General features: G+C 33.1%; 1 protein-coding gene and 1 long non-coding RNA gene across 3 annotated transcripts; both read right to left on the bottom strand.

The window, feature by feature from the left end:
- Positions 1-20109: 20109 nt before the first annotated feature.
- Positions 20110-55607, bottom strand: LOC126903669 (uncharacterized). Of its 2 annotated transcripts, none has more exons than XR_007703567.1 (3): positions 50753-55607; positions 20945-21177; positions 20110-20860 (listed from the first exon to the last, which is right to left on the bottom strand). It is a non-coding gene; the product is annotated as an uncharacterized LOC126903669 (long non-coding RNA). The 2 variants fall into 2 exon arrangements; XR_007703568.1 differs by lacking the exon at positions 50753-55607 and adding an exon at positions 45251-45756.
- An 11-nt stretch (positions 55608-55618) lies between these two features.
- LOC126903668 (POU domain protein CF1A) lies at positions 55619-57791 on the bottom strand. The gene has a single exon (XM_050682030.1). The coding sequence runs from the start codon at positions 57691-57693 to the stop codon at positions 56476-56478; it is 1218 nt and encodes a 405-aa protein (XP_050537987.1). The 5' UTR covers positions 57694-57791; the 3' UTR covers positions 55619-56475.
- Between the last annotated feature and the right edge of the window lie 14298 nt (positions 57792-72089).

The raw sequence follows: 72089 nt of genomic DNA on the forward strand, positions 1-72089 counted from the left end.
ATACTTTGTGAGTATCGAATAATTTTTTTTTTCAAACGATAACATACATAATTAACTAGCTTACTTTTAGATAATGATCTAATTAAGAAAATTACTGGTCGATAATAACTTTTGAATCAGTATTTTAAAAATTCTCAACGATTTAAAGTAATGACAGAGGTTAGGCACATGTTTTGCTATTTTTAACACTTAACATTACTCGGCCCTCACTCTTCCTTCCATCTATGTATAAAAATGTCCATAGCTCCTGAAATATTGGTTCAAGAGGTGTTATCAAACAGACATTTTTTTAATTAGATATTTCTCTAAAATTTAAGCTATTACATAGAGCCATTTGAATGATATGACACCCCTACAAGTGACAATATGAAAAATATTTTTAAAAAAATAAACAATATTGTTTTTATTTTTCGATTAATTAAGTTTTTCTTGATAAAAGAACCAGCCTGGATGATTTAAATTCGAAGAAATTGTTTTATTAAAATAGTTTAGTATGATGGTTTTCCCAAGTTTAAAGAATAATTTTTAACAAATTAGAAAATGAAAAAAAAAATTTTCAATTTTCTTTTTTAAATGAAAAATCCTTTAGAGTTATTCTAGTAAATCTAGTAACGATAACTTAGATGCTGATGTTCAGGATAATTTCCCTAAAAACACATACCCGGATAATTCTAATATTAATTATTAGTTATATGTAATTATTAAGGAAACGAACACCGTAAATTGTGAGTAGAAGATTACAAATAAACAGAATTGACAAGACAAAGTAGTTTATAATCTGCCTTAAGCTGTTAATCAATATTTAGTCGATTAACACTCACTATAGTTTAAAATATTTATATAAAATAAGACTAGTATTTGAATAAATGTCCAACTTATCATGAAATATTAAATGATAAAATAGTGGAAATGAAGAAACATTTTCTTTGTTGATTAATTATATATTTTTTATTTGATTACATATAACACGAAGATCCAAACCATCGACCAAAAACACTTAAATGTCGTTGAATTTTTCCACTTTTGAAAAAGGAATAGTAAATTTTGTATTAATTAAACCAATTATCAAATCAATAATACAGAATCATCAGCACTAAAAATATCGGTTAACTTTTAAGGTAACAGTAAACTAATTAATTAATGTTACAATTATAAATTGTCAATAGTACATATAAATTAATATTGAATTTGTCTATATGATCTACAAAATTTTAAATCAGTATTAATTTCCTTTTTTTTATGTATTGAAAATACGACAATTTCACTAAATAAAATCATTTATCTAACTCTAATTATGTTAATATTAAGACGATTAGTTTGCATATTTAATCAATTACAACACTGGACACTTTTACGCAATATTACTAAAGATTAATTATTACTCTTTGCATTTATATTCGAAATAAATACTTTTCATCGAATAAAAATACTCTTATTTTATCTTTAAAGTAAATAAATGAAATGCATTAGAAATTTATTTTCAAAAATTAACATACTCTGTAAAACAACCAACCAGAGTTATATACTTGAAATCGAAGGTAGTCCAACTAGGTATAAGCTAAGCAATACATTTTATTTTTGAATTTAAATTTAAGAATACTGTTAATATTTTAATTAATACAAAAAATAGACTGTGACCTTCCTATATATTTAAATTTTTTTAAATTGGAAGACGGCAAATTTGTAAATTTAAATTCTAGAAAATTTGTGTAGTTATCGAACCAGTTATGAACAAGTTTCTTGAAAATTTTTACATTGAAGTGCATTGATAGGTAAGTAGAACAAATTGATAATCCAAAATCAAGTGAATATTTAGCATTAAAATTATTTTTTTAAAGATATTTTTGTCTAATCATTTAAATTATTTAGTGTATACTGAATTACATATCATAAGTCATTAAATAGAAACTTATTATAATTTGACATTATTTAAGTATTCGAGAGATCATTCACGTTTAAATAGTATCAGTATTAGGCTTTAACAGACATTTAAGTGACAGTTATTAACAAATTAGAAAGTTATTTTTAAAACTTTTAAATATTAATTTAAGTATTACTATGAGAAAAATTATAAAGATTTAATCAACAAAAGAAACCATCCAATTGATGTTTGATAATAACCATTGTCAACTGCGTCCAAAAATAACACATTCATTGTAAACAACAAAGACAAAATCAATCGGAAAAAAGACTTAGAGAGCTTAGTTCCACAAATTTTTTGAAAATTATATGTATTTACATATAGAAATACTTTTTAAGAAAGGCAACCATCAAATTAACCCCCAATATTTTAGTTTCGATGCTTTGCTAAAAAAGTATTGTTTTATTATATTTGTATTTTCTGTATCTGTCACCTTATGCGCTCAAGCCTTTTTCGGTTTATTAACAGAAAATATCCCAAAAAAAAAAAAAAAATTGTTGAAATGTGTAAATTATACTTTTTATCACAGTTTCAAACTGCTATAACTTATCACGGAGAAACAACTGGATAACTGAACTTTCTTGTTAAAAAAAACATTCAGACGACTTGTATTCAAAGAAAAATTGAATAACATGTTTATGTCATTTTTTTCTACAAACATGTTTTTTTTTTTTTGTTAAATATCTCAAATTAAGATAGAAAAATTATAATCATCGAGACGCTATCTTGCTATTGTAAGTATTAGTTAGCTTATTAGTCAAAAAATATTCTGAAGTTAAATAAATATAAAAAATAATTGTTCAATTTTATCAAGTGCGGTTCCACAGAATATTTACTACCAAAAGGATGCCATCTGGATTTTTCTGGTATCACATTAGGTCAGTACGTGCTTGAACACACGATATGCAAAAGATTTGCCTTATTTTCTTCAGTAAGAAGTTTTTTTTTATGAGAAAACGTATTGCAATAATGATTTTTTTATAATTTAATAATAAAAAAACATATCACTAAATTTCAATAGAATAAAATTTTAAATGATTTCCGTCTCTACGGATTTTACTGAATCTAATAGATAAAAATACAACAAGAGTGGTTGTATGATTAAAACAAAAAGGCATAAGGATCGAACAAAATAATGCATAATTTTTTTATCATTGAAACCTACTTTATGTACAGTGTATTTGCTTAGATTTAATTATATCTGACAACTTGTTAAAGCATTCATTTGTATTTACACGAGTACACTAGTATTTTTGAGGATATTTTTTAAAAGTCTGCCTGGAGCGCTGAAACATCAAAAACCATTCTAGTCTGGTATGTGTTTTAAGTGGTCACACAATCGTCAATTGTCGTGCGATTCGAATGAAATGCAAAAAACAACAGTGTCCTTAACTACACACGACAAAAGAGACTCGAGAGGAGACGTCGTGTCAAGAAAGTGTGTACGCAAAACGGCCGAGAGGTTTATGGCCGTTTGTGTATGCAGCCATAGACGGCCACCCGTGTAGGTAACGACTGCACCATGAGTCGAACAAATCGGTGAAGTGGCTATACGGACACCGCGCTCCGTCAGTCCGCGTTGTGTGCCGGTGCGGTCTGTGTTTACACGTATTATTATCGTTTCGTTTGAAACAATGTAACCATAAAGCAGAGCGTTGGGATTTTCGAGTGTCCATAAAAAAGGTTCTACTGAAGAGCGGTGTGCACACCTCGCGTGGGACAAATCGGTAAAACTGGAAGGATCGCATTACTCGAGTTGGACAGAATTCATCATTAACTCGGTCATCGATAAAAGTTTAATCGCATCGAACGTTCACTGGGGCGGGACAGTGTACAGAAATGTATTTTTATGTCCGGCTCGTTATTGCGGCAGACAACGTGTGGCTACTCCACGGAATCGTCCGTAATCACTTATTAATGACCAAACAAAAGCGGTGCTAGCAAAGCGCGACACGGTCTTCGTCAATTCTTTGCACCTGTTAAAAGCGCACACGTTTACGAGTATAATTTATCGTCAAATTGAGACGCCAACGGACTCGCCTGCAATACAATCAATTACGTAAGGGGAACCATTAATGGACAAAAACTGCATTTGCCCGTGCAAACCGTTTCTCGACAGATTGTTATCTGCCTTCATATTTACAACGGTCGTTCGGAATGACCCGAGTACTTAAACGCAGCGTAATGGCGCAACGGCTCCACTCTGGGAACCGTTGACCGAGTGATATAATATGAAAAGCATGTCCGAATTAATATTAATTTGTGTACATTGAACCGTCTAGTCCTCGGCGGAAGTTTAGTTTGGCCACAGAAAGGAGATTGTTTCATTAAAGCGACCAAACAGTCACAGCGATGATTTTTACATATTTTTTTATTTACCGGGGGTTGTGAAGTCGTAAAAGCCATTAACTATCAATTCCATAATTTGTACAATACGGCGCCCGTCGATTTACGGTCATCATTTTTGTCATTTGACAAAACCGCCGCGGCCGCGTATGGCCAATATTGCTCGTTTAATTTAATCCCTTTCAACCGATCCGGCGGCACTCGAATCGGTTACAATCTCTTTGTTCTTTCTCTCTCGCGCCGCCTGTGCTACCGTATACGCATAACACGATCTATACCATACACGTACATAATATTTTAGTGGCTCCTTTTTTTATACGCTCTCTCACTCTCTCTCCTGCTCTCGTTCGCCTAGTGTAACCTCCGTCCCAACCCAACCCGCCGCCGCAAACAGCGCCGTCATCCCGCAGCGACATACTCGAAGCACACACACACACAATAGGGGTTGCGCCCGTCAATAAATAACAGGCCCTCTTATAAGATAAGTGACTTTCGTCCTGCGCCCACCTCTGCCCCCGTCCCGGCGTTTCGTGGTCGCAGTTTTAAAATTAAAGTAATTTTTTTTAAACGGCAATATAACGTCCCTCCGGCGTTATACGACTACAGTCGGGCGGAGGATCTAGGGATTTCCTTGTACGACGTACGCCGCCGAGGTTATATTATAACCTCACCGCACCCCCCACGACAGTAAATTTTTATGCCAAACTATCTTTCTCTCTAGGGTTCTCTTTTTATCCAACATTATGTGCATTTATATTTTACATGCATGTGGGAGAACACAGAAAGAAAATGAAAACACAAATGGTAAGTATAAACGACGATACAACTGCTGCACGTCGTGCCATATTAAATTACATCAATAAATATATACAATAAGATATAAAATGTTTAAGAAAAAACTGTGTGTATACAGTTGAAATTAGTTTTGATTGAATTCAATGCAAGTGACGTAAGAATAATAATACTTTGGATGATATTATTTTAATTAATTAATCAAAGAAGAGTATACGATATAATATTGCGACGAATAAAAAAAAAAGCAACATTTTGCTAAACAAACGCAAGATCTACTCGCTCGGGAGCAAAGTTCTTGTTCAGGTCCGGCGTTCAAAACGTGTGATTGGATAAAGAATAATATATTTGTTTCACCCTACACTACAAAATTTGCTTCTAATTATTTAACACTTGGTATTTTTTATCATAACTACCATGATCTGTGCATTTAAATATATTTTAATAAATAATTAAGCAGTTTTCTTGTTTTATTAGGGTTACTTCATTATAATTCATCACCATGAATAACATGGAGATTTTCCTTTTTTTTTTATTTTTACACAGTAAATCACTACACAATTAGTGTCATCATTCAATTTGTATCATTTGTGTCGAGTACTCCATAAACAATTTAGTGACGAATGTCAAGTTCTTTTATCTGAATAACACTATAATGATGAACCGTTCCAAGAGGTCTAATTGATCCAGACACATTTACTGCCTCCTATAAGTTCTTAGTAAGTATACCACATATACCAGGTATAAGTGATAGTTAAGGAAAGACTGAGCAATTTATTAATTTTTTTATGTTTTATTTTTATAACTTTTTTATTTCAAAAAAAAAATCTGGTACAATTATTTAGATTATGCATATTATTTTTATTTTATTATTTATTTTACATGGTTTATTACAAATAGGTAAACCACAATGAGACGATTTTTTTTATCAAACTAGATCATATGAGTTATTAAATAAAACAATTTATGGTTAAATGTTCAGTATCTCTTTCAGAATTATAATATATTATTAGTTATACGCTACCGTTTGCTCAATCTAAGTTATTTTCATTTGAACAATTTTTGTCTCGACATAGATCATTCTTCCATATCAATAATATATGAATTTAATTTAAAAAATATAAACTATTATAAATATTAAGTTTATTGGAGAAAATAATTATATCGAAAATTATAATTATTCAATAATTGTTTCTAGAATTTAGGGTTAACTTAAATAAAAACTTATTATTATTTTATTACTAGATAGGGAATGGTCTTAAAAACACTTTGACAGTTAACCAGTATTGTAATATTACTTTTTGAGTTTTTATAATTTTTAGTTATTAGCGAGCAAAGTAACGTGAAATAATTCTAATTTGTGCGCTTTATAGTAAAAATAGTAACGTCGCTATATACACACTATCCCGTCACTCATTTTTTAGAATTGTTAATGTCTCAACAATTTATAATGATTAAATTGGTACAAATTTTATTTAAACTGTTTTCTACATTTAATAGTAAAAAAATTTTTAACTTTCAGCAATTACCCCTAAAATCTACCCTTATGAATAATTATTTTTGACAATTACCTTGATATATATAATAGCTTAAAAAATTTGAATTTGAATTTATACATTTTTATGAAAACATTATTATTTAAAGAAAAAATTGGGGTTATTATAATTAATAACTTAACTACTTTACAAAAAGTACGAAATAAAAAATTTTACTTATCAAATTAGGAAACGAAAAAAAGATGATTATGAGAATAACATAAAGGGATCAAATAGTTGTAATTTTAAGGATAAGCTAATAAATAAAATTAATCTAAATATTTAAATGATGTAACATAAAAATAAAATTAAAGTAAAGACAAGAGATTATTTTAGGACATATAAGAATCACGCAAATGTAAGAAAATAACGCTATTTCAGATTATTTTTTTATTTGGCTTCCCTTTTATTTGCAGATGCGTTTTTTCATACCTTTTGATTTTGGTCTATGTTTATCTTGATTAATTTTGTAAAAAAATATAAATTAAGATCACCCAATTAACTTAAGAACCTTCTCATGTTTTTTCATGTATATCTTTAACATTTATGTCTAAACTTTAATAATTGTTCAGATTAGACATAAAAGATCATAATTTTTATCTAGTATTATTTATTTTCGAAATAAATACATAATATCAAAATTTGCTATTAACAACATTACCTAGAAATGATTTTGAAAATTATGTAGAACCTAAAACTATTCTTTTACTAATAAAAAAAACTCTTCTTTGATGTTTATAAAATTAATATTTAAAAACAATGTGGTGTGGTAGAGTGGATCATTCGGAGGCAACCTTTGCGCTGATATTGAGATACGCTGTTTGTTGTTGGCTTTCGGATGGATTAACCACACAGAAGCCTTAGCAATAACACACCTAGTACTCTTACAGGCTCCCTCAGCCATAATGAAATTGACTCAGGTCGACAGCCGGTGTAAATATTTACCAAATTTAGAGCCGACACCAAATAGACGGGATAGAAACTAAGGAAATGATGAATAATTAAAAACTATAAAAGTTTTATCCAATAATTTATGAATTAAAAAAATAACAATATTTTTTCATATATATTTTAAGAGAAAAATATAAATGGTCAGCTATTTATAGAGAATAAAATAATACATTTAAATCATCGATGGCTTCAGCTAAATACGATTTGTATAAAAAAATAAATTATGAATGTTAGTTAGTTTTGTAAAATTGAACATGGTTAGGGGCCCATCATCGATTTTTTTTAATTCACGTTTCAATACTTTGTGATGCACATATTCACCTGCCAGATAAGTTATTATTATACAAATATAAGTGCATATTATACGCAGTTTAGTACTAAAATCAATTAGATTTTTGCATCTTCTGAATTATTTCTAACTTTAAAGATAACCGGTTATTATACTAGACCCTTCAATTGAAATTAAGTTTTTTATTATACGTTAGTACTTTGAATACAAAACTTAAATAGAGTTTTAATCTGTTTATTTCTTGTGAAAAATTATACATTGAAAAAATATTAATAAAAATGTGTCACTTAAACAACTTTTTTCACCTTCGTTTTATATTAGTAATATTGATATAATTCGTTTTAATTTTTATGCTGTTTCTTCTACAGTTGTACATTTCATAATTCATTAATTTATTATAAAACACTTTAATTTACGTTACCTAAGTAATTTTATCGATTCGAATGTTTTTCCAAATAACTAAACTCGTGAATATTTTTTAATAATAAAACTGGAAAATTTACTTAAATGAATATCAGTTAGTTCTTCTATTAAATTAATAACTTGAAATCTATGTAAGATTTTATAATAAATTGCAAAAAAATAATTAAATATTAAGTAACATGATGATGACTTAAGACAAAAACTGTAGTAGTTACATTTTATTAATATTGAAATTTATATTTATTTTATAATAAATTTTAATTTATATATAATTGATTATTAATTTATTTAAGTATCAATTAAACTAATTTAATATATAAATTTATAAAAAAAATAGACTAGTTAAATAAAATAGGAAGTTCAAGTAACTATTAAGACACTGTAAATCAAACTAAGCCATGTAATGATTTAATATTGTGTAACTATAATATAAACCTTGTGCACAATGAACCAACAGGTCTGAGTGCATGGGCATTATGTCAACCTCACTAAAAAAAAAAATTATAAATATTATTTTATTAATAAAATTATTTTTTCCGTATTCTTCCTCACTCTATTGAAATTCCCCTTGATTTAAAAATATTTTATGTAAATTAAGTTTTACAAAATATTTACCATTTCAATATTCACTTATGTCATCAATTCATTAAAAAACTATTTCCCATTAATTTCATACCAATTTCTGAGGTTAACAGTTTTATTCCAATTAAGATTTCAAAAATTCTTTGATCCAGTTGTAATACAACATTATACTCAATTATTAGTTTCTTAGGGCGTATTATTTTCTAAAGAGTTTTTAGTATTGACTTATCAAAAGTTATAAAAACATCAATATTATTTGCAAATCTAAAAAATAATATTGTTAAGTATTCAAACCATTCAAGTCGTATATTAATGATTTAAATCAAAATATTTTTTTAATTTTTATTCCATTATTTTGATTTCCATACAATGTATACTCGCGGAGTTAAGTTTATGAGTAATTTGCGCATACATAATACCTCCAAGTATAAAAATGAAAATAAATTTAAAAAAAATCCGTTTAGATCTCTTGTACCTCAATGAAACCTCAAATCCGTGTGCCAGGTTACCGTCCTCTCCGCATCTGGTCCTAATTAATATACAATGAAAGACAGATTAATTCATTACTTAAATGAAATCGTGTACAATAAAATATTTACTAAAGTAAACATTCAAAGTACAATTTGAAGCAACTATAGCACATGTACGTATAAAATGAGACGAATAATTGTTTGCATTTTAAAACAATCATTTTTTTTTTTTTTCATTATTTAATTTACTTTTACATTTACAGGTTCGGCAGTCGTGAGTAATTACACAATACGTTTATATTATCGGTAGCACTTGGACATTGAATTTTTATGACCGGTTTTTCGCTGGCATTATTATCGGCGTAACACGGTGACTTTTTTTCACTAGTCAGCCGCGCAGGATGTCGTGTCGGATGCAAATGAACTCGGAAAAAATGTCGGTTAAGTGGGCAGTGCGCTGGAGGTGTAGAGTGTGTGTAAGAGAGCTTGTATGTGTGTGTGAATGATGGTGTTGGTTGGCTACCGGTGTTCGTATGATAATAATAATAATAATGGTTATAATAATACGACGAGATAATATTAAGTAGTGCCTATACCAAGAAGCGAGCAAAAGAGAGAGAGAATGCGAAAGATTGATGATAGTCATCGGTACACGACCACTCCTGCCGTGTGTCTTGAGATATTATTCTTTACGTTTCTGTGTGCTGCTCGTTTAGCAGCGGAATGCACAGGAGTCGACGGCGTTATTTTCAATAATCTGGAGTCTGACTTCTGACCGGTTGTTGTATGCGACCGGTGAGGATAACAGCTTTTGTATACCGACCTCCTACGCAATAATACCAGACTGAAAGCTTAAAGGTTTCCAAACGGCTCTCGAGTTACTTTTTGTAATGAGCATTTTCGAACAAATCTAACGCAATCACTTATTTACTTGTTTTCGTTAGAAGAAACTGCATAATATAATTTTAACATTTTCTAATACGAACGCCGAATAAAAACATAATTTAAATATATGTAAACCAGATAACGAGTAAATAAATACTAATTAAAAATGATAATATTTGCTAATTAATGGCTTAATAGTCAGTGGGTCAGATTGTAATATTTTTATTTTTTCAAACTCCATGTAACGATAAATAATACTTAATTTATACATTAATAATTTATAATACCAATAATTGATATTCTTAAATCTGGTGTCATTAATGAATTCATCTTCATATTTATACGCTCTGATTTTGAGTGACAGTAGTAAGGATTGCGAGTTAAGAAACTGAAGTCGCATCAGATAAATTCTGTACAGCTTAATGTTTATCTATTATTAACAAAAGTTACCATTATCATCATACGTTTCTTTTAACCGACCATTGGACAAGTAAACGAGTCCACATAGTAATAACTAATCGTAATGTTACTTACAGAGCTCCAACTATCCATGTAGGTAATCACATAAAACCGTTTACTAACGTTATAATAAATCTCCGTTATGTGCTTTCCAATCAGTCTCCAGCTGTTCTTTTTATTAATATTTGTTTCCATAACGATGGCTCGTTTCCAGAGTGGCTTTCTAAGTACAAAAAAACTGGCGCGCTGCTTAATGATTATTTGTAACTTCTGGGTCAAATATGACTCTATGTTTCGTTCACATCTTCCACGAGTGTTAATAGTTTAATAGTGTCATCTAACTACGGAACAGAGATTCAATTATTTTCTTGTGATATAATATCAATTTTTGCATGACGTTTTTAAATATTTGAGATTATTTTTATTTTGGCCGCTAACATTCCCACGGCATAAAATTACTATAATGGACATTACATTAGGTGAAGATAGATAAAAACTTCCTATTCCCATATTATTTCAACAACTTACGTCACAAATATTATGTTAACAGAGACAAAAGTGTCAGACTAACACATACTTCTTAGTCTTACTTAAAAATTTATGTTGATGTTTTTAATTTTAGTGCATCAATTAAACTTGTATCATTGTAAAGGAAGTGAACTTCCTCTGATTGCGCTGCATCACATGGCGTATATATCATTTTTACTGTACTACTATGTTCTACGTCGATTACCAGCTATAAAAACAAAACTTAATTGTCTGTTTGGTTTTTATTTTATTTTTAATGGCTATTCAAGGTTTATTTTGTTTTATTAAGGGTCCATAAAAAACTACAGTGTGACGAGGTCTGTGGAACTCAACGATATTATAAAAAAAAATTAATTTAACTACTTAATACTGGTTCAAATATCACAATGGTAGCTAATATATATTTTACAAAATATATTTAGTAACTGAGCTAAACCGATTGTAAGTTTTTATTATTATAATATTTTTTTCACTAGCCGTCGTCTCAGAGGGTGGTCGGAAAAGACGAGGTAGATGAACGGGGGAGAACAAATGAGAGAAACAAATCAAACGAATAAAATGGGAAAAAACTGAACAAGACAACTCGTATATCGCTTGGGTTAAGAAAAAAAAAGTAATGGACTGTCATAGGTTAACAGTTGTTGTACATTATATCATACCTTATGGGGATACTGGTATAGTTTGTATGTGTGTGTGCGAGTGCTGGATGTAGACTTGTGAGAGCTGATCGTATGTGTGTATACGCGGAGGAAAAAACGAAGAATAAATACCTCTCATCTATCGTCTTGTGTTGGAACAAGATTACGGTAGCTGCCAGACGATATCGAACGCAATTACTTATATTTCTATATGCGCAGCGTACGCCGATCTTACAGCCAAATGTTATTAAAGAGACTTTAACGATAGTAATAAACATGTGCTGTAATAAATACCCTCTCGGCGTGCGACGAATCAAATCAAATCCAGCGCCCTCCATAGCATACCCTTTTCTTCGAAAAAATGTTTACAATTTTTATACTTAAAAATGTGACATACAATCCGCATAATATTATAACAGAATACCAATGCGTACGATAAATTTATTGCTCTACAACAGCATTACTACTATTAACACTAATCTATACTGAGCATCGCGTCGTAAAGAAAGACTCGAGATTCCGTTAGCAAATAGAACAACAACTCATAAATCAATATTACAATGATGACCAGAGCAAATAATGCGGTGGGACTCTAAAGATCAAAATGGAATATAGGACAACTTGTATGGATTCCCTTATCAAGTTATCACGCAGTGGTTTGTACATAAAATTGGTACCAACCGTCGTCGGTCATAAATTTGATTAATATCTTGTCACTTGGTCACAAGCCTACAATATACGCATAACACTGACACGGTATAAAATGTATATTATTAATCGGTATACGGATACTCATTTCAATATACAAGCTCATTTGCGTGAAAACCTGTCCTTTGCCAAACCCTCAGATGGCGAGGATCGGACAGACAACTTTTTTAACGAGACAGGATTATATTCCTAAGGTCGACAATAATATTTACACGCAGTAAATATAATAAGAAGCCATCTATAATTTTCATTAGTATACAATGTGGAACAGATCTCTGTAGAACTAACAACTCAAATGACTTTTGATACAATTAACATGTCGTTGAAATTTATTTTTTTTAATAATTTATGCATTATTATACTACATTAAAATCATATTTTTGACCATTTGTTTTTAATAATAAATGTTAAAATATATATTTTTAATTTTTTTTGTACATTTCAAAATAGCCAGTTTTAAGCACTTTTATTTAAAAAAATTATTAATGGTTCGACAACAATTTTAGGACGAGTAATTATTAAGCTAATATTAAGTTATAATTATTACACTAATGTGTATTTATAACACATACTCCCCGCGTTACACACTCACTCTGTGTGTTAAAATTCTTATGACTCAATTATTACTCATTACAAGTTTTGAAAAGTATAAATTTAAAAATAAATGGGATTTTAACGTAGTTTAAGAGTGCGTAAATTTTTTAAAAAAATTTACAACGAAATGTTGATTGTATCGATTGTCATTCAGATTTGTTCCACTCCGTATAACTGAAACTGTATTAAGTTACACTAAATCCGAAGATTATTTTAGATCTTATCAACGGATAGATCGGTTAACGTCAAGTAGTATTCTCAGCGGATTGTTATTTTCACGTTTAACCGATGACTGTAAATAAAAAGTAGAATTACTCATTGGGACTTTCGTATTAAATCAGCTTAATGTGGACGGTCACAAGATGTCCTAACGAATAGCTAATTTCTCGATGAGATTAAAATGAGACGATTCTTAGCGAACGATATCAGTCGTTAAAACTTCTAATATTAATGAGTGTAGTAAATATTTATGTAGGAAAACTTGAATAACTTAAGACTATTATGAACTCAACAAATGATTTACTACAACTTAAAAATCAATATGATTAGTTGTCATATTATAAATTAAAAAAATTGTAATCAAACATATTTTAAATAACAACAAAGGGTTGATTAAAATTAGGCGATATGAAGACAGATTTATCGCATTGGGTACGCTAATACAACTAATAAAAAAAATGAGTATTATTCAACAGTTCAATTGATAATCAGTACTAAACAATTTATTTTCTCAGGAAAAAAATCTTTCGAATCTCAGCAGTGTACTCGAATTGAATTTCGTATTAAATTCATAAGTCATATATTTTAATATATAAAATACATCTGATGTATTAACTACTGCCAAGACGCGTTCTACAATTATGAAACGTTTAGACAAGACGATGAAAACTAGCCGAGTAATTTCTGAATACGATTTATATAAAAGAACACGGAATTATTGCGTAACGGTCGAACAGGTTATCTTGTGGTGGTGATGCGTTCAGTTTGTACACTCCACTAACTAATACACACACGTAATTCTTTGTTTTTGTCCCGTTCGTGTATTTTTTTTTTTTCTTTATTTTTTATGAACATAGATAAACTATTGGGTTTAATAACCGAAACGGTCGAAAGTGTCGTCTTAAACGTCGGTGCTATCAATTAAACGAAATGATTGGTGACGCGGTTCCAGTTTCCTGTGTGTACACATACGCTGCCATAAGAACGACGACTACGGTACGGCAGAAACCCATCTATGTGTAATGTCATATCGAGGAGGGGAGATGCGTCCAGGTCAAGAATTTTAACGATACCTTTTTTTTTTTTATATATATACATTCACTAGTGTACAGAAGAGAGACTGGTGCAGGATACTTGTTGAATTTAACTCGTTTATTTCGACTTGGAAATACAACCAATAAACATAACTCAATCACCGACAGCTGGAAGCGTCGCGCGTTATAGCCGAGCCAAATGGAAGAATAGGTTTTCCTTAGAAGTCATAGATACACTATAAACAAACGTGTGTTAACGGAACACTTTGGGGAGATGAAAAAAAAAAATACAAGGCGGCGATTGCACATTACAATAAACAGCTCAATGACTCGATGCAGTCGGTTTTGTTCAGACGCTATAAAGCAAAACTCCTAGATGAGTACTGATAGATGCGAGTATTTTGTACGGTGCTTCGAGCAATTATAACTGAATAAATAAGCGGCTTATAGTGATATTATTTTTTTTAAAAACCGCCCGCAATTCCGATTATGATGATTTATGTGGTTATTATTTGCTGCCAAGGAACGATTTGAACAAACAGTAAATGAAATTCAAAAATTACTCGAATCAATACTCGCGTACAGTCTCCCGACGAAAAATAAACATTTAAATATTACATTCGAAAATCAATAAAATTATCAAACTTCAACTTTGACCGTGAAAAATTGCACGTATTCTTCGTGGTTATTTTGTAGAGTCCCAGTAATTTAAAGCTACCTGAGCTCGTTACAACAGCAACCGCTAAACGACGCGCAGTACAGCGCTCGGTCCTCGGGTACTAAGTATAAGCTATTGTTTTAAACTTGTCACCCACCTGACTAACCGTGAACGCATAAGTACGTTTATACGCACAAGGAGTGTGTTCCAACGCTGACAAAACGCGCCGAGGTCACCGCGTTAGTATTCAAAAACGGTTGTCAAAGGATAAAAAAATATATAACAAATTGACTATTGTGATATACTCGCGCGCTCATGAAAATATGATTTATTCGGCCCGGAGGTTCGCAGATTATGTTCACCGATTTCTTTTACGACTCCGCAGGCAATCAGCACGTGTCTCGTGTGCTTCGTACAAAATCATTATTGACACTCCCGCTGGAATCGCAAGCGCCGTATAAAAAAATAAATCATAAAAAAAAAGCACAAACTGTTGAGTAATGTGCGTTTTAGTAGGTATAATAGTATGCGCTATTGTTGTTTATTTTTTTATTATTTCTTTATTTTACTTACCATCTCATCTAGTGTGTTAAGAATGCGGATCATTACTTTACACGGTGTAACATTTGTCTTTCAATTAAAAAAATGGAATTGCTATGTTATACTTGTCTCCTCTTGGCCAAGCGGTCGTCGTTATATCTGCTTTTGACCGTTTCCAATTAGGAATTCAGTTCACGTTAAACTAGAAACCGAACCGAATATTGTATTTTCATTTGTTTTAACTTTTTTTTCTCTCTTCTCGATAAACGTTTACGCTGCGTTCGAAATAATTACGTTAAAATTTTTTGGTTATTTTTGCATAACATCAAAAAACATGAAAATTAAAAATCATTTTATTTGTAAAATATATGTCTCTATGTTATATATTTTACTACATAAATATTTTTTCTTGGTCTAGTAAGGCTTCAAGTTTTATATATTATTAAATTCATTATCTCAGTCGTGAATTTTAATGAATTAATTCGCTAAATTTGAAATACATTTTAGTAAAATTTTTAATAAATAATATTTCCAACAATTTTTATTAAGCTATATAAAATGGACTTGATTTCAAATTATATTAGTTTAGGATTTTTTTTCTAAAAATTTTACATAAGTTTACAAACTATAATTGAAATCCTTACTTTTTACATATATTAACGCCAGCAAGTAGATAATAATTTATATTGATTTTATCTTTATATTATGTTAACAATTATAAATTAATTTTATTAAAGCCTTAACTTAAAGTCATGAATAATTCACAAAAAAAATTGTTAAAAGAAGCAATAAATATTATTAATTATAATTAATAATATTTATTGCTTCTTTTACACATATATAATTATATATTAAATAATTTCAGGAACTAAACGTTTTTATTTATTAAAAAATGCAATGTACTAGTGCATAGTTATTTGTTAACAGTAGAATACGTTATTGCATATGTTAAGTATATTCTAATTTTTTCTAACTTGTGAATTAATTATATATAAGAGACATATTCACTGAGGACATTCGAATCTCTACACTCAGTCTTAATGTAGTACTGTAAGGTTTTAAGTTCGCATAGTAATGTCGTATACGCGTTTGTGTATTTGTCGGTCTTTCATTGATTACTAAAATTTTTAAATATACCTAGCAAAAAAATGTAGTAGTATCTTATAATTTCAATTATAGCCAAAACATTTTAATTTTAAAATAATCTCAGAAAAATATACCAATTCCAAGCCTAATGACATACTAAACGTGCTAGAGGTCTTAGATAATTTTAGATAAAAAATATAAAGATCATATATTCGGTACATACTTTGAGATTTTAAACAAAGGTAAGAATTTAAAATCGACATTTCTAAAATTTATAAATGTCGATAAAGTATATTTAATATACTTTAAGTTTACTTGTTTTCATTGAATTGATAAATTTAGTCTTTTCATAGTTAATAGTTACTAAAATATTGCTAAGTGACTTGTTTGAGAAGTATACTCAAAATGAACAAATACAAGAACATGGAAATAGAAGTTGTGATGCTGAAGTCAATGGCATTCTACGTTACTCGTCGTTTCCCAAATACCCAGCGATGAAACTTTTTTCAATGTATTACAGCAATTACCTCGAACCAGTTTATCACTTATATAGTCCTATGGGGTTCCTTGTCTAGAAAAATGGAAGTCGATAAAAAAAACGGACAAATACGCTACGATAGCTAACCATAAAGCTCTAAGGCTAATAGTACAAAAGACAAATGGGTCGGTGGTCATCCCGGAAGGGCCAACAAGTATACATATATAATATAACCACCACGCCCGATCATTGAAACTTTGTACCGGAAGCACTGCTTTTCTAATTCCTTCCTGACCTTTTCTTCTATATCAACAAAAAAGACCACATGAGACCTTTTCTTTTGAAATTATTCTGTTCGACAAAACCCAAAAATATCAGTAAACAAGAACAATAAAAACAAATTCAGGGAACACAAAATTAGAAAAATTGTATTCATCATGTGTTATTTTAGGTTAATAAAAATGTTCACATTTATCTTTAAAACAAAATAGTTTTCACGAGAAATATCGGGTGGAAACTTACAATAAATAAAAAAATACCAACAAAGTCGCCTTGAGAAATAATAACAAATATTACATATTTACAGCCAATATAAATTGTTCTTTAGTTAACTACCGATAGTCATAAAAACGTTGGAGTTGTTCCATTTGTATTTTAAATATCATGCGTAGTGATTTAACGAAAAATATTCTCGAGAGAACTTTTTAAGCAACACGAATATTCTTTTGCAGATAATTACGGTAGAATATATTCTTAAGAAAATCTAAAAATGAAACTTAATAATATCTTTACGAATATTTAATTAAACTTGAAAATTATTTGGATGAATAAATATTTATCAAAATTTCATGAAAGAAAAATAATTTAAAAAAAAATAACTTGGTCGATAGTCACATAACAACAAAAATATAAAAAGTTTTCTATAAATTATGAGCCAAAAAATGATTCTATGGTATCTTAATATTTTCTGTATTTCAGTAGCTTCTCAATGATTTTACCATTTCTATGAATTTTCTTTGTTTTGTATTTGTACGACTTCTTTATGTTATTTTTGTTATTCATTGACTAAAAAAATTAACTCTTTCAAAAAAAATTGTTCATCTCATCGAAAAATTACCAACCAAGATTTCTATATAATTACCATAACTTGGACTCAATTTGGCTACTATAAATACATTTTACGAAATTTTAAATGTGATTTCTTTTTTTATATTGACTCTCATTTAAAATTAAAAAATGTTATTAACACGTTTTGATTTGTCGACTTACCATAATTGTCCGTCCTAATTTACTATCACTCAAAAATTACGACCAAAAAGACGGACACGACTGCTAAGTAAGACACAACAAGTCGTCATTACTTAGCACCAGCCTGGTCATACAGACCATTATTGTGCTTTAAATTATTATTAATCTACTTTGGTAAAGTTTAAATATTAAAATTTAATAATATATTAATGTTGTGGAAATTATTTTTGGATACATCCACTATCGTCTTTAAAAAACATTGTATAAACTAATTGAAGTAAAACTGTAATAGTAACCGCATTATAAAAAAATAAACTCATTTATTGATCACCCAAAGAGATGTTGCGGTTTTATGTCAATAAGCCAAACCACATCGAAAAGAACCGAAATTTTTTTACGAACTGTATTTATCATTTAGGCAACCGACGCTTCTCAATGAAACAGCAACAAAGAAGTACAATAACTACGTTGGCGTGCAATATTTTATTATCATTATGATCTAAGGTGGCGGCTAGGGTTCATTTACGGCGGTAGTAGTTTTCTGAGAGTATTAGTGAGGTGAAAAAAAAACACAACAATGTAATAAAACAAACGTATTGTTGACCCCAATTGACCGCATCGCGTGGACCACGAATATGCGAATACACACACACACACACTGACTGCCTTCTCCATTCATCTGTGGCATACGTGTTGATTACTTGTATGCATTGGCATTACACAGCAGCAATAATACCTAGTCGGTAAAAAACAAATAATTATGATAATCCTTTATTCTTAATTTCCCAGTTTTTCAGCAACTGCATTCAAATTATTACAATTCTCAATATCGGTTTTCATGAGTAGTGTTTTATTTAAATTTTTTAACTGAAGGTTACACTCAATGGTATTTATCCTGTGCATTGCACGGTCGTTATGAAACTCGGACGATTTTCTCATACATGTATAAATAATATTTAATCAAAAATGGTAACATTTCCGTGAACGCGCTAAGCTCACTGTGCCTATACGATACGTTACAATACAGATGTGTATTGTAGTGCATAAATTAAAATTCGACGTAATAAAAACACTACACTCAAGTTAAAGGTGAGATTTTATTTACACAAATTAACACTGCATACATTACATTATGTTTATGAATACAATGTGTGGAAGCTATGTTCAGATTCTCATAAAATAAAATAAAAAAAAAAAAACAAAGATGTTTGCTGCGTGTAAATCGCACGTTGAATTATTAATATTTTCATATTGAATACTTTGGGATGCAATATTTTTAGCAAAATGAAATTTTACGTCTTCGATATTTATTTTTTACATTTTTGATTTGACAATGAATAGTGAATCATTTGCTCAGACATATTTAAGATTGATAGTAAATAAATAAAAATGCCAACTATTTCAAGCTGTTTAGCTATATGCGGTGTCTTAATAAATTAATTCAATATCAATTTAACATTGTAAAATGTAATAAAGCTTTACTGTAACAATTTATTTCTCATTAGTAAAATAGTTTTAAATGTTTCATTTCGAATATGATTTTACAAAAAAAAAGACCTAAATATAAGTTTTTGATAAATAAATTATTTTTATTTTGACAATTGTATGTCTTTAAAATACTATGGACCACCAAAGTTCTTTAATATATTCCCAATTGGTGTCATTTTGTCGCTTTATTTAAAATAGCGCTAAATTAAGCTATCCATACACAATAAGAACAAACAATAAGTGGTTTAATTTAGATTGGTGGTATATTTGAAGGCCTAAAAATAATAAAATATTACACAAAATACATTTTTAACTATAACATAAGTAACTAAAAAAATACATTTTAGAGCTTGATTGATTATGTTCAAATTGCTTAATCCACTTTGATCGCTAGACGTTTTGATCGTTTATTTAATGCATCTAACAGATAACTCGTCTCACGATACCTGTTGAAAGTCCTTATTGCATATTTTATTCAAAGACACACGCACTTGTCAGCCTGTGAAAGTCACCGATTTGTATAATTATATAAATGAAATGCGTTTAGGTTTGTACGAGCGCACCCGGTTAATTTACAGTACTCCTATGGCAGTAAATTAATGACATTTTAGTGCTAGGGATAGTGGCGTCTGGCGAATTCAATTTACATACACTAGCTGTTTACGTTAATAAACATATACACACTTGTTTTGCAGAGAAACAAATTTACATTTTTTAAAAGATAACACCGGCGATTATTTACACGATACTCCGTTTTAATAATGTGGGGAGAGATATACAGGTTGAAGATGTACGGTTATGAATAATGCGTTCGTATTCTAATTAACGAAGTTTCGAAACTAGTCGGTCGAGGGTACCGCAAGAGAACCGCGTGGCCCTTGCGGATCGCGCCAAATTCGCATATTAAAATGTGTCTTCGAGCCCGACAGTTACAACGGACACTCCGCAAAGGAAACGGATTCTGCAAACGACAAGGACACAATAGACGCTGAAAAAAAAAAACGTTAGAATTTGCATAATATTACTCATACGGTAGGATTGAATTGTATAAAAAAAACGGTTTTTTTTTTACCCTGTGTCTTCTTCTTTTTCTTCGTCATCCAGAACAAATATCGGATCAATAGGAATAACAAAGATTATGAAAATTAACGGCCAAGTCCGGGATGTGTATCTTTTTGCCCCTCTGAGTGCATTTGAATACGTATGGATCTCGTTTTTCATCTCCTTCGTTTCCTCTCCTCCCTCTTTAAACTCTGACACAAACAGCGGAGCCGCTATATATTATCGTGGCCGTGTTATTGTTACCTGGGAAAAAAAATCGTCTGTTAAAGGGTTGCGCGAGACGTAGGAAGGCCCCTTTGCATAAAATTTGAATGGCAACTTAGTGTAGTTTTATTACTATTATTATACATATTTTAAAGCGTTAGTTTGCATATACACACGCACATAAACGCCGTCGGGTACCGAGGGGGGCAGATCTACCTGTTATTGCTGCGGCGGCCGCCGCGTACCGCCCCACACCGCGCCGTCTGCATACCATGAGAAAAAAAGGGTTCATTTGAATTTTACTTTCCGGAGGATGAGACCGAAGGGCTTTGGATTTCGTAAAAGGGGGGCGATTGTGTGTGTGTTATTTAAAATAGGTGTCTTCTACACCATCGGTATGTGTATAAGCGCACACATATGTACGACAACAAAAAAATGATATATCATCTGCATATGACGACGTACCCTTTTTTGCATACACGTCCTAAGATCACGTACAACCCTTTTTATAATATCGATACGGTATTGAATATTACAGATAGTAAAATGTGCGCTTGTGATATGCAGATCGATAAGTTCCCACGACACGCTGATAGGCCCAACGCAACCGGTGCAGATCATATTTGCATTCATCCAGCCGTTTTCGCTTAACAACGGATAACTGCGTCTTTAATCACTGGCGTTTCCGGACCAATTGGTGGAACCGGTAAAAAACGGTAAAAAAAAATATTGCCAAACGGTTTTTTGCGACAAACGCAAAAACGGTATGTTTTATTTTTTTGTGGCGATTCGTTTTAATTGAGATCTAAAACGACTGGGACCCGAAAATAAGAAGTCACAAAGTGTACGCAGTCCTCAAACAATCGGCTTGGACCCCCCAACGTGAAAATTCCTCCCCGGGGTAAGGCGCGCCGGCGGTTCATCCCGTCGGTTATCGTCGTTCGGATCTCTCGATTTGTGTTGTTATTAATACACACGACAACGAGCATTGTTTTTATTTCGTCTAAGCGCATTACTAAGAAGTCTCGGAGGAGTACGTGCAACGTCATATTTCATTAATACCCCAGAAAAGACAATCGCCGCAACGGCTAAATGCCGTTTGTTCCGAAACAATGTACCAAAACGCGTCAACCCACAGTAATTATGTGATCATTGTTTCCGTACGAACACAACTCGACCACATTTCAGATTTATAAAATAATAATAATAACAATAAAACGTTATAAAGCCAACGTTTATTCGTATTTAACACCTAGAGCTAGACAACAACACGCGATGGTCCTATAAATATGATATTTGGAAGAGCACGTGCTAGGGTCTTCGTCGTTTAGATTAAATTATTTAAATTTCCAGTTGCCATGCAGATTGCACCGCGTCTGAATTTAATTATCAGACGTATTGCATCGCTCCAATCTACTGACCTATATTTGAAATTATTTATGAGAACGTCCCCCTCCCCGAGGTGCCCATTGTCGAGACGACCGGGTGATGTTATCGTCTTCCATTTGATTTTAATTAAGAACGGACTTATCCAAAACTGTGTACCATAAACAACAACGGCGTTCAGAGTTTTGAATCGGTCACCGAACGAGCTTAGTAGAACACATACGAGATTTTTTCAGTTTTCTGTGCAATTCGACTGTAAGCACACATGAGACACGTGTACTTGTACATAGAATTGTGTCGCTCCGCTCGTCTTCCGATTACTGGCGGACGTTGGGGAGGGGTGGCTTTTGTACATAGAATTCCACTCCACCCAGACTCCTGTCGTATTATTGCCAACCGTTTTTCGCTTCGTACGACCGGCGAACAAAAGCTCACGTCACGTCTGCCGAGCGCACACAGTTTTTACAGGCGCGCCGAGCACGATTTCGGCTTTAGCGCGTTACAGGACTTATACACCACGAGCTACTGGAGAGGTTCGCCCGCCCGCCCGTGAGCCACCAGTATTTTTGTAACCTCATCACGTGCCCACGTCAGCCCTCCGGTTTTCTCGTACTTTGCACTTTCTCCTTCTTAATCCCGAACCACCGCCGTACCGCCCGCATCACCCAACCCTATACCACGTCCGTAATCACGAATCCCTTTCTCCGCAGTACCGAGGACCCTACACGTATATACATACACCTCTGGCCGTCGCTAGATTTTACCTCTACACATTCCGAGTACCGGTGGTGGATCAACCGTATCTCGATAACCCCATGTGAATGGATACGATAGGCGAGCTTAATGGAACAACCGCCGGTTTTGGATGCGGCCACCGTATAAGGTTTCGTGGAAGAAAAATCAACCGTTTCGTCACTGATCCATCCATAGCTGCGCCCCGTTAAGGTGTCGTTCCGCATCCCATAACGATGATAGATAGAGAAATAATGATCCCGTGTCATCATCGTGTCTGGATTCGTAACGGTAGGCGTGACCGGGTCGCCGACCATATCATTTCGATTCCATTTCGCTATTCGTTTTGAGTGAATCTCCAGTACACTAGTTATCGTTAAATGCCAAGACATGATATCATTTTAATACGCGCCCGGAGTCAAGTTCACGAACGTGACAAACTAATCACTACACCAACCGTACAATTTCCCCAATCCTGTATGCGATTGCGCGTAAAAAAATGCAACAATACAACTCGGAACGCGTTCCTCCCGTGACACGTTCGAATATAAACAGACCAAAATTTAAGAAAAAAATTTAAAATATTCTATATAATTAAGAACAAATGTCATTCGGGTACACGGATGTAAAAAATGTTCAATGAAAAAAACAGGACGTTATGGGTGTTGCAGTCTTTCAAAAATAATTCCGTCACTTTAAGTCAAAATGGACAAAAAAAAATCGATATTTATTAAAGAACAGAGAAGCTAATTTTTTAATGCATTATGCTTAGATGTGCAAATGTCGGGGTTAAATGTCATAAACTAAAATTATAATTGGAAAACCTTTATTTTCAAAAACAATATTTTTAACAAGTACAATATTTTCAATCGTGTAATTATAAAATACGTATAATAAAAAGTTATTAAATTACATAAGATGTTTATTTACAAGAATGTCTGTTGGGAAGGTCATTTTAAATATGTATTTATGTTATTGAATATAGAGTTAATTATATTTTAGCATTTGATTTACTAAATCAACATTTTTATAATTGTATTTTGTTTGATGGATTAATAATTAAATTGATTATTTATAAGTAATTCAATCTATCGATTTTATGCTGAACTCAACATGTTTATGCAAAATGAATGTAAACTAAGTTTCATAACGACTTAGAATACCTCAATAGTAATATTACAAATTTACTACCCTTTAAACAAGGATTTAAAAAAATTCGTTTCTTTCAAGGGATGAATATTATTCTTAAAACATAACCAACGTTATGTACTGTGCATGAGACATAACGTGTTACCTTATGTCTCATGTACAGGTATCGAAATTCCATTCAATTGCTTTGAGAGCTGGTTTTTCCATCATCTCTCTCTCTCTCGAGCAATATTTTTGGTTTTACCATCAATTCACAGATGAAAAAATAAAATAAAATTGGATTATACATTTTTAAGAGCAAGTTAAGATGAGTAAATATTTAGCATAGACATGTATTTTCTCATATCGAAATAAATTTTTAAACATTTTGAACAATTTCTATGTTTTTATTTTAAGAACGTATTGCACCGATTTTTGAAAGGTATAAAAACTAAATTCCGTCGATTCGAGCAATATCAGTTTGCCATTTGTCAATAAAAAATAAACTTCATCAATGTGTTATAATGTCACTATTAATGATAATGCCAGTCGAATTTTAGTTTGGCTCGTTATAATTAATTGAAATTTTTAATAACTAAACCGAAGATACCATTTTTTCGACCTACATCGTAGGTGTATTTAAAACAACGATATTTTTAAACGCTTTTAAAAACGCAACAGAATTGAACGTTTTTAATAACAATTTGTGCAGCCGCGTTGCGACATTAGCCGAAAACACACAATGCCAATTGATTGTCACAATGCCCATGTATTCTGCCGCGCTTTTAATTTTACCGCTAGACCGAAGACCCTCCTCGGGCGGAGCGAGTGCGGGTACGTTTTTTTTCTTTTTACGAGTGCGTGAGTGTGTACAAAATAAAAAACTACAATGAAACTCGGCCGTGTACGGCACGAATAGTAATTGAAATCACACGACGTTTGTGACTAATCAAAACCGTAATACTTTTACGGTACGCTCCGGCTAATAGGTGAAAAACGGTTATCGGCATGCGCGGCCGACCGGTCGTTCGGACCGAGTGCTCGACAACCGTGAAATACACATTTTCAACGGATGAAAACCAGAAAGGAAGTACAGGCGCGTATTTACATTTTCGCTTAATTAGAAATCTTCCGACCCGATACGTGGTTGACATTTTGTGGATTTCAGATGTATATTTTTTCCGAAGCACGGCGTTTGCGTCGAACGTCAACAGAAAAAAAAAACGGATCCAATCATTAACGAATGTGGTCGAAACGATAACTGGTTGTACGCTAGAAAATGTATAATTAGTAGATAAATAACTTCTTAAGTCCCGATAGCCAACGATGTCAGGTCTGCCCAAGGTGCGTTATTTGGCTACAGATATCCGAAACTGGTCTTTGGCGCCTCGCTTCGCAAGGCGTTATTAAATTGGTTTAATTGGTTAGAAACGCCACCGCACAGAGTTTTGATTTCGACTTTTATGGTTATTATAGAGATATTTGATGCGCATAAAAATATAACGAATTTATTAAAAAACGAAAATAACACTTTGATTTCTCGCGGTTTTTTGTAACGTAAAGAGACTGCCACCGGTACGATAAATAGAACGCCGGGCAAAACACAATCTAAACCAGTTGTGATTGAGTAGTTTATCGAGCACGTTGGGCGACGGCTCACTCATAACTTTTTCTGAGGACGAAAATAATATCGTAAAAAACTATAATTACTATTTATTGTACGTTTTAATTACCACGCACTAGACGAAAAACCGCTTATTATTATCACGTTACTGTGTGTGTGTGTGTGATGTATAATTATTTTACTAGTCAGTGTTACAGATAGTTTAGTTTCTAATTAAAACCCAAGTGACTTGTCAATAAAATCGCTGGACCGTCGAAATGTAGGTTATAAAAAAATTCAAATTACGACACATTTAACGTGGTTGTTATTTTATTTTTTATTTGTGCACTCATAAGAGCGTTTCAAGGAGATCCTGTGAATATCCCCCGCCATTGTCTGGCAGCTCTACCGATTTTTCTACTATCGTTCCCTCGGCGTCGGCGAAAACGACGCCACAAAAAAATTCCGCAACTCTATCAAAACAGCTTGGCATCGACTTAAGGATGCGCCAACGTTTCCCCTCCCGCACACCAATCGTATAAAAGCCCTCACTACGAAATATGTTTTACAATAACATGAGAATTATTATACAAAATCGTACCCACATAATGAAATGTATAATTCACACCTTTTTTTAAACAATAAAAAAAACATTACTCATAAAAGACTGCACTTATGAGTGTAAATTAATGCAGACAATAAAAATTTAAGAAATTTTTTTCCAATTAAACTAAAGGCAATTAGAATTTAGAAATGCTATCGCCACTTCTTGAATTTCTTGACTTATTCAATGTAGGAACTTAAAGGATGTTTCGCGTAGTAATCATATGATTTATAAACAAACAAAACGATATTTTTTAAATATTTAAGCGTATGAATATTTCCTGACCATTAGTTAACGATTTAAATATTTATATAGTAGTGCTAAGGTGACAACACCAGTGATTGGACACCATTAAACTTTTTACTAAGAAAATATCTAATTTGATTATAATGAGTCAATGATAGTAGTTTTTATAACAGAGGAAATATGTAAATTTAGTCGCACCTTAATATCATCACTATTTTTGATTTATTATCAGTAGCTGCTCACTCACTAGAAAATTACAATTTTCAATATAAAATTATTAATTTTAAATTGTTGTATTAGTTAATTATAAATATTTTTACATTATTACAATAGACCATTTTTTTAGAGCACAAGTGTTTTTGCCTTTATTCAATATAAATGAATAATAAACACTAAAATATGAAAAACCGTCGGTGAATTCAGCCTAAATATATTGAGTAAGGTTTAGACGGCCTGTGAATGTATCATCGGTACACAGTTGCACGTTTAAGAAAATGAAAGCGACCTTCTATTCAGTAAACTAACATTATTTAAAAACTAGTTGTCAATTTAAATATTTCTACCATATTTTTATAATATTAATGATATTGAGTAAGGTTTAAACGGACAAAATATATCATTCAACTGATATGCGTTAATACGAATAGTATTAATTAGCGTATTACTATACATGAATAGCCATCTTATTTAAATATTTGGATAATAGATACTTATTGAATATTCATCATCAATATTTAAAAAATATGAAGTAAGTTTGCATTTGTGTACAAGTATTTAATCGATATAATTATTCGGCCTCGGTAGGCGAACATGAGCGAACAAATTTTATGAATTCGAACCATATGAGTATTTTGTCGATTCGGTCAGACTAATTGGCGATACTTTTATAAGCTGCTAAACGTTCTACAAATTTGGTGAAAACTTCAAGACTATGCACTGGCAAGTAAGTAAGCCCTTGTCGGTATCTCAGCGTATCATCGACACTCGTTATAGAACGCGAGAATCGGATTCGGGTCACAGACCACAATACATTTGCTGTGTGCGTACCAACATGATTGGCCGGGGGGAGACCGGTGCCAACGGATTCACACAGGAGATCCACTGCCGGCGTTTCGCAAGTGACCGTGTCAAGACACGGCTTGTTGGTATCGCGCAACACGCACGCAAACCGCGGTTGCATAAAAACTAAAAAATAATAAATACATAAAATAAAAATGTTATCAACACCAAGCGCACGCCTTTCAACGCTCAAGGTCATCGCAATGGCGCCGTTGCCAACACACATGTACCCGATCGCGCAACGCTCCTCGTCTTCTCTGCGTTAGATCGTTTTGGCACCGAGCCATGCACTTTGTTTTTTTTTTTTTTTTTTACCTTCTTTCGAGCTTATCTTCCACCGGCACCGATAGTCGTACAAACGTTCACCAATCCTCGACGATGGCATTCGAACAAAAAAAAATGTCCTATTAATAATCATAATAGTACAAATAAATAACGACACGGCCGGATGTTTCTCTGACGCCATCGTCGCTGTACATATAAACACTATCGGTTTACCGTTATCATATTTTGCAAGTGCACAATGCGCACTGATTAAATGCATTGGTTTTCCGCGCGATCAAACAAAGGTCTCGCAAAACGCAAACTGGTCGTCGATCGGCTTTCAGCAAAACATCATTAGAAACGTCGCTATTATGCGCACACAGCAGCGACGGTCATTTCCCATTCACGACAATCGATCCTGCCAACAACGGAACAAATCACTCGGAGAAACCGCCTCGGATTCATTCATGACCGATTCATTCTTAAGAGCCCGGGTTTCCTCCCTCGTTCTCCTCTCGGCTCCGCCATCCCCTCGCCCGCGCAAGAAGCACCGTCGGCCTAACGAATACCCGCGGACACGAGCGCATCATTCACCTGATTGTGGTTTGCCATTAAACTTCGATTTATTTGCGCACAATATCCTAAGGCGTAGCGCGCGCCTCTAAATACATCAATGCCATCCGACCGGTCAGTCGGTAAGTAATCTCCGATAGCGCAATATCCGTAACAGTCTTTTCTCAAGGGGATACAAAACAATACGTTTTTTAAACGCATTATTTAAATAAATAAAACGTTTTTTCTACTGTTTAACGATAAAAAAACCGAGTTATTTTTAATTGAACCGACGAATACATTTATGCGAATCAAACACGGCCACGTAGTAATTCGATACCCCCATCCTCTCCATAATTAAGGATATGCGGTTGATGTAACAAAGTTACCGAGTGAAATGATAAAAACAAAAAAGGGAGTGTTTTTTTTTTTACTTTTAAGTTTATTTTTTATCGAAAAACGAGAACATGACAAGACGATAGGAAACGTTTCAATTGTAGTCGTTTGAAAAGTGCTTCACACTTTTGATGTGCTTCGTTCGAACGATATCTCAGGGCGACATCAATCGACTAGTCCCCCCCCCTCCGCCACCGGCGTTTCCATCTCAACGATCATACTCAATAACAGGATTTCTGACAGAGAACGGCGACCGACTACTGGCGATTGCAATCTACGGCCGAATCCGTTTATAAATATGCCCTGTACATTTTACACGAGTGTGCGTGTACTTGCAACTGCCCTGTTCGAATGGATGTGTTCACCAGCTCATCAAGGTTAACAAGCGCATGCGGAAACGTTGTTTATTTCAAGCTCACGATAGATTTATAGGGTCAGCAGCGTTACAGTCGAGAAATCGTTTCACCTCTCAATTAACATTTGCGTAATTAATATGAAATAAACTATTTTTTACTTTCAATTTATCAAGTAAAACACTTGGTAAGTATTCTGAGTAATTACAGTGCAAATGGCGCGTCCTATATAGAGGAACACAAATCTAACTTGATTTGGTTATTTTTTGAAATAATAGAATTCACTGTGTTTAATGTTGTACAAACACTTTAGTCCGAGCGCAAAAGATATCTCTTGTATACATGTATAGAGATGACAAAAAAAAAAAAAGACTGCCCGTTAGTGGCCCACATCGTAACGAGTGCACTAAAATACTATTAACATAGTTTAACGGAGACACCCTGTATGCGCACACACACACATACTCGGTAAAGGCTATTGTGTGCGAGGCGACAAGTACTTGAAAACCGCACGTTTTTTTATCCGTTGTCGCGATTTTACGAGCGAAAATAATCGCCGTTTCGGTCAGCCGACATGTCCAAGCCGAGTGTCCTTATCTTTTTCGAAGAGTTTTAGATCTGACCAAACGACGACTGCGCTCGAGACACGATATTTATGCAGATGTAATAAACGGCACAGTAAAATGCCATAACTGTGTACGAGATAATGTTATTTCTTCTGTCGCGTTTGCACGCAACAGTCGCAATCGTTTCTAGACCCCTAAAAGCGAAAACCAAACGGTCGTGTGAGACTTGTTAGACTCGGAAAAATCACGGCCGGCTTTTGATTCAATCGCTTGGCGGCACAGTCCAAAACCGATTTCGGTGGCATTCCAAGTTCGCGGCCTCCTCTCGAACAGATTACATTGTACGCGTTCATCGCCAGATCAATCCGGTAGCCGTCAGATCGTCGCGATTACACGCATGTTCCATACGATTTCCTATTTATGTCGAACCCCCCCGAGTACATCTGCGCCGTAGCCCCGAAAACGTTATTGTCGCCATTGTGTGCGCGCGTTGTATCCGAATGATGTGAGAAGCGCGTGCATGTGACCTCCGGTGCCACACACGGTATCAACACCTGCGGTTTCTTCGGAAAAAAAAAATAACAACCATCTGAGAATATTAAAACATTGGAACGCGTCCGTTTCGTATACGAAACCAGTGCCCCGAGGAAACGACGGCCGCTGACATTTCGTTTGACGTAAAATATTAATTAAAACGTCCGGTCGCCGTTGAACGTCATACAAAAAACTCCTTATACAATTACACAAAGTCTAATGAAATTTGTGTAGACCTCGATGACCGTAATCGGATATTGGAAACGCACTACACGAGCATAGCAGTGTGTGCACACGTGCGAGCAATACCTATAAGCTTCATAATAATATAGTTATAATAGCGCTATGATCATAATATGAGTTTCTCGAGTGTCAAAACGGGTCGGTGATTTGTTGCCGTGAATCCCAAGGATGTTGCGCGCAGAGTATGTGCGATAATATAAAAAAATAATAATAAAATAAGGTGTGAATATGATGGTTTGCTCAATCGTTGGCACAAGTGACTGGATGCCGTTGCCAACGGCGGACAATACGGTCATGGGTCACAATGCACAGGTTTATACTTTTTCAGAGCTGTGTTCTACTCGTTTGGCAATTACCACTCAAGTCATGAATTAGTATTCTGGTCGACTTTCGGCGACAACCCTTCTCGAGTGCCCTAGATAAAATTTAAAAAAATATATTAACCCAATAGCAGCTCAATTTAGTTCAAACTTCGATGCGAATCTACAACGTGTTAATTTTACCTCGATGTTTTATTTTTCCAAAATATTATACGAACATGATATTTATGTAAACATCAGATAACTCATCATAGTTAAGTTCCTTTATTTTGGCCGATAACGCTTTGAATAATTTAATAAATAAATTAAAAATAACAATTTTTTTATTTAAACCGAGATTCATGATTTCAATTAGAATCTAATTAAATTTCCAAGTCATTATTATTTTAATAAAAAAATTTAATTTTAGAAAAGTTAATTTTCATTGAAAGGGTAAGACAGCAAAAATAAAAAATATTGTTCGAGAATAAATAAATTACAATTATGGCAAAGTTAATAGATATTTTTTCTCAAATAATATGAAATTTGTTGTGAATGATTTTCTATAATTTTATTTTATTTTTCTTAATATATATAATGTTGCAATCAATAGTAATAATATTCTATCATATAAATGAAATAAATTTTATACAAATCAATATTATTCGAATCAAATAATGTAAAAACCACAATAACTCCTCTAAGTACCTGTAAATCGAATTATTCTTTCTAATATAATAAAGTTATATCACATAACGAAACTACGTTAGTCTCACGATATCTTCTACCTTCATATGAGTTATAAAACTTTACCCATAATTATATAATAATACGCTCACGTTATGATCAGTTTGTCTAATTTTTATTAGATTTATAATAATAAATCAACTTGGCGTTTCCAACGAATAGAATTATGTATCCGTGACCTTTCAAAAAATAAAAAATGTAAAAAACTATGACTAGTATAATAAGTAATTGGTTGAGCAAACACTATTTTAGATAAAATATAATGTATGACCACAGGAGCAAACACGCAAAGTAAAAAACGCTAGATTGCAATTAAAAAATGATTAATTACAACAGGATTCAACCGGCTGGAAGTAATTATGAATGATTCCAAGCGATTATATATGAAATTAATATATATATATATATATATATATATATATATATATATATATTAACTTTGAGTATCAAATTATTTCAATAGAACAGGTGAAAACAAGGTCACGAAACAGAACTTAACTCTATAATTCAATAGTTTCAAAATAAATTTATTTTGGCAAAAAAAAGTATAAAAACTTGTATTTTGCGATTTGAATATTAAATAGGATATATGACGAAAGACACACTGCCTTCTAACTTTTTCGTCTAACGAACGTTCTAACTAATTTCTTGTTTTTTGTTTCAAAATTTAATAACATAACATTAATGTTATGTGATTTATAATATTACAGTTTTTAAAATTAATTATTCATTGAGAGATCGTTAAAAAAATCGACAATCACTTTATTACACAATACGTAAAGTACATTTTACCAAGTTTTTGGTGATAATATTCAACACTACTTTCTGTTAGAAGTCTTTAGCATTGATCTAGAAAGCTAACATAAAAAGCAGGATTTTGTGGCGCTTAAAAAATAACGTCGAAAATAAGATGCCAAAAGAGGTTTTCAGTGTCAATTCTGTGCACAACATTCTAGTAACATAAAAAGGCTATATACAAAAATTTGATACACGAATATTTTTTTACAAGATAAAAAACATAAATCCGTTTCTATCCCTTAGTGTAGTGTATGGTATTCAATTTAAAAGTAAAAATTTTATAAATTCCGCGAAAATAACGTATAACTTGAAACTCGAGCTGAATATATTGAAAACAAAGTTATTCGCATGTTTATGGGAGCCAATATTTGGTTTTTCAAAATCAAAGACCTCGTTATTACTTCCGTCAACACTTACGGTGATCATTTGCTGAACAAAAGACATGAACTGCACATGGGTGGAAAAAATTTACTTAGTCAAAGTTCAGTTCAGTAATTGATGTAAAATTGGAATCGCCATCCCTTTCTCCGGAGACCCTCTTTGTACTACCCACTGCGAAGTAAAAAAAATTAAGAATTGTATCCTTTAGTGGAGGCCGCAATTGTGTATGTGTATGAGTATGAACTGTTAAGAAACCTCCCCTTTGATTAAGGTTATTTACTTTCGCTATTTTTAATAACGAAAATGTAACACGCTATATAATTACAACAGCGCCGATCAACAGATGAGTTATTTAGATAAAGTCATAGAAGCAGCAACTATAAACTTGGGACTAATTTTTATTAAATAAATTCGGCAAGTTGTGGTATTTAGGTAAGTATTTTAATTCGATCCCATCGATGTCAATTATAAAAAATTTCTCGTCTTCTCTATAACACAAGCAACTGCTTATGAGAAACGTTAGACATATGACTTATTATTGAAAAAATAATTAAACATAATTTTATTTAAACATAATAAAAATAAATTTTTACTAACGTAAAGTTACGTTGAAAAATTCATGAATTTCGGGCAATGTTTTTTTATTGTTATTTAATTTGACTATAGCCTATAGATGCCAAATGAAAACTCTGCATAAATTCATCAAACAACCGTCTCAAACTTTTCTGCGATAAAAACTAATACATTTTTTAGCTTCTGTTGCAATGAAAAATATATTATGACAATTATGACTATCTAGTTATGATTTTGACGTTACCAACGGAAAAATCAGGAGGATTTTTTTTTTTTAGGTTGTCAAACCCTTAAGAATATTGACCAAAACATATTGATGTACATGCAAATGCATTACGCCCATCCGACCTCTCCTTATCATCGACAATAGAACACACACACACACCTGTACTCCGCCGTAACCCTTCAACGTACACACGTATGGACAACGACGTGCACTATGATTTCAGCTGCGTGTCACAATAGGAAACGAGACTAGCGGAGGCGGTCGCGCGCAGACGACAATAGCGAAACGGCCGCCGTTTCATATCATTCGCTTAATACCTAAACGTGTACGGTCGACATGTAATTTAAAATTTCTCTCGCTCGTTACAATAACACATGGGTATTACCATTGTAACCGTACGAGCTCAGTCCCTCATCCGAAATCGGCCGGATCGTCATTACGTCCAAACAATGGACGCGCGCTTTTCGCCCACGCGCAAAGGACGTGTCAATCCTTACCAGAATAATGATAGGTAACAACACTCGTGACGCTACGGCCACCACTATCAGGGACACCGCGAACGGCACCCATTCTCTGACGAGGTGCGTCGCCGGCCGGTTTTCTAATTGCGCGCACGCGTTCACAACCGCGTACCCGGTTATTAACGCGCAATATATTTCCTGGCCGTTTCGTATACGGCAATAATAATGATAATGATGACACACGATAAATCTGTTAACAACAATCTCCGTCGTTGTCCCCGTGCCGCGTCGCGGGCCAGCGGCGGCGCTCCACTGTCATTAGCAGGGCGGAGAGATCAACGCGTACTCTGATCGCAGGCACATGAGCGTACCTGTGGCACGGCGATGCGTTTACAGGAGAGAACGGCGGCCGGGGCGTGGAGATTAGACACGTGTAAACGTTAATAATAATGATGTCGAACGATACGGACGTGTGTGGATAATCAAAAAACTGACTGCCACGACCGATGCTGACGATGATAATAACAGTGTGTGTATATGATAATATTATGAGCCCAATGATATTGAGACGTTGTCGTTTCGAGAACGTGTGTCACAGGCGCCTTCTATTTGCCCACTAAGAGACTGTGGCCATACTGACAAACTGCTCAAGTTTCGATATAATCTAATACATCAAATTAAACACTTTGAAAGGAGTTAATTGTTTTTCTTTTTACCAAAAAGTACACTTATCGAAAATATATAAATGTGTTGGTAAAGTCCTCTTACTCATACGATTACTACTAAACGGTATTAGATTTCCCTAATCATCTTAAGCTCTCATTTATCGATTAGACCGAGCAATGTTAAAATATATCGAACGCAATTAAATCATTATTATAAAAATAAGAATGGCGCTAGAAATCGCGGAAACTGTTGAATTTTTTTTTTTAGTAAAATAAAGAATGTTTTTTTGCGAGAGTCACTTCTTTGAACACCCCAAATACTTTATATATGATGTGTGAATTTATGAGTTGCCTTCACACAAAATACGAATTGGACATTTTTCTGTCTTGTAAAATGTGGACACAATAACGTTTTCATTCGTAAAAAAAACACGGCAAACATTGTTTGCTAAAATAAACATTCATACAAACCAAACTTTGATTATGTAAACTTCATCGATCGATAATTACAAAATGAAAGACTACGACAGAGATCAATTTCGACCAACGAAAAATGATTTTTGTATTTTATTTTTCCGATTGCTCAAATCTAGTTTTTAAATATATGCGCTTACGTTGCTAAATGCCGAGTAGAAGAACTTCGACTGCATTCGTATGTCGTAGTAATGAAAAAACATTGCGAGCGATCTTGGAACGCGTTGGACAAAGTTTATTGCACGCGGCACTTTATAAAGGTAAAAAACGTTAGTAATTTTTTTAAATGTCGATACAGCAGGAAAAAAATCCATAACGACACCTATTCTCGTATTATTCGGTTGCCGGAAGAACGTTGGTGCACCACACAGAGTTCCTCCAGGTGTCGGAGCAGCGGAGGAGGAGAAGGTGTTGCACGTGTTTTATGCAAATTTACGTCCCATACGGGAAATGTTAAGGCGGCACCCCGAGACTGGGCGTTGGGCGCTGCTATATTTTATTGTTGCATTGTTAATTCGTTTAGACGCAATAATAATAACAACACCAAAATACCACACGTTTAACGAACGAAAATTCTTGTGCCCTCTTTCGGTTGCCCAGCCCCAATTTGAGTTAATGTTATTATATCGAAACGGTACGTATTTTCAGGCGATCCGCCTTTGAGGGGAAGGCGAACGGTGACGCACGACGGGACGCGGAAATCCCAAACCAACAATCACAGTCGTCAAGCTTCTCGATTATTATAATTACTATTGTTACCGTAGAATTTCAGTCAACGGCCCGAACCACTTGGGTTGTAAACTCCGACACCAACCACTTGTTTACATTCGCTCGGCTAAATGTCTCCTTCGTCTTGCATTACTCTTCTACTTCTTCAGTCTCATGAGTCGACCTATAAATTTCAGTGGTTCATTCGATTTACACTCATAATCTCCCAGACGGCCAATAAAATGTATTGCCGTAAGAGACCCGCTGCTCATAAAACCCGGAAATCTTACAATGACATCTAAATTCCTCCTGTACAGACTTTGAAACGAAGAATTCATACAAATAGATAATTTTGCAACGCATTCATCGCCATGAAAAAACGATAATTTTTCATTTCGGTACAATTATAAGGTGTGCTAATTAATGTATTAACTAACTCACATTCACACTGGTAACTACTAACTCAACCATATAACATTTTTTAATTAGGATTTGAGAAATTAATTTGGTGCGAATTTCAATTGAGTATAGCTTTAAAATATTCAATGTGATACAAGAATGAAATGTATATTTTTCAAACTCTTATATACAGGGTGTTCAGTCAGTAAAGAAACCGATCAATTGTTACGTACATTGAGGGACAATACAGACCCGTTTCCTTACTTACTCAACGCTCTATATATGAATTTATTAACAAAACTATTTAAAATATTCCATGTTGTAGCTCTTTAATATAACTTTTTTTTTATGTCGTCATACATAAAGATTCGCTATATTTTTACTTAAATAAATTATACTACCGTTGAATATATGTTTGTTTACAAATTTTAACAACGGCCACAAAATTTTCTTTGAGAATTATCATATTACTTTTAATAATAATTTGAAGTTTCAGTTATTTAACATCAATATTCACTATTATCTTAATTATACATTTTATAATTTCACTAAACAAGCATTTTGAAGAGACAGTTAAACAAATAACAGTTAGCCATGATAATTTGATGAAAAAAATATCGACGTTGAATTGAACTTAGAAAATTGTTTTCAATATAGCGAAAAATTAATACTCAATGATCACAAAGGTTTGTTTTTTAGTCGATAATTAGCCTGAAAACCAGGGTCAAAGTAGCTGTGGTGAGAATATTTTAATGGTAATTATTTTGCCTAAGGATTTTGCATATATTACAATGTTAACATCAATAACAGCAGTGTTAAATACTGTTCACTTTTGAGTATATTAATTTTACTAGTTTCAAACAAAAGTATCGTAAACAAATTATGAGTTTAATTAAAAATAATGAATTAATTGTTTTTATGAAAACCAAGCTCATAAATAGTACTCTTAAAAGATGGTAAGGTACATTAATGTATACTAACGCACTGTTTATTATAATTATCAATTAATCAAACAACTATGTGTTGTAAGTATGCGGAAACAACATTTCATGTGTGTGAAGTGACGTTTTTGTATTCGAAATAAAAAACTGTCATGTATATTATTTCTGAGTGGAATGACTATAAAATATATGTCCTAGACATGATGTACTCCACCGCTTAAACATCGTTGAATAGCAATAATTAAACAGGCATTTGAAACTAAACGCATCACATTATCATTATAAATATATTTAAAAATAATTTATTTATATCTCTTACAATATTACCAATTAACCTGAACGATTATTGTTTTGTAGAGAATAATGATACAAATGTTCGGTACAACAGCTTATGTGAATTTCTTAACTACAAACATTTTCTAAACTGAAAAAATTCAGTAAATGACATAACTGTAATTGTACGATGAGCAAATCAATTGTACCCCTTACCGTTTTCAGCACCTGTGTGCAAAATGTAATCTCACAATCATCAGGTGAGACTCGACCCCGAGGAGGGTTTGAGCCTCTTTATCGATTTGTAATTCTAATTTAAATATACACATACTCTTAATAAAAATACCTCCCCGTGCTCGTCATAATATTTTCTTGATTTTTAAAAATCAAAATAGTAACTAGAATGAAAAAAGGAAAATTTTTGTTGATTTCAAAATATAGCGGGTAAAAAAATTATTCATTTTACTAGTTATGAGTATTAAATTTGCTTTTTTGTAACATATTAACCGAAATAATCCAATATCATTCCAGTGCAGCACAGAAAAACGCAGACATAAACATCCTAAAGACTCTGTCTTCTTTTTATTTTCTTGTAAAATATAAATTCTAGAAAGTGAGTTGATAGCTCAAGAGAAAGGTCTGTTTGATAAAATACTAAATATGATTTAAAATTTAAGTAATATTTTAAAAAATTGTAAAAATGACAAATTTATATATAAACTATTTTTTTATATTGTTCTACTTCAAATCTGGAGAATGGATTTTACTATTTACGGTTTTGTAGATCACATTGGAAAATATAATGTACAGTCAAGATTTTCAGAACTCTATAGTATAAATCATAACGATTTTTTTTACCCTAAGTAATCAAATCTAAAACTACGATTTCTTAATAGTCTTATTTTAAGTAAATAAGTGCTTAGATTTTAGACTATTAGCGAGCGCATTTTTTTCAATTAATTAAGTGAAGAAAGAATATTCTAAAGAAAATTTTCAGTAACGTAACTATCCTTGAGAATATTCTTTTGCGCATTATTATGATAAAATATATTCTTAAAAAAAAAAATTAATAATTTCTTTACGAATATTTTATTAAACTTGAAAATCATTTGAAGTAATGAATATTTACTGGAAATTTATGATACAAAAATAATTATCTTTTCCTTGGTTGATATCCAATAATAACAATAACATCAAAAATTCTCCAAAAAACAATCGAGTAAAAAAATGATTCTATTGGCATTTATGTGGCAGCTTCTTTTTGTTTTGCATTTATACGACTTCTTAATATTTTTGCATTTATGTGGCTTCTAAATATTTTTTTTTATTTCGACAGCTTTTTAATGTTTTTCTCGATTGTTTTAATAATTATTACACGACCAACTAAAATTGCATTATTTCTTACTTGTGACCTCTGTGCATTGGGTATGCAAACTTTTGTAAATCTTTTTTAAATATAGTCTAAAAGATTTCGTACTTTGGGTACTTGACAGATATGTGTAACACGAATAAAAATTACCATCTTCTGTCCTTGAAAATACTCAAATTCTGGTTCAAATAACAAGTAATTCTTTTACCATTTATTTTCAGATTAATGGAACCAATTTTAATAATCGTATCTATCAATCTATCTATCCATCAAAACGTATCTAGTTAATTACCCTCAAATATAGATAATTTTCGATATTTTTAAAACTTTTTTTACTTAAAACTGTCATTATTTTTTGATAAATTAATGAATCAAAACAAATTATTTTTATAAATATTTTAGATATTTCCCTATCACTTTTTTTTTTTAAAGTCGAAATTCAAAATGGTACAATGACAAAAAAGTTTCCTTTTAAATTAAAACTGGAAATATTAACACCTTTATATGTATCATAAATTTAACCTTTTGTAAATATTTCAATTAAAAAAATTTACCTTTAGACTTGTTTTTGTAGTGTAAATAGATACTATATTCAAAAAAATATAGAATATTATATTAATATTAAGTTTTTAATACAAAAATAGCTTTCGTATTGAAATTCTCAATTTTATATTTTTAATGTTACATTACTTTAATATTTTCTTAAAAATGTTTGTTATTTATATTTAATTGGATAAAATCTCCATTTAAAAGTGGTTTTTGTTGCCAAAATGTCTAATGTCTAGAATCGCAGTTTTTAGCTTTGATACGAAGCTGAGAAGGTATTAATTTTACTATGATGTGTTTCTTTTTTGTGTCTGTTACCACTTTTTCTCAGCTCTTACCGAACCGATTCTTTTTAACCACATTTAGGATTGCTATAACAAATATTCATTCCAAAAAAAATTACCAATACAGCCTTAGTATTTGAAAAGTGCAGAAGAAAGTAACATTACTTAACAAGTTAACGTACGAAAAAAACATGAGTGAACATACTCTTAATTTGAATCAGCCAATTCAATCAGATGGTCATACGTTCCTAATCATACAAATTAAGAAGCGCAGCAAGTGAGAACTTAAAAAAAAAAATTTCAAAGATGAGTCAAAAGTACAGATAGATTAATTGACTTTCATAAAATCATTTAAAGTGTACATTTTATAATAATTCTATCACACACAATTATTTGTCAAATAGTAAACAATAACTAAAAGTAGTAAAACAACGTCTTTTTCTCGTTGACACTGAGCCTAATCAAATTAGAATTCATTTTTGGGATAAAGTCAATGATGTAAAAAAAGATAAAGAACTTGTACCTGACGTAAAAATATAACAGAGAACAAAACCGTTTATGATAGTAGAATTACTGAGAGGCAGCCCAGATACAAGCAATAAAGAATCATTTCAGGTTCATGAAAATGGTGAACGACTCTTATATGAAGAACAAGTATTTATGCCTAACGTAGAAATATAGAAGAAGAAAACAAAATCGATGTTAATTGAAGGAATGCTCAAATCCCAGTAGTAAGTAGTAAAACATTTCAGGTTAATGGAAATGGTTAAAGATCCTCACAAGAAGAAATAGTCCTAATGACTAACGATCAAAATGTAAAGGTAAACAAATAATTATTACATAAAGTATGTAACATTTTTTTACAGGTTGACTCCACTATGACTATTCATGCTATAAATAAAATGAGGCTAGATAATGTTCCTATGTATCAGTACCAAATGAAGTAAATCAAAAGCGAAAGAATATTAAGGTAAAACATGACGTGATTAAGGAATTTGATAATGCAATAACTACAATGGAAAATATGTTGAAGAAAAGAATAATTAATCAAGGAACTTCAGTTAAATCAAGAAATATCATAGATTCAATGCATATAGACGAAGGGCAATTACCCGTTTCCTTTCTTTGGCAATAAACCAACTTGCCAAAACACCCAAAATTCAATAAAATTTAAAAGAACACAGAAACACATCTTTCCAAAGATAAATTTTATAAAAGCAGTTTCTTTGACAGTAAGCGTTTTAGAAAATAATATGGAAAATCAAGATACTATTAATAGTACACATTTATTCTATATTACTCAGATAAATAAGGATCAAATTTACCACAAGAACTTAAGTAAACACACCAAAAACCATTAAGAACAATAGTAAGAAAAAAATTAATCTTGAAACAATCATATATGTTATTTATATATTAATTAATTTATATTATATAGTTATTAGGATTAAAATAAATACATTTTACTAATTAATGTTTAATAAATTAATTGAAAATATTTAAAAAGATTTTTAACTCATCATTACTTATACAAATTTTTTTAATGTAGTCATATTATAGCAGACATCTAGACGGGGATGGCTGTAACTCCTCACCGAATTATTTACTAAAAATGTTGCTTTTATTTAGATATTGAGCAAAAAATAACATTTATTTTGTTATAAAACAATGAACCCAACCCTCCCATCGATGTAACATATTTTTATAAATGGAGTATTAACTATTTACAAATAACAGCTTTACAGCTACATAAATGATACACATATATATGAAACTCACCTCACAATGTTATACTGATTTTAATTAAAAACTTTTTTTTCGTAAATGTATTATGTTCTAAAATCGAGATGGTTTTTTCCAATTTTCGGCAACAATAGGTCTAATTTTATTAAAATCGGGATCATTTGACGCACAGACTAATAAAATCGGTCCAGTGAGAACTAAGAATTTCAATGGACAGACAAAAAAACGCACATCCAGGTAAAAACTTCTCAGTTTTGCTAAACCGCTAAACCCTATTTTAGAAAATTAAAAAATTTGCATTTCAATTATATTTAAAAATTTTACCTATTGTAGAAATTTAAAATTTATTTTTCCAAAATTATCATTGAAGCCAAGTACAGGTTTTATTGCATTACATTTAAATAACTTTACCCTAGTCATTCGATACATAAAATTTAGTTAATTATTAGGTGACTAATCATCTATAAATTTAAGCAATGTCACGCCATGATTAAAAAATAAATTATATTGACCTAAAATAAATACTATAAAAATTCGATAGTTGAATTTTAAAAAACCTCGATGATGGTCAAAATTAACCTTCATTTTGCGAAAAAAACTATTTCTTCTTGAACTAGTTTACCTCTAAGTTAAAAAATATATACATTAATTGTCCTATTGTATCGTAGTGAATTTTCCCATTATTTTTAAAATATTTCTACTTAATGTATTACATAATAAGATTAATTTTTATTGTGCGTTTTTAATTCTAATGCGTAAGACTAAGCCAGATAAATTTCTACAATAGACATGTTCTTTTTTCATACATAAATCTAGTTTCCGCATAAGTTGGTTAAATAAAATTATTTAAAATTTAAAAACAAACATTCCAACCGGTTTAATTGCATTGAAAATAAAATCTATCAACAGTATACAGTAGAATCTATTAGCAAAAATTGTTACTTAATCTTAATTTATGCATTTGTCGATAAAAAAAATAAACCACAAATTTTCTTCTCTGAAAGCTGATTAACATTACCATTAACATTAACATATACATTAAAAAAAATTTACCATTTTTTACATTTAAATATGATTTTATCGAGAAAAATATATGTTTGAAGAGATGTTGCTAATTTCCATTCGATAATTTCATCTGCCCTAATACATATTGATTCAGTCAATTGATATCTAATTACTTTTTCATATCACTTAAAACCAGTCAATATATTTAATGTGGTAACGTCCTTATAAGTCAATTTTAATTACTGTACAAATTTTAGCAGAAAACATGTATAAATGTTGTCGAAACTAAATAGTTTTTTATTGATTACAGTAAAAATTGCATCAAATTTATAAACTTAAAATATGTTCAGTTTAATGGAAAAGATGAAATAACAGATAGTAAATAAATATCAGATGACTACATTATAATTGCTTGAGTAAACTTATTTAACTTTTTTTTTTACTCGTCCAAATTTTAAATGGATTATGTCACCATCTTTGTAGTACTGTGTTTATTTTGTAGAGCTCTACGACACTTCGATATCCGACTCTTCAGCATAATATTTCAAGTTAAAAATTCAGCCGTGTGGCGAACAGTCCTATCCAAAAATTGTAATTCACTGGCAACACACACCCGATGGACGATAAAGTAAAACTAACATGTATAAAAGTAATAACTACCTAATCAAATGATAAGTACAATATTTTAATCGAACCAATCCCGTCCCTTTTGCGGAAGCAACAAAAAACATAGAATTCTCGACTATTGGTTCTGGCAATAAAAAGTTTTACTCTGACCACATTTCCTAAAACATTACTGTTATTTAATTAAAAATGGTAATTTATTTAATTTAAAAAAAAAAAAAAGTATTTATCGTTTTAATGTCATTCAATGGTAAGTTGTGATTACTATACAACAAAAATATATGTATAAAAAATTTATAAATTTTTCGCGTCAAGTATAACTTCCAAGTTAAATAAACATTGGCTATATGTAAATAAAACATTTTAATTACACTTATTAAAAAATCGTTTATCCAAAATTTTTGAAGGTGGAATTAATAAAAATAATTTTTTCACGTGAATGTGCGTATAAATATGTTTACTTTATTTTGTTGTTTTAACGACAATTATTTTGACACTCCATGGTAATACATTGATTATTCATTTAAGTATTAATTTACAATGAATTAGCAAACATCATTATTATTCAAAACTTAACTTACTACTGCCTAACTAGGAAGGTAAATTTATTTTTACCAAAGATATAATAAATTCATTACTATCCGATGTTTCAACATATTAGATTTGATATAGTTAAAAAGCGAGTTGATGAACATGTTTTAGTTTTATATCACAATTCATTATAAATCGGTCATCGATATTATCGAATGAATCCAAAGTGTATTATGATTAATTTTGTTAATGTTCAATTACCATTTTTCTTATGTAAAAATTTATATTGTCATTTTCTTTAATAATAAAATAGTGAAAATTTAAGTAAAAGACCATTAAGATAGTTGTTTTTTTCAAATAAAATTTACAAATTTTTACAGATGAACTACAGTTACGGTTCTGCAAAGACTCAAATGTAATATGAAGATAATGTAATACTAAGGAAAATAAATGATAAAGTCGTATTCGCTTAATAGTGTGTAGTAGAACTGGTTTTGGTCGTAGGTTTAGGCTTTTTATCATAACACCTTGTTGAATAACATTCAAGAAAAAGTTTTATTTTTTTCGAAAATTATACGAACTACTATTGAATATTGTCACAAACAAATCGAAAATGACCATAAAAGACCGTACCATATCAATTATTGGGCGTGTTAAAATGAAATAAATTCGCTAGATTTTTAATATTTAAAACAAAATGACGATAATTATTGAGATTCTCCCCACAAAAAGAGACACAAACCATTCACTGCGAGACAATGTCCATGTACCCGTAAGTTTCCGGTCTGGTTCTTTTATTTTGGAGCATCGTGACTTAGTCGTCTCCTTACCGCCCGGCTTTTATATTTATACGTTACGATTGTTACAATATTATTGTGTAAACTTGAATATGAAATATGTTTGAAGACCAGATCTGATGTGTTCAGTCATCTAGTATCTATGTATTATTTATTTTTTGCCACCGTCAATAATAGACAGTTGAGAATTAATGAATGAAAGTATAACGTGAGGAGGTACAATCATAATTTGCCGTTCATCAAACACAAATGACTTAGTGTGTGTGTGTGTGTGTGTTTTGTATAAACGAAGATTCGATTGTTTGCGAGCTTACATCACGTCCGTTTTGGAGGCGCTCGTGGGCGGAACGACCGATGTGTATTGCGGTGCATTCTAAACGCTCCCTCTTTGGCCCCCCTTCGTTCACCTATGTGTGTGTGTGTGTGTGTGTTACCCATTGTTTTTCGTCGGCCGGAGACGACGGCAGAGCCACGTAACCACCGGCATATCCGCCAAAAATAAAAAACTTAACCATAAAAATAATAAATAAAAAAATAATAATATGTGTATTGTGTACACTGGTCGCAACACACGTAGAACATCCGACGACGTGAGACAATACCTGTGCCAGTAAGATCCATTGACTGTCGTAACCAATCGTCACGTATATAACGAACGAGACAGGCTGAAAACGGACGGCGGGCGTCCAGGAATGTCCTGTGCCAACGTAACTCCCGAAAGGGCGCGGATATCCGGGACTGCTGACTTGGTTATTTTGATGGTCTTGAGACAGTAGAACATCGTGTGAATCAAGAGCCCAACACTTCCATCACAAAGTTCATTTTAATTCACATTAATTCAATTTACAACATTGAAACGATTTTCTTCATTAAATAAAATACTTTTGTTAAACAAAAAATGTTTTAGGAACATAAATGATTTTTTCGACGACCTAACAAAACCTATTATTTAAACTAATCTATGTTTACATCGATTCATTAGCTGCTTAAAGTAAATTATTAGTTATTTTCGCCGTATCAGCACCTCGCTAAATCATTACTACTGTGGTAGTCCAAACGAAAATAGCAAAATAGAAGCCACCGGAAGGGAATTAGGATCTTCTGTTGGCCCCACCGCCAATGATCCGATCAACTAAAGGACAATTAACGACGCAACAAAACAATAACAATAATAAGCAAGACGACATAAAATACCGTCGCAGTGCTCAAATTTTAAATAATTGAATAAAATTCCACGGTCTTAAAATTGTACAATTTTAATAAGTAAATAATTTTAATAGTTATATTGAATTTACAAATGCAGTAAAATCAGGAACGCGTTGTACTTTGGTGTCACAGATATTACAAAAAAATTTGATTTAAGGAGGGATATCGAAATTTATGTAGAAGCTTAACTTTCGCCGTTTCTTTTTTCGTGGTGGTGATTCATTAATTATATAAATCATTTGTGGGCTTTCGATTTAGAAAATATTTTACCAATTGTAACTAGATTAATAAAACTCTATGATCGTGAGGTGGTATTCATTTAAACTATCATTTTTACTGGCCCAGGTTGTGTTTAGGTACACAATTCATAAAATACCTCAGTCTTACAAGTTTTGGAGTTAAAATTTATAAAAAAAAGCTGACTATTATACATCAAATAGATATAATATAAAGGAACAGATTTAAAACGGACGTTTGGAACATGGGTTAACTATAATTATAATATTTAGACTAAGGCAGGTTCGGAGGTATAAAAAGTGAATTTTATAATATATATATATATATAAGCTTAAATAATAATTTAAACTCCCGCAAAAAAATAAAAAATATATATTATTCTTTTTTTAGTATAAAACGAATAACAGTAAGAAACGGTCTATGGAAAATCTTCGCCAAACTCTTTAAGTAAATCAGAAGCAGAACGGTTTTCACTGAACGAAAATTAAATATAACTGTAGTTCAATGGTCTAGAGTGTAATTATAACAGACAAAAAAAAAAAAAAATTAACTACCAAAACTAATTTTCCTATGATAGTTGTGCTGCCGCGCAAATACATCGCAAGAATTCGCCTTAATGAAGTGGACAATCATCAATTGTAGATTTTACTTGGTCGCATTGTGCAAACATTCTGTTGCGCAAATAAAAAAAAAAACACGTTTTCTTTTTTACCGCCGTAATTCAGTCGACCCTTGGTAATTTTCTGCATCTTTTTCTCTGCCCATTTTTGTTATGCCTCTGAATAAATTAAACTGTACGTGTGCTACGCTGTCGCACACACAATATAAAAAAATAACATAGGTACATATTTTATTATATTAAAGACTTTGGGGAATTGTAACGCGGCCGACTTAAGTTCGAAGCGGCAGAAAGGGTGAAATTATTGTTGCCGTAATGATTTTACAACGCCCAGAAGTCGGTGCAGTGTACTTTTGCCTCCGGTGAAAATTATCGCTTCGCATTTATCTCGAGCACCGCGACCAAAGTGCTCCTCGCGCTCCGCGTCGCTTTCGTTTGCCCGCTCGACCCCTTTAATAATTTTTGTCGACCGCCGACACCCGTTTTTTTTTGTCCCTGGGACACCCGTAGTTTTCGGCACCCCCTCCGACCGCACCGATTTTAACCGATCCGTCACGAATCGTCCAAAAAAATCCGATTCCGCGTTATTGTTACGACCATTGTTATAATCGCGTCCACCGGTTACTACTATTGCGTTTTATTATTACTGTTTATTTTTATTTGATTTTTTTTTGTCATATAACCCACGTGTGCGCGCGTGTTGAACTCCCATTGTTTGGCCGGACAAGCTACCCTCCTCCTCCTCCACGCCCTTTACGGTGCGACGCTTTGTGTCCCCCAGGCCACAGAAACAAAAAAAATCACAACGGCAGCATTTGGGACCGGCAGGAAAACCGAGAAACCGAAAATCCTTGTGTGTTTGTACGGTGGACGTCGGTGTCGCACACGGCCGTGAGGTGGTTGTTACAAGCAGCAGAACAGTACAATGGACCAAGAAAGCCGTTCCCAGTTTTTTTTTTTTTAATAGCTACTTTCTAGCGCACACAAATATTTTTGTCGAACGGCGGCCGACGACTACTCCGTTCAAAACGTCCCATCGCTTTTAAAAATACGTGTCATATAATGCACACTAAAGGTAAAAGAATCCAGCGGAGAACGGACAGAATCCACGGCCCGTGTGTTTGTGTATGCGATGCGACGCGCGTGTGTGCGTTCCCCTCGCACTGTCCTCTCCGTTGGCGGTGGGTTACTCGACGGGTTTGAAAATAAGCCCGACAGCGGCCGCCGCCGCTTTGGCTATTCAATAACGAACACACACACACAACCGGACGGACATATTTACATATGAAAAAAAATATCATAGTAATAATAAAATATACCCGACGACACCGTATGCGAGCTCAATGAACCTACTACACCCTCCACAATGTGAGTCCGGATGGAGTGCACTACACCAACAGCGTCTCCCCCAGTGTCGGGACGAACAAGTTTCTGGGGTCAAGACGTTTCCAAAATCGGCTCGTAGCAAACCGATTGTTTACAAACGGTGTGTCTAAATCAATTCGTCGAAACAGCCTGACGGTTGTTCACTGCCCGTCGTATCCGATTGTGACCGGACGGCGGTGGATTTTTCATTTACATTGCATCGCACCTACGCGTAAGGTAATTGCATTTTATGCAAAATTGCGACCATGTCAAAAACCGCTAACGTTAATTAGTGTAGACGTTTAAAAAATCCGCCGTAAATATCAAGGTGTACACCTTCGTACCAAAAAAAAAAAAATAAAGAACCGCCACCAGCAATCCGTGCAAACTATTGACAGTTCAGTAACGTCGTGTTTCTCCCGCGCCGTACACCGGTTTTTTTTAACGTCCAAAGCCACAAACCCGCATAAGGTAAACCAGATTAATTACGGAGAACCGTTTGCTGGAAACTTTACCGAAAACCTTTCTCATCGGGGCAAAAAAAAAAACAACACCAGCGTTAACCGCGTATTATAAAACTTTTAAAATTTGAATAACTATATCTTCGTGTTGCGGTCTTGAAACATATTAAACAAACTTTGCGCGGAGATCCCGAGGCGCCACTGCTCTGCGGTTATCGTATGGAACACACACGCACTAACCCAAAACTTTTTTGCGGCGCTGTCTAACCCTTTTGGGGTATTCAATGCGAAGCCACGACCCGAGTTTACATCGAGTCGTTACATGTAGTGGTCGCCCCAAACGTTAAAAAAGGGAAAAAACGCGATCACTCGGTGCCGTTGATGTTCTCACGGACGTCGCAGTCGACAATTGTCGAACGACTCTGTGGGCGAACAGGTGACTTGCCGTGAGGGTCGACACTCACCCCGTGGTGGTGCTGATCGCGACGGTTTTCCAAATGACCGCCATGGCCCGTTACCGTTTCGTAGGTGCACCGTACGTGCGTTTTTAGCACTTTTGCTGTGACCCCTTGGGCGGCCGCACACGATGCACACTGGAGAGGCCGCGTACATAGTAAAACAAACGCGTTTAACACCAGACACGGTGTGTATTTCGTGTGAGTGTATGGCGATGATGTAGTGAAGTCGACGCGCACACACATCCGCCGGACCGTGTCATCTACCCGACGTTCAAAATGACTACAAGTGTAAATTTTCAACGGCAACAACGAGCGGACCTCCCATACTCACCACACACGGGCGACGTTAACAGCCCAAAATAATAATTAATAGCTCGCTGTGGATAAAGCGGATACCCCTACCGAAATTAATTATAATATCGTCGCGAACCGCACCACCACCACTACGGCGGCGACGACCCAGACAAATGCCACTGTCGTAGTGGCCGTTCTGACGTTGCCTATTTATTATTGCAGACGTGTATCGCGGCGAATTCTCGACACGTACTGCACCACCGAACCTATTGTTCATACCGCGTATGTGTAACGCACAAAAATAACGCAACAGGTATCCACAATATCCGCCGCATTCTTCTACGGAACGCGCTGTGCCCCGAGAGTGGTGCATGTCTTTCGTGCGGCCACCGCGCGCTCGTTTGGTTTTAGTCGTTTTTTCTTTTTTTTCGAGTTATGGCCGAAACATGACTGTAACAATAGGACCGACATTTGGGAGCACAATGACTCAGAATCAGCTGCCGCTCGGACCGGCAACGGCGACGCGATCGACCGAGAGAGGTAAAATTACCCCAGCGGTTCGTATGAAATGCACAAACGTAAATGAATTTTTTAGCAACCCCGTGCGCGTAAAGCGTCACCAGAGGACAACGCGGTTGCACAACAAACAGGTTTCCAACGAAACGTAAACAGCGTTTCGACCATAAACTTTTCAACGGGCTCACGCGGTTCCCCACAAACGGACCGGCTGTCACATAAACAACCCAACGAATATTATTATTTTCTTGTACAAATCGCGGCCGCGTTCCGTCGTAACCAACGTACTTACAGCGGTGAAGTAGGTGACCGCCGCCGACAACGCACACACGCGGTTAACAGCACAACCGTATCATCCGCCCACGCGGACACGTGTCGTCACCGCGGCGATTGCCGGAGAAACGATTCCCGTATGCTTTTTGGTCGACCGGCGAAATTCTTGACGTGTTCGCAGTGCGCGGCGACTAACTGAACGATACGGTTTTTTTTTTTTTCCACGGCCAATAACCGTATTTCGAAAACAATCGCCGGCAGACGAGTCGCGTAGGCGTCGTGGACCCATCACGGCGTGTTGATGGTCAAATTGAAAGAAAAGAAAATATAAACACTCATCCGTCGGAACTGTAGTGTTCCCACGTCGCGTCGGGTCGTGCTCCTCGTTGGCCGCCGAACCCGTCGACTTTTGTACAAGCGCAGTATCGCTATTACTATTATTATTATTATTATTATTATTATCATTATAAACGAACGAAAAGACCGAATGAATCATAACACGTATAGAGAGTAATTTATCAGTGTTGCGGCCGGCGGCCACAGCCAGTGACTAAAGCACACTACGGTCACGGTCAATGTGCGCGAAACTGTTCCTTGCCACAGTGATATGCCGTTTTGCCTATTCGCAGACGTGTAATAATAACGCTAACAACAATCTGTACGCTACCCACTTACCTGAAACGATTCTATTAGGGGGCGATTGCACAACACCAATGTCATCACACCCTCCTAATGATGTACACCCGGCGGTGGTGTATTGTTAATTTTCGTTCCGGTTTTTGTACTGCGCTCTAAATGAAAACGTCTGTGACAGTTTTTGCGCACAAAATAAACCAAACCGACAGTCGGTCGACCGCGCGCAGCGGTGCCACAATATAACACATGTAAATCGAGTGCTCATATATATTACATAATTTCAGCACACTTGTTAATTATGATTTTAAACACAATGGACGTGTGCCATCTCCAAACCGTCTGACACGAACAGATCATGTCCGTGTACGCTGGTAACTACTGTGGTCTGGTGGGGCACGACATTTTCCAGGTCCTACAATCGGACAACGTGTCCGGAAAGTCCGTGTCGTTTATTCCGACGATTTCGGTGAGTATTGTGCGCTTCAGTTTTTCACCCCCGCGCGCGCTCGTCCGCTGCCTACGCCGGTCGGTGCCATTTCAGCGCACTTGTTAATTACGATATTAAACAATGGACGTTTGCCATTGTTTGACGGCCATGTCGTCCCGTTTGTAGAATAACACGTATAATTGCGATTGGTGGCTTGCGTACGTGTACTATTATGAGCAGTGTGTGTGTGTGTGTGTGTGTGTATGTGCACAGGCACCGCGATAACGCCGCAATGGTAAAAAACGAATAATTACCGTGTTTAAAAATTTGTCGAGTCCGTTTACGCGTCAGAGAGAACATTACATTGAAATATTGAATAGCGATAGAAAAAGAAATAATACATAAAATTAGGTCAATATGGTAATCGGCCAAGACAATATACATTGTTTGCGCATAATTATAAAAATATTTGGGCTGTAATGCGTTTCCTCCTCTGGCTGTGCAATAGTAACGCATAATAATTATTGAGTTCCTGCGCCACCGCCGTCGGTCGATTTATTCCCGTGACCTTCACACCAGGCGACCCGTACACCGCGGCGATGAACAAAAACGAACAACACCGTGTACGTAATGCGTGCGAGTATTTGTCGCGGAATACATTAAAACAATGAGCCACGATGTCATTACTGTGGTTACTACTGTTGCGATTATGACCTACCGGGTGAACCGTACGCGTCCGCCGTTTTTTAAGTCTCCCTCGTACCGAAAACAAGTCTTTCGCCCCGACCGTCCCAGTCGGCCGATTTACCGGAACGGCAGCACGCGAACTCTGCCCGCAATTCGCCATTACCTCGCGGGTCGGTTAGCAACAATAAAAAACGTACACCTACCTCAGAAGTCCTATTCGCACGTCCTTGGCGAGGGGGAGGGGGAGAACGCGTGTCCAGAAACGATCAGGTCGAAAAGAAAAACGCCGCGAATAATTACTGTTATTTGCGCGGCGGGTTTGGGATCAAAAAAATATAACGTTGCACATTTCCAGCGCTCGCGTTTCTCGGTGTTGATTTTTAATTATATTTTTTTCTCCGGTAAAACGATAAATTAAACGGGCACATGTGTCGGTTATTATCGCGCGTTTTGAGGGTTCGCATGCGGCGCGGCAACAATTTTTGACGTGTACACGCGGCAGGTGCCTAGAGAGATAGCGATCGTCGCACTGTTCTCAGCGTAGACACTGCTGTGCGACCGTTTCGGGGAAGCGAAAAACCGCACGTAACATTTACAACTACCGTTCTCGGGGGCCAATTGTCGGACGCGCATCAAGACACGGCGCTATAAATTTTAATTTAACGATTTATACACCTCCTTTCCGGCCGACAGAGTGACCGGCACCGCTGGCCGTATTATTAGCCCATTAAAAACCCGTATAAAAACACACACACACACACACACACACACACACATGTCTCTCTCTCTCTCTCTCTATCGACGGTATTTTGTGGTGGCAAAGCAAACACGAGTTGTCCACCGTCAGCTGCTCTGATACGGTCGACTCGTTCCTACCGATTTGACGATATTCCTGTTTTGGGTGTCTGTGCCGCGATTCCCTTAGGAAAACAAATACGCCATTGCTTTACAACGGGAACGCGCGATCGAAACCAATTGATCGATACAACACACGCTGGCAGCACCCCGCCGCTTTTTACTGTCTGGTCACCCTGTGCATTGTGGCGTAATGGTCTCGATGACACGACCTTTTCCGATGAAATCCGACCGTTGTTACGACAATAACAATATTGGTAATTGTGTTGTTTTCTGTAATGGCAACTACTACTACCGGTTTTCTGTACCTGCGCTTTACAAACTCTAGTAATTATTTTCCAAGTGCAATACCGGCGGCAGTCGTCAATAGGGTTAAAATACAATTACTGTCGTATGGGACTCGACTCATTAACTTGAACCATTACAGACTAATGTCCGTTTAATGTTAACAAATAGGTCATTTCAAAATAACTAGTTCTACTTATCCACACTTAAAAATAACCGTTTTGGGATCACCAAAACCGATAGTTATTGCTCGTCACAACGCAGCAGACAACTGTCAACCATGTTTACATTAATGGCGATGGTGTCGTGGAGATGATAACTGTGTAGAACGCCATTGATCGATGCTCATGACGACGATGACCTCCGTTACAAGAGAACACTTTACACGGAATGACGGACGGCGCTTTGTACGACCTGTCTGTCAATGGAATTACGGAGACCTAAGATTTCCGCCCTAACTAAATGTAAGGTATCAAAATATGGTGTTTTTGAAATAGTGGCCACCCGAAACCGAGAGTCCATAATCCAGACAAAAAAAAAAAAGGGCATTACAATAGTGTTTCGTGTATTGTGTGCTGCGTTAACAGGTCGGAAATCTATCGATTGCCGGACAGAACTCGTATCAGTCGCTCACAATGATCAACAGAAGCCTCGAGGTCTGTGACATGTTAATGGGAATGGGGCACGTCGAAAAGGGTTTCGGGAGATGTTAATCGTTTTGATCGCTAGACAATCGACCAGTCTCTCCAATATTCACACATTCAATTCATCACCGAAATTCGTTTTGGGGAACGTGTCGATCAACTTTTCAATCGGCCGACCGACGAAAAATTATCCTGTAAGTTTGTCCAAATGCCATTGTCACAACGACACGCCAACAAAGTGTCGACGGCATTTTTATGTCATATTTTAACGTAGTTTTTACGCTATACACTCGTTTTAAAATCGATCGAACAATATCAGTCGTCCGTCATAGTTTAGCTGTTGTACTCGTCTAGAAAAAGTATTATTTATAAAAAAAAAAATTGTAATAACAGAACAATTTCCAAATGTTATTACTGGAAAATAACTCTCGACGACTCATAAACCTGGACGATAAGCTCTCTGTGAAATTATACTTTGATCGTACATTGCTATTGCTTTAGTTTGCAATTAAGGATAAGATAGAAAGATGTGTATTGATTGAAAAATTCTTGGTTGGTTTTTGTTTTTAAATTTTTATTTCAAATCGTTTTTACCCCAAATATTTTTATACAACACATATAAATTTAAATAATAAATATAGAAAAAAACATCAACAGGTATTATTATTATGATTATTTTTTTTTTTTTGACTTAATTCCTCAATTGATTTTTTTTTTTAATAAAAACATAATATGTATACGAACAAACAAAAATTACACGTTTCAAAAGTGTACCTTTTATTATCATTAAATTTTTATCTATATATTTATATATATAATGTGAATTATAGTATTCGTCTAACTACACAGTTTTATTTACACATCTAGGTTCGTATTTACAACAAATTGTACAATTATTTCAATTTTTTATCAACTAAATGTATACAATGTATTTATATGTATATGCATAGATTATTTTTTCCCATATTTCCTTCTTTCGTTATATAACAAATAATAATAATAATAATTTCGTTTAAAAATTTATTTAGGGCTAATTGAGTGTTTTTTTTTAATTATTATTATTAATCGTCGTTATATAATATATATATATACATACAGGAATAACAACAACATAGTGGAATTTTGTCAGAAATCCTCGAGGACACAGTAAAACTAATATAAATCATTAAAAATAACAAAAAAAAAAAATGTTTTTCAAATAAAATAGAAATTATTTATAATTAAAATGAGAAAAACAACACCTAGTGACTTATTTTATAAATTCGTTACAAAATAAAAAAAAAATTTTATAAATATATATATATATATATACTTAGCGGAAAATATTTCCATTAAAAAGTTGATCATCAAATCTATCATAGTGTAATTTTTTACCCTGACACAATGTCTGTGCCAACGATAATTATGCAAGTATAATATTGTATATAAATAATTATTTTTTCCTTTGAGTGTTCTAATGTTTCCGTTACGACTAACTGCTGCCGTCGTTATTGTTATTGTCATTACGATTGTTTAACGTGGGCGGGTGCGGACCGAGTTAAAAAATGTATTATTGAGACGGCCGGCCGGGTTGATTTATTCGGATGTCGTACCGATATTACATAATTTTCAGGGTGATCGTAAAATATTTTTGAAAAAAATTATTATCAACCGGTACATGACGTCGGGTTCTCTTTTTTTCGGGGTAATTTTATTATTACTTTTTTTCTTCTTCGTCCGTCACATAAATCACGAACGAGAAATAAAAAAGAAAACACAATACAAAAAGTTACACACACACGAATCGTTTGGTACGAACCGGTTTTCAAAGAACCCCCCAAAGGTACACTGCACACGTCTCGCGGACTTGACTCGAACATTTCGTAGGAACCAAATACAAGTGCAGTGACGACAACAACAACAACAACAACAACGGCACCACAGTAGTAATAATATTAAGACAAACGGGAATTTAAGGGACGACGAAAAATCAACGAAAACCCTTTACGGGGGGGGGGGGGNACCTTTTTTGGAGGGGGGGGGGGGCAAAAATAATAAATTAAATCAAAAGACAAACGGAATGCTACGGAAATGTTTTCATAAGAGATCGTTTACACCGTACACGCGGATTTCTATTATTTTTTTTATCGAGTGACTAGTTTTATTTTACGAAAACGGGACAAACTAAAAAAATATTATTGAAAAGCCGATAAGTGTGTTTATTTTTTCCAATAAAAATAATTATGTTTTATTTATATATTTCAATAATATACCTGGATTTTTTTATGATATCCGAGGGACTGAACAAACAAATAAAAAGTAAAAATAATAACTATATACGTATCACAGTCGATGCGATAGAAGAGGTTCCGTTATCGTCGTCGTCCAGGTTCACTTGCAAAAACTATTAGTCAGCGTCGCAGAAAAACGTGTCCGTAACATTGTCCGTCCGTCCTCGTCCCGCTTGCTGCTGCTGCCGCCGTGTCACACCCTTCTCTCGTATAGTTGTCAGGTACCGCGAATAGCCGACATCGTTTGTAGTGTGTAATAAGTTTGAAGTTTTCTCGTATGAATGCGGTGTAAATATAATATAAATAAGTGCCATTGTATTACACGATTTCGTCCGTTCGTCGATATTAGCACGTTCGTGTCCAATGATGATGATGACGACGACGACGACGGTGATGGTGATGATGTTGGTGGTGACGGCGATGTTTCGCCGCCGTAATTTTAAATCGAATTTTTTCTCAATAAATGAAAAATCGCCCTCAGCGAGACGTTGTTCGAAACAGAAACAAGTACTACTACGTGCATTCCTGGTGCTGCTGCTGTTGCTGCATTTTTGCCAGGTGCCTAGAGTACTCAACGTCCCACTGGGCGAAACGTTAATGTGCCGCCAGTGACTGGTGGTTGCCGATGGGCGACAGCATAGGGGGACTATGCGAATGTGAGTGCGGTCCCATCGGTGACCCGTGCATGTGATCCTGGTGATGATAGCCCTGGTGCAATCCGTGACCCATTGGGCCGCCGCCGCCGTCCATCATACCGTCCTGGGGTCCACCGAGAGTGTTCGGCGGAGTCATGCGTTTTTCTTTCTGTCGCCGGTTGCAGAACCACACCCGGACCACTTCTTTTTCTAACTGTAGGGAATCGGCCAGCGAGGTAATCTCCTGCGCTGATGGTTTTGGCTGCTTGTGAAAGTGCTGTTCAAGCGCGCCTTTTACCGAAACTTCGATGCTAGTGCGTTTTTTACGCTTTCGTCCTTGTGCCGCGATTTTGTCGATGCTGGTCGGCGAGCCCGTCGTCGAGTCCGCTTCTTCCAACCATTTTTGCAAAAGCGGCTTGAGCTTGCACATGTTTTTGAACGACAGCTGTAACGCTTCGAACCGACATATTGTCGTCTGCGAAAACACGTTACCGTAAAGCGTTCCTAGTGCCAAACCAACGTCAGCCTGCGTGAAACCCAACTTGATACGCCTTTGTTTGAACTGCTTGGCGAACGCTTCGAGGTCATCTGACGTAGGCGCGTCCTCTTCGCCGCCCGGGGACTGCGGGTCGACTTGAGGGTACGACGGGCTGTGGTGCATTTGAACGGCAGGATGCGTGTGTCCGAGCATTCCGTTCATCACATGGTAAGCACCATGATGGCCAAGTTGAGGGGACCCTGAACCACTGCTATTATAATGACCAGAAGATACCACGGGTGGCGGAGGTCCAGAATGCCACGATTGGGCATTTCCACCGCCGCCGGTCACAGCTCGCATGTCAGGCGGAGGTTTGATATCGAGCCCTTGATGTGGATGATGAGGATGGTGTTGGTGATGGTGCATACTCATAGTGGCGGCCCATGGGTCCACCCAACTAGGCGCTGCCGACAGCGATACCGGCGACGGAGACGTAGGAACTTGATGATGGTGGTGATGGTGATGATGGTGTCCTGGAGGCATGTATTTCATTTCACCAGCCGGATGATCTTGGCCGCGCGGAGATGGTGACGGCTGCTGGTACGGGCCGCCCGGCTGATTGACTGACATGCCTCCCATGCCGTCCAAATCACCGGGCCCCGGACCGCCGCCACTGACCGGCAGGTATGTGGTGGCCATCACCCGCGCTTTCCAATCACATTCAACCGACGCGCCCCGAACACTGCGCGGGTAAATCGTTAAGTCCGTAATTGCGAACGATTTTCGTACACTGGTCTANGCGCCCCCCCCCCGCGCCCCCCCCCCCCCCGCCACTGACCGGCAGGTATGTGGTGGCCATCACCCGCGCTTTCCAATCACATTCAACCGACGCGCCCCGAACACTGCGCGGGTAAATCGTTAAGTCCGTAATTGCGAACGATTTTCGTACACTGGTCTAAAAAAAAAAAAATTATCCACCACAATGCGACGCGCACTTGATATGAATTATTAATCGACTACCTTTCGGCTGCGTTTGAATAATGTATTATGTATAACATGAATAACAGAACAGTATTATTCAACGGCGGTTAGCCTATTCAGTTCTTGTAAATATTGTTAATAATATGTTATTATAGTGAAGAAAAAAAAATCACACAAGTCACACCACGCGCGTGAACCGTTCACATAGCGACCGGTGCGCAATACGTATACGGACTGATCCAGTGGAAGTCCGTAGCGATCGTCGGACGAAGTCTTTCCCCACCGCGAACCGCAGCTCGCCAGGCGCCCGACAACGGTTGGGCGTGTACGCCACCGCCACGACGGTTGGGCCCGAGTAATCGACAACGCACCGCCCATCCGGGGCCGGGCCCCGGGTCAGCTGACGGCGGGGCGCCTCGGCAGTAAACACAGTAGCCACGGCAACGGCATGTGCCGTGCGTTTCGGTCGGCTGCCGTTGCCGTCAGGGTGCGCCACTATTGATTGTCGTCGTCGTCGTCGTCGTTGCCCGTCGTCCCGCGGCCGCGCACACGCGCCTGCCAAACCCGAACGTAAATGGATACATTATCGTGACATTATCGTACGAACACCTACAGTACCCACCTTGCCACCACCGTCCATATCCCGCCCGCTTTCGGTTAACGCTCGTCAACCAGCGGGACGCGACGTCGTCATTGCCAACGCATCATCGACGCATCTTTAAAAGATCCAATGCCAAATTGATTTTTTGTGAACAACACTATGTTAATTGTAACATATTAACAAGAATTTTTTTTTTTTTTTAATTCGTCTTAATTCAGTCAGTTACAGGATTTTAATTATATAATTGTTATGAGTAAGTGCACAATAACAATTTCAGACAGGTTTGTCAACGATGTCTAAAACGATTATTAAATAATTAAAAAAATTCCTGAAAAATCACAGATTTAAATTTATCTATTTCTGCAGAGATATTTTCAACATAATTCATTGAATATCACTCGTCAGGGTTAAATTACCATTTCTCCACTGGCCTTAATCCCAAGTGCAAACGTAAATTAATAAAAAAAAAAATAATTAAAATATATTTTATATGTGTTAAGATGAAATAACTATTATTCATTCCATTTTACGAAGAAAAAATATAATTGTATTTTTTAATTATTTATCATCGATAAAAAAAAAAATAACGAATAAAATACTAATTAAAAATATTCGATATTTAGGCCACAGCATCATACAATATGTTTTTAGTTACAATTATTTAAGTAAAATAATTCGAACAATAAAAGTAAAATTCAACTTAAGTTGTTATCATTGAAATACAAACAGATTATAAAAATTTCATGGAATTTATTTTTTATACATATTAACTAATACGGCATTCAAAATAAGTATCCATTGGACACGTTGATTTATTAAAATACAAAATCAACACTATTTTTAATTAATACGACCTTCTACAACTATTTTAGTTAAATCGCAAAAAAAAAACAATTTCGAGTCATTTATAAATATATCAATATTGATTCTTCTATAACCAGTCTGTCAACACAGATTTCTTAACGCCTCTTTCTGTCGACCGTCCAAAAATGTATGAATAACAAAACCAACCTGTATATTTTAACACATATTTTATACAACGAGCTATTAAACCAACATATTAATAAACATTACCGCGTCGATATAATTTAAATTTTTAAATGTTTTAATACGTCGACCCAAGGCTACGGTACGGTACAAGTATATAATTTATTCTTTATAATCCGAAAACCAGATGATCGAGGTGCAATATAAATAATGAGCTAAAATAATGTACTTTTTTTTTTCATCTTAAATATAAATGAATAAATATGACTGAGAAATAATTGCATTGAATCGTCCAACGTTTTTCAACAGCATGTGCACCTACATGAGTGCATTTAATGTTCCGGGTTCATTAACTCGAACCGGACGATAAAATAAATCGGCTGACAGGATTAGGCTTTTGTCATGAACGCAACGGTATAAGGTTATCAAATAATGTATACAGTAATTTTATAATCCCCTTGTCGCGGTCGACATTAGTCACTGAGGAGAAAAGGGTTTTTTGCGACTAGTTTCGTGTTGTATTTAGTCGTTGTGTTATATTATTCTATAGTGTACCTATGTGTACTTGAATAAGACAACTGTTATAAGTATCAAATGAAATTTATTTCAATGGTTTATTTCAGTTGTTAGACACTCATCGCAGAATCGTTTGAACTATTCGATTTCATAGTTTAAGGCGGTTATTACCAAAATAAAATTATAAAATTAGTTTTATGATTATACTGCAAGCGTTAGTTTATACAAATAACATTTGAATGAAGATAATAAGTCATATTTCCTAATAAAAACGCTTATATTGCAAAAAGTAAGCAATATCACAAATTTTATTGTACGAAAAGTAAGCACAAAACTCAACACATATCTGTTATATATATATATATCCGAAAAATATTCTAAATAATACAAAAATAGCCATGAAATTAAAAGATGTTTTAGGTCCTCTAAAAATGTTTTTTAGTAATTAAGTGTTACGAAAGGACTATAAAGTAAATTTAAAAGCTCAAATGAATTTTTACTCATACATACTATAAATATTTCTACTCAATTTTAATATAAAATAGACGTTATTTTTTAGTTAAATATTTCGAAAAAATTCAATAGCACAATAATAATTACGCCGATATATTACATTATATTTAGATAAAAGTTCAGTAATAATAATAATAATAGTTCCGTAAATATTATTTGAAATGTATTTTCATAGTTATAAACACATACACTCAGCGCTATCTACTAAGTAAAACAAGTCGCTCATCAAATATCTATGCAAACTGAGAGCGCCACTCCCTTTAGTTAACAGAGAAATATTTCACAAAAATATTATTATAGACAAACAGCATAAGTTTTTACATTTGAAAGCTTGTTATTTTATTTATTTAAAAAATTATATAGAAGAAAAAATATTTGAAAAATGCAGAAGAAAAATAAAACTAACAACTAAACGTTTATTAATTAAACTAAATTCAATAACTCAGGCAAACAGATGCTATTACTAAATATATTTGTTTAAATTACTTAAAATAAAAAACAGTTGTCCATTCTACTTTACTTAAAAAATAATTTTAGTTTAAATATTATCAATCATTGAACAGTATAAAAATAAAATGAAATTAATTTTATTATTTTATAGGAAAAGTATAAAATTGTCTTTAATGAAACATATAATATGGCTATAATTTCAATTATAATTCCAGTATCAAGTGCAGGGTGTGAAAGGACATATTTTTGTCTAAGTTGACTGATGACATACATGAGGAACAAAACGACAGATGAAAGACTATCAAATTGATTTATAATTAACATTGAAAAGAGAATAACAAAATCTTTGGATTTAAAAAAAGTGATTGATATATTTGTGGCCATTCATAATAATTGAATAACTGTATTAGTATAATTAAAAATAATTCTAAACAGAATAATGAACGTTAAAATAATTTTGAGGTTCATAGCTATAAAAGAGAAAAAAATGGAATGCTAGAGTAACATAATAGTAGGACCACCTTTGCAGCAAATAATTTTCGAAGGCTTTAGATTTAGTTTTGTTATTAAATATATTGACAACAAATGATTAATGACTAAATAAAATTTTTTAAAAGGGATTGGGGTGGAAAGCTATAAAGTAAAAAAGTGGGTGGCTGATGTAACGTTGTGTTAGTCAGCACTATATATAATTTGGATCCTTTAGACTTCGAAAGGATGTACAAATTATGAAAATGCGATTAAAAATAGTTACGTTCTTAATATCAATCGTTGATGAAATGTAATCATTCTACCTATTATTAGGCCGTCTAATTAGTTAGTCATCTGATTTAATAAACTAGGAAATTTCAGAAACTATTATTCTGGTAGATATTAATGAATATGCATTACTTTAGTGTACAGATACATATTTTGTCGCTAACAAATAACATCACACAGTTTCATTAAATTTGCAGAAAACTTGTCCAGAAGGTAACTTGCTAACCCTTAAGGTGATCATACACGTGAATTTAAATTTTCATTTAAAGTATAAAATATCTAAAATCATGAAATTCAGTTTATAATTATTAATCGTGTGAATTCTTAATACATTCGCCTTAAACATATAAGTAATTTAAGAAAACACAATGTACTTGCAATTCTAAACACCTAAAGCAATACCCAACATGAAGTATTGTATACAACATGTACCGTTTTATAGCATATAAACGTCGTAACACACATGCCATGGTCGTCTGCATAAGTAAGGTAATGACGGTAAATCAACCGAATTTGCTTGATTTTATTAAGAGTAAAAAATCAGAGTTTAGACGGACAGTAGCTCGTGGCTAAATTGGTCTCGTCAATTTCCGCCTCTTATTATTATTATAGTTTTATTCAGAGTACGCCACCCCGCCCAACTATTAATTTTAATGTGCATGTATCAGTGGTAACTTGAAAAGAAGTTTATTTTTATTTTTTAATAAAATACGTGTACAAGAAAGATATTACAGAAACATTTCTTAATCGTTTTTTTTAAAGACTAACATGACGTTGTAAGCAAAAGGACAAAGGAGCTACGGGGAATAGAGCGCATTTAGGAAAATCTAATACTATAGACCGAAAAATTAAAAAAAATAATTTTAAGAAAATTTATTTTTATCTTATAGTGATATAATATAAATTAATAATGTAGTATATAACATTTTCTAAGCCGACCCTAAGTAGTTGGGATTAAGGCGAAGAAAAAGAAGAAAGTATGAAATATTTATATCAAACAAATCAGCTTTGTTAAACTAACTTAGAAGTCATCGAAGTCATATATTTTAAATTTCTCAAAAGTACAATGAAAATACATTATTTTCTGCCATAAAAACAAACAAAAGAGTGATGGAAAAAAGGTGAAACGTCATGTATAACTTTTGAACAGAATAAAGGTATCTAAAAAACAGGCTGTTGTAGAAAAGGATTTGTTAAATCTAATAAGAACTCCTAGAAATTTTAATTTGCTCTAATTAAAACAAAAAAGTCTGAAACTTTTACCTGTCACAGATAATTTTCAATTACAGACTTATAAATCGATTAATTTCTAGAATAATTTTTCATTTAAAGCAATGATAAAATGTTTTTTCTAGATAAAATATCTCCGCAAATAATATTTTATTATAAAATAGAACAAGGAAAAAAACGCTTTTCTGGGAAAATGAATGGCTTTTTTTGTGATTCACAATTTTACCACGGCGATCTACAAGTACTAAAGAAGCACCAAAAATGTTAGATCTGACCAAAACTCTTGTATAATACATGTACATATGTTATTATATAAAAGCAAAAAAAAAACGTTTTTTTCGGAAAATCACTTATGGTGCACCTCAATTTTCAATTAAGGATTTTCAATTTTTTTTTTCAACAAAAATACTCCATCACAAGATTTTGGAAAAATTATTGGTCTAGGTCAAAAAATTGTTACCGCTCGGCCGCAAGCGTTACAAAATGTCCATTCTCAAGAAAAATGTTTGCTTTGTATATTTATAATACAAAATTTGTTGATATATTTAATCAAGTAATTATTTTTATATATATCTTTTGTTTGAACTTTGGCTTTATATTCAACTTACTGTATCATATGTATTTTTTTCACTTTGAACTTTTTTTTTTATATCCAGGCAGAGTTTATATTAAGATATGATTTTGTATTTATGCACATCGATATATTTTGCATATTTTATCAAGGAATGTTTGATAAGTTATAAATCGATTTCAACACGATAATAAGTATATAAGTTTCTATATAAATTATCATAATAGTACAGTATCAATAATTTTATTTACCTGATATATGATATTCAAGTCTATGAGTTTATCGTAAAAATTGGAATCCATCTATGCTGCACAATGTCAAATTACATTTACATAATACTAGGAATAAATGTCCTATCTAATTTTTTTATAATTATTCAATTATATTAATACAATTATTATATTTAAAATATTATTAATCATTGTGTATTTAAGGTGGATATGACCGGTTGACCTTCGACCAACGCTAATAATATTATTTTAGACCGACTTCTATTAAATATGACTCAAAAGATCTCTTTTTTTTTGATAATCACTTTGATTTTTAGCAAAAAAAAACACATTTTAAAATTTTCTCTTTTTGAATTTTTCTCATTTTATTAATTAAATTTTTAATACACTGATTTTGATGTAATATTTTTCCTATGAAACACCTATTGTGCCTAGCGTAGCCGGGTAATCCTACCAAAATCAGTGTCCAACTTATGATGCTCGTAGAGCCCCAGGTTTGGGGCGGAACCCCATCTAGTCGAAGCCTAGTAAATAATATTCTTATTATTTATTCAAAATGAACAAAAAATTTGAAAAATTTGGACATAGTTGTTGCATTGAGCTATACATATACCAATGAAAAATTTTAATTATTTATTTAGTCAGCGGCCTAGCTAAATATTCAAATTATTTAAAAATCTCTAATATACATCATATATTAGAGTTTACTAGTATTGTTTTAATACACAGCTTTTTAGCTTCGATGCGAAGCTGACAAGGTATTGGTTTTAGTTGGTCTATATTTTTTGTAAATCTGACAGTTAACCTGCCCACGGGGGGGATTTAAAATGACAACTTTTTCAACTTAACTTATGAAAATGTTCCGGAAGGTCTAACACTTTTATATATATCTTAAATTAAGGCTAATGTAATGTACTTTATAATAGATTTGCATCGAAGCGTTTTTATTTTGATAGTGATTTTAATCACTATCAGATATCATTATACTTGATCCAACTATACCACGTCACAACTGTACCGCAACCACACTGTTCTGGGTTTTTTATTTAATACATTGGACTTTTTCGTTGAAAATTATTTTATTAACCATCCTAAATTTAAACGATATAGCAATTTAATTACAACCTCTAAAAAAATACTTTTATAAATCAAAGTTGTATTTATTATAATTAACATTAAGTAAAATTAAAAATAGTAAAGTGAATTTATACAGAGTGGCCCACCACTCACTGACAATTTAAATAACTTTTGATCCAGTTAATATTTTTAGCTGATTTTTTTTTTAAACATTAGTTAGACGTTAGGTCTATATCTATATCTCAATAATTAATTTTTTTACATTTTATTAAAAATATTAATTATTTTTAAATTTTAAATAAAATGTAAAAAAAAAAATCTAAGATAGCTATTTTGTAGAGTAGAATTTAAGAAAAATTTTAGTAAAAAAATATCTTATTAATATTCAGTAGTAAATATTCTGTAGCGTTTTGAAGTTTGTAAAAATTTGAATTTTCATGTACTATTTTACGGTTATAAACATTGAAATACGTATTGAGAAAAGGACAGAAGAAAACGCTATCTTTTCATGATTACTGTGTATACATATGATGATAGTGTGTATACATTACAAACTTGGCATAAATACCATGATAAGAAATTAGATAAGGCAATTATTACTTATCACTCTCATTCAAAAGTATATTGAAAAGATAGCGTTTTCTTCTGTCCTTTTCTCAATACGTATTTCAATGTTTAATACCGTAAAATAATACATGAAAATTCAAATTTTCACAAACTTCAAAACGCTACAGAATATTTACTATTGAATATTAATAAGATATTTTTTTACTAAAATTTTTCTTAAATTCTACTCTACAAAATAGCTATCTTAGATTTTTTTTTTACATTTTATTTAAAGTTTAAAAATAATTAATGTTTTTAATAAAATGTAAAAATATTAATTATTGAGATATAGCTATAGACCTAACGTATAACTATTATTAAAAAAAAAAATCAACTAAAAATATTAACTGGATCAAAAGTTATTTAAGTTGTCAGTGAGTGGTGGGCCACCCTGTATGTAGAGAAATCCATTGAAAACTACACGGAAAGTAATATTTTATAATTCTAGCTATAATGAAAAACCAATTTTATAGTTCTGTATGTTCATGAGAGTTCTCTCAAGGTATACATAGGAGAAAGAAGCCCCCCCCCCAATGATGAAAAAAAATGGTAAAAATGTGATTTAATGGAGGTAGAAAAATAATTTCTTATGTATATTTACTCCCAAGATGTAATTCTGTAAAGGTTTACTCGTCCTCTATGACACAATTAATAGCTTTTAGAGAGAACTTTAATCATGAATATTAGTATAATATAATATTATATATTACGATAGAGTTTAAATGTTTAATAATATGCATTTAAAAATGGCCATCTTACTGTTTTTTCGGAAATATTTTAAAGCTTATTAACAGGAATAAACTAACCATAAGTTGAGAAGTTACCATTATTTTAAAAACAAAATAAAAAATATTGAATGTTTTAACTAGTTTACAAAAAGAATTAGCCAACACCATAAAAAACGTTTATAATACTATTAGTTATGTAATAAAAGTTTGAACTTTTAACATATCTATTGTTGAAAAGACATCAGATGTTTTTAAGAAACAATTTTAGGAAACCCGGCGGCTACTCTCATAGTAAAATCCTGACTAAACAAAAAAAGTGTTAAAAATTGACTCTTTATGCTATTAATTAATTATCATGGACTGAGAGGTAAAAATTTGAATAACACTTATGTCGTTTTTTTTTATTATGCTTAACGAATTTAAATTGTGACTATCAGTCAAATTAACTTTGTCAAACTAACTGTAAACTGTCAGCAAAATATATTTAAAAAATCTCAAAATGACAATAAAAATCTACTATTTTTTACCCTAAAAGAAATTACTGGTATCATTAAAAATGTTAATGTTTTAGTAAATTAAAAGTTAGATATGGAGAAAAAGGTGGAAAACCGAAAACCGTATTTTTCATTAACCACCTTTATTCATTATTATTAACGTTTAGATTTATACGATTAACGTTTCGAAAAATCATTAAAAGATTCAAAATTTAACAATTTCAAAATGCTATAGAAACATATGATTTTTTAGTAAATTTTCAGTTAGATCTATTCCACCTGTATACGTCTTAATTAAAAGATAAAAAAAAATTTATTTATTGAATAAATGTCAAGATTAATTACTGTTTTATAGATTGATTAATTAAAACATGTACGTGTGTTTTTTTATTTAATAAAATTTATAGAGACACTTAATTATATAACTAATACATAAAATGACCAAAAGATCTTTATAATTTTTTTCTGCGAAACCCACCTATAGGTGCCTATTAAAATAAGCCTTTTAAGAATGCTATTTGCATTTTCTCCTTTTACCTTGAAAAACACTATATTTGTACAATAACATATACTTTTTGGGAAACTAATTCATTAACTAAATGAACTCTTTTTTATTGCGTCTGTATCAATCTTTCCAATAACGCGGTTTCCTGATTAAGGACATCGATCACCCCTTTCCCTTCATAAACGCTGAGTCTGATGAGCGGACTGTGAAACAAAATATTTAAAAATATATTTGCCCCTTTCATGAATAATTTTTGCGTATTACCTTGTTGATTAACTATGACGAATGAAATATTTTTATAAATATAAGATATAATTTTTTCTTTTCTAAAATAATTGTATAATATTCTACAATTTTTAAAAACATTTTTGATATCATACTTCTACCTTAAAATTGTATACTTATATTTTTTTAATGGAATCATATATGTTTAACTAGTTTAAAAATAAGAAAATGACAAAATGTATTTTGAAAGTTATAAGCATCTTACTAAAATGGCTGAAAGTGAAACGCGGGTTTGATTGATTTCTAGGGATTTATGAACTCCACTACTTCTCCCATCATGTATATATGAATGTGTCAATATCTTTTAAAGTAATGGATTAATAGTAGTGAGATTCTTAGATGATTTTCTTGTTTGTAAGTTGATTAAACATATGTTTCCATTAAGAACTTCCAAACAAGAATTAAAAATACCTATTATATTTTCATTTTATAAATTTTATTTAGTTAAAAAAAATATTAAAAACAAAAAATGAAAGGGTCGACAATTAAAGTACTAATTCAGGATTTAAAATGCCGACTTCACAAAATTTATAGAATACAACCCTCTAGAAAAATTTGTTGGATCTCGACATACGTTTTATATCTCTCCGGGGTAACATTTTAAGAATAGAACATGTGTGCATAATTTTTAATTCACATTTAAAAAAACGTTTCAAAAAAAAAAGAAACAATCAAAACCCACGTATGAACCTGACGTTTTTACATAGTTTTTCAAGACACGTGAGCTGCCCGTAGACGGTTGACTGATATAATTTCTGACTTGTTTCTACCTCCGTTCGGCCCTCGGGTTATATGTAATCAAACCAAACTATAGTGTATCGATGGATTTTTCCAGGCGGTCGACCAACATTTTATTACATGAAAAAAATTACACCGTGCCGAGTTAAGTGCCGGGCATTCCGTTTACCTATAGTGTGTATATTGCGCACATAACATACGAGTACCTACAATTCGTCCGATTCCCCGAAGGGTTATCAAATTTTTCTTAATATTATTATTCATTATTATTATAGTCCACTCACGCGAGATACTCACGTTCGACGATACATATTCAAGCTACTGAAGCTACGGGGAACTGTAGTTAGCTACCCCTAGGCCCTGTACATTAAATAAAAAAATAACAACGCCATAATATAATTTCTGAAACCTTATGGATCATGAACTGGCGTATCGAAAAGAAGCTTTGCAACAACAACCAATATAAATGTCATGGTTCAAAAATAATTTTGAACTAAATGAAAATAACTGTAAAAGTTAATTGCGACATAATAGTTAAAAAGTGTTGAATGGATATAATTTAATATCTAAAATAAAATTTATTTCCAAATTTAAAAGATTTAATTTTCTCGATATAACTTAGTGTAACTTTTAATAAACGCAAAAAAAAACACTTTCCTCTTTAATATGAAAGAAATAATAATATAATGTTATTTTTGTAAGTTATCCCAATAAAACTGTTAAATAAAGTATTAAAGTTCACGCAATTTTTTGGAACCGTATTTAAAAAAATTACTACAATAAACAAATATTGAAAGCTATCTTCATTGCTTAAAACTTGTAACAATGGATCTTAAAGAGAATAAGGAATTCTAATCATTAAACCTTAGAATTGATGATATATGCTCCTGTGAATACAATTTTTTGATAGAACCAAGATTAAAAGTTTTTATTTTAAGACATTTTAAAAACTTTTCTAAATTAAAAGCAAGTACAGTAAACAGATTTCGAAAGAAGCCTAACTAAAGTTGTTTCCAATGTTCAAAATTACTCAGAATATAAAAACAATGTTTATACAATCACATTGACAGCTTCTTGTATGTCTGTTTCAGTTAATAGCATTGAGGATAATGAACACATTTCTAGCTACTTACTTAGTTTAACTTAATTATTACATAGATTATGACTGCATTCACAAAATATATAAATTACGAGTTTATAAAATGTGCAGGTACATTATTCATAAATACATATTCATAGTCGTAAATGAACTAATCGAATTGACCGGATAGACTAACATTATTAATGAGTAAAAATAAAAACCAGAAGCCATTGATAATACGTGTGTGTTATTAATCTTCTCCGCTTATAGATAATACGAACTTATACATTAAAATCGTCCGACGGCTCAAGACGAAGAAAACTTGTTGCTTTCGAATAATAATATTCTAAAATCGTTTAATATAACTACTGAGCGATCCGAAACATATTTCAAAAAAATATCTTACTGCCAGTAGCCTAAAAGACCCACTGTCCATAGTAATTAATGGTCTAAATCTCTAGCTGATCGATTCTTAGCAGATTAACCCATATATGTAATTAATAAGTTTAATCTCAATATCACGTGTAAACATTTACTTTTTAATTAACTCTCCGGATAACAAAATTTATTAACAATAAATCGGTTATAGTATATCCTTTAATAAAAATAGTTTGAAAAAATGTTTCAAATTGGTCTACATAAACATGATTAAACCATTTTAACCCAAGTCACTACATCTTATTATTTGAATGTAAACGCCTGAAAATTTGAAAAATCCATCGTAGGCAGTTTCACCCGGGTCACCAAGCAATTATTATTATTTTTTTTTTCTGAGAGCAGTAAAATTAGTAGTTTTATATTATTTACTTTTAAGTTTAAATTAGACAACAGATATCATTTTTAATTTCAATTCACAAAATTATGTACAAAAAACCCTGAATATACATAGTTTAATGACCCAATATCAAACTATACGTGTGTTTACATCTACAAATGTGAAGGACTACAATCAATTGTAATATCACCATTATTGATTTAAGATAAATACATCCAATGCAATATTGTCTAATAAAATTAAAATTAACTCGACTGCACAAGAGACATGTATGTTCACGTTTGTACATCTGATATCTTACAAATACAAACGAAAAGATGTAGCCATTGTGATTGAATTTGAAATTTAAATGATACATCAATCATCTTGAGAATTTTTACGATTAAACATTAGATATACACTATTTTCATGTGTAATATTACATGATCGGACCTTCGACAAAAACGGATATAAACAAAAAATAATAATAATTATTATAAGATGCCACATTCATATTCAATTAGAATATTTACATTGTTCTAACATATTACAATACTATTATATGTTGGTAAAATACAAATTTCAAGCTTAAACTCAGTTTTTAAAATTATCAATAATAGAAAAATTATATGTCAAGCTAATTATTATTAACTTACAAAAGTATTCAATAAATACCCACGACCCCACGTACATTTTTCTTGTACTTCAAAACTACAATTTGCTAAACCGCATTGTCAAATATTAGTTATATAATATATGTAATTCACTTCAAAAGATTTAAAAAAATCAAAATAATCTTTGTACCATTTCATCAATCTTACATAATTTTTTCATTTTTCCAAAAAATAATGATAATTTCAAAATAGTTAGGTCAATTTTTAAGCTTTCAAAAGACGTTTCAATAAAAAAATAATAAAACCGAAACCAGTTAATGTTGTCATTATAAAAATAAAAAATTTATCATTAGAAAAAATAAGTGCTTGTAATAAATTATTAGTTCTCTTTGATAAGCTAAATAGACTGTCTTAAATGAATTTAAGTAAGTGATACATTAAATTGTCAAACAAATATAAAGACACATTTTTACCGCAGAAACTAAGTAAAGAAATAGCATTTTTAAAACTAACACTCTAATTTTCATAAAATTACATGTATGTAACAAATCTCTTATCTGTCTACATTCTTTTTATCGTATAGACCCTCAAATTTTTATTTAAAGTTTTTAGTCGGAAAGTGCTAGTCACACATAATTTTGCTGCAGTTATTGATTCGGTTAAAATGCACTGAAGACTAAGCCAAAACTGTCCGCATTCGGCTTGTCAGCTCGGAATTAAGCTCTTTGTCGGCTTCGATCCACGATGGATATCACAGCATGTTTATGAGAAAATATTCCGGGCATATATAAAATAAGCCCAACCGGTTGCAGCATCACGTTTTATACACAATCATTCGACATTCGACTACCAATCGGGATTATAATATTATGTACGCTTAAAAAAACATAGTCTTTTTTTTCAAGCGTTTTATCTTTTTGTATATAAAGATGCAATACACCAGTGCAGGTAGAATTACATGTAGAAGCGGTTCGCCCACTACAATCGAGAGTGTTAATGAACGGACAGGTGACAACCGACCGGTAGCTGCTGAAAAATAGAAAAAGTCTTCGTGAATTAATTCTCAGATCCAGATGAGTATGTAGTAGATAATATGCAGTAGTCGATGCTTCCCGTCCATAAAGAAACGATTGAAACACCATTGGATTTCTTCCTATACTCATTCTCTCCTCTCGCATACCACTTAAACGATTATTCGTGAACACTTATTAATGGCTATAATGGACTCCACTTAAAAATCTTAAACGATCCATTAGACTGATACATGTTGCACAACGAATTGCTTTACTAGTCGACAATAGTTAGACATCTAAATTTTTTTGACGATAAATGATGTAAAATTCGATGCAGCAACACATAAGATAAAAAAATTAAA

Source organism: Daktulosphaira vitifoliae, unplaced genomic scaffold, assembly GCF_025091365.1.
Source record: "Daktulosphaira vitifoliae isolate Bord-2020 unplaced genomic scaffold, ASM2509136v1 Scaffold_4, whole genome shotgun sequence".
NCBI lineage: Eukaryota > Metazoa > Arthropoda > Insecta > Hemiptera > Phylloxeridae > Daktulosphaira > Daktulosphaira vitifoliae.

What these genes read in the sequence shown, in the direction of transcription:
- LOC126903668 (XM_050682030.1), bottom strand. Translation starts at nt 57,693, where the DNA reads ATGGCCACCACATACCTGCCGGTCAGTGGCGGCGGTCCGGGGCCCGGT.